The following is a 72,089-nucleotide window of genomic DNA, read 5'->3' as shown; positions in this document are numbered from 1 at the left end:
ACGCTTTTTTGCGTCGTCTATAGACGACGCGCATTTATGACACGCAATGCGTATCATTAAATCCCCTGTCAAGAAAGGCCATGTCATAAATGAAGATGACACACATTTTTTCGTATCGTAATTTTAACTGTTTAAAAAAATATTATTTATAGATTTACTAATTTTCAAATTAAATTTTCATTTAATGTCTCATAATGGAAAATAAAATATCATATACAAAAAATACAATCCATTGCACAAAGTTTAATGTCATACAAATAATCGTTCCAATAGTGGACAAATGTAATACATCAAATGTGAAATAGATGAAAGTCCTCAACAAATAATAGTTGAACTACAAGAACTTGTTGACCACCTTCACAGCATCTGAGTTACTTTGCTTGACACTATGCACATCAACAAGGCCTACAAATTTGAATCATGCAACCATTAGATTCACATAAACCAATAAATCCCAATAAAATGGATCGGGCACTTCCTATAAAATATCAAATAGAGCAAAAAGGAAACTTGTTTGACACTTCCTTTTATCAAAATCAGATAGAGTAAATTCAAGATTATTGCTCTAGAATTATCAACAAGTTTATCATGAACTTAAATCTTTCGGATGAGATAAGCATGATACCACCAGCCTCTACATATCAAAATTATGTCCAGTCAGAACCAATGAATGACTTGTATATAATCAGGTTTTAAGCCAAAAAAGGAAATAAACTAAGTAACTGACCATGTCCATATGTCAATTCCACACATTCAAGTAATAAGTCCACAATACCCATTGTGTAAGTAGGGTCTCCAGAATCAGGGCTAAATCCCTTCATGCCCGTTAACTTGCATTTTTTTCAAAAATTGCAAAGTATACAAAAGCTTTCCATAATTTATAGAGCTTTATCAAATCTCCCAATGAATAAACATAAAAACAATTTTTTAAAGAGATTTGTTACTTATAGAAATAATATGAAACGAATTGAAAATTAGAAGCCTCAATGTGTGTAACAATCAGATTATTGATTAAAATGTACGTCAATCTCACTAAATCCACTAAGATAATTAATTTATCATCATAAGCCTCAAATCAAGTCATAAAACAATTACAAAAACACAATTCGATTCACTGAAATCCACATGATGTATAAAAACTATTAAAACCATAACAAATAATAACCACAAGAAAAAGAACTTGAATGAATCCTACACAAAAACCAATTGTGTATTTGTGTATTCGTCTTTTCTTCATTAATCGATTAAAAAAAGAGAGTTTTGTACCTTTCCAGCATAAAGATCAATACTTCAGCAAGACCACCGATATATCCAAAATCAATATCAACCATCTCCCATTTTCCATCTACTATGCAGCCCATATCAACCAATACCATCTGCTATTCAACTAACCTATATCTTCTACTACTGTACTATGAAATAACCTTATAAACAAAACAGAAAAACAGAAAAATGAAATCAAAAATGAAAAAACATATTTGTGTGATTTGTGTGATAGTGAAGAAAATTAATTTAAGAATCATGGCAAAGAACAACAACGGACGAAAGGATATACCAAAATACCTATTCAATTATAAGAATCATGGCATTCTTTACATTATTATAACAATGCACAACAAAAGCATATTTTCTCAACATCTTTTTTCAATAGTAGATAAAGGTTTAAAAAAATAATAATAAATAAATAAATAAAATAACATAAAAAAGGAGAATGAAACATGGTTAATCAACTAGAGTGATGGTAAAAATATATATCCCCTATGAATTCCATAGTTTTTTGAATTAATACTTATGGGATTTATCACAGAACAAAAAAATTTATATTGGGAAAGCATTCATCCCAACAGGCAATTGAAGAAAAAACTCCAAGCCAATGGGTCAAATTTGCTACCCTTTTTACTGAAGACGTTTTGTCCAACATATGAGTAACACTTGTTATAGTTCATACCTTACCAACTGCCTTGAAAATTGATTTTATATCGCAGGTTTAAGAGATTTAATATCCAAAGCCTATATTGCATTGGAAACATATATGTCAAGGTAAACAAGAAAATTCAAAGCTTTGATATCATCAACACAAATAACCAGTACATCAATGGCTTCTTTGCACTTTCACCAACTGCCTTTAATCCAGCAAAATGTATAACATCAAACCTACATACATAGCCACCACAATCTAATCCTACTAGATTACTTCAACAAAAATCACATACATGCATGATATAAGATTTGTACTAGTGAAAACAAGTTTACTTTGTGGAGGCAAAAAGCTCCTCTAGTGCAGGCTTATCCCAGATGTCCATCTGTAGAAAACGTATAACATTCAAACCAAGCATATTGATATAATCAACCCAATTTCCTAAAAGATCAAACTCAATTTCATGTTGAATACCAACATAAGAGAGTGAATTCATAGCGAAATTGGAAACTCTATATCCTCAATTCAATTTGATTGATCATGGATTTAAAAAAAAAACTGAAAGGCTAATCTTTTCACAAGTAAAAACAGATGCAAAAGCAAACTTTACACCATTTTAACCTTCTATTTGAAGAAATAAATAGTTAAGCAAGTAGTGAAAGGGGAAAACAACCATGTGAAAAGATAGGTTAAAAGCACGATAACCGTCTAACAGCAGCTGCAACACGGTGTATATCCGGCACCACGAGTTACCAATATGCACTAGGCGCTCCATTTGTAATTCCCAAATTAAAACTCCTGCCACCTACCGGAATTCAAAGCCAGATCATGCGCTTGGACACTTCTGACGGCTCTCCTTTTCCCGTATCTCTCTCTTTGGTTATATGAAATTCGAAAATTTAGATGCATATTACGGGGAGTCTATGGAGTTTTATGGAAGAGAGATGAGTCGGTAGATGAGTTGACTGATAGGAGAACGCAGTAAGTCTTAAACAGTAGATTAATATTGGAGAAATTACCACAACTTTTTAAAGCACAATGCAATAGAACCGACGGATACTTGAGATAGTGTGCGAGAGATTTACGAGATGGTGGGGAAGAGGGAGTACCAAAAGTTACATACCACGAATCGAAGAGAACGAAACCAAAGGATGAGGAAGATCCCAACAACTGATTCTGAGATGTTCTACGCCAAAACGAAGATCCAAGGAACTGATTTTTGCTTCGATGGATTAATAATCAATGACTACTTCATCTTCCACTTATAGAGAATTTAAGAATTTTATGGAGATTCAGTTGAATAGACGGACGTGAATGCGAAGGAGATGGAAGCCGGAAGAAAATCAACCGATCGTGGGTTTAGAAACTTAAGTGAGGGGTGATGTTGGTTGAGTCACTGATGATGTTTGAGGGAGGCAGCGTAAAGAATCATTCTTAGGGCTTAAGGGAAAAGAGGGAAACAAAAATGGGGGAGAAAAAGGAAGGCGGTCATTTCTAATTTTTAGGATTTCCATCTCCCGCTCGTTGCTACTAAAGGAGGCGCGCGTTTACCTTAAAAAATTATACGACGACACCTAATTCTAGGTCACGCAAAAATGTGTGACCTAAATCCTTTAAATTTTATTAGAGAAGACGTTTTTTTACGATACCCACTTTTGCGTATCATAAATCAGTGTGTGTCATAAATTACGTGTCCTTAAAGCCCTGTTTTCTAGTAGTGTCTCAAAAGCCGCTGTCGAACTCTGATCAAATCAATGGCGCGCCTTTAGATAAGGGATCATATAATCCTCTATTCTTCAAGATATCGTGTGGCCAAATATATGGAATAAAGTCATACTCATTGTCTAACAGTTTGTTTCCCGATTTCAGATTTATTTGACATAGAACTTAATTGAACACATCAATCGAGTCCTGATCGAGCCCGACACATTAGTCAAAAAAAAATTATCGAGGGGCACAAGATATCGATTTTAATCCTCTTAGGATAAAAGGAACAGATAAACTTCGACTTATATGCTTGTACTAATTACTTGTTAAATTATACACAACAACACGTTTTATAACATCAAGTTACTAATGCGTTTTTGTATTATCAATGCACAGCCAACTTGTAATCAACAACTCATATATATTGGTTTGAAGACTATACGATATTATCGTCTCACAATCACTCGTGATAAATTCTATGAAGTGATTCATGTGAGCGTGGGTTTAATCCAATACTCAAATCTTATTTCAAGAGCACTCATGAATGTTGTAGCAAACGTTTGCTATGTCTACACACTTAGACAATCTACAAGCCAATTCATGACAGTCTAACCTCATGACCTACTTCCAAAGTATGATTGAGTGTGGATAGTTTGAATAATCATATTATTCTGGAAGTCAAAACATGCAAAAGTGAAACATAAAATAAACAATTGACAAAAGACAGTAAACTTTACTTATAAATAAAACTTTATTATTTATTCATCAAATGTCAATTACAATTATTTATTACAAGTTTCTAACTGCCTATCTAATAACTAAAACTAATATCATCACATAGGCCAATGATCTTAGCATGCTGCAAATGCTTAACCCTACTCAGTCCCTTCGTAAGGGGATCTGCTCGGTTATCCTCTGACGATACCCTATTTACTACGAGGAGTCCCTCTTCTACTCGATGTTTTATGAAGTGATATTTTATGTCAATGTGTCGGGATCTGCCATGATCCCTCAGTTCCTTGGTTAAGGCGATCGCACCCTCATTGTCATAGAAATTTTCCATAGGCTCCTTTACAGCTGGTACAACTCTAAGGTCTCCGATGAAGTTCTTTAGTCATGTTGCCTCCTTTGACGCTTTTCTTGCTGCTATGTACTCTGATTCGCACGTTGAATCAGCTACAGACTCCTGTTTGGAACTTTTCCATGTTACTGCTCATCCATTAAGGGTAAATACCCAGCCCGACTGAGAGCGGAAATTATATTTGTCGGTCTGAAAACCGGCGTCACTATACCCTGTCACTCTCAAGTCATTACTCCCATCGAGGGTAAGGACCCAGTCCTTAGTCCTCCTCAGGTACTTAAGAATGTTCTTTACTGCTATCCAGTGAGTTCTACCAGGATTCCCTTGATATCGACTAACCATGCTCAAAGCAAAATCCACATCAGGATGAGTACATGTCATAGCATACATGATCGAGCCAACGGCGGAAGCATATGGCACTCGGCTCATTTCTGCTATTTCGGCATTGGTACTCGGATTCTGAGTCTTACTCAGTTTGGTATTGCTCTGGATAGGCATTTCTCCTTTCTTGGAATTCTCCATGTTGAAACGTTTCAACACTTTGTCCAAGTAGGTACTTTGACTAAGTCATATTAGTCTTTTACTCCTATTTCTCAATATCCTTATCCCTAGAATGTAAGTAGCTTCCCCCAGGTCCTTCATAGCAAAACACTTCCCAAGCCAGGACTTAACTTCCTGCAAGGTTGGAACGTCGTTTCCTATGAGTAGTATGTCATCCACATCCAATACCAGAAAGCTAACTATACTCCCACTAGCCTTGACATATACGCAGGACTCATCCTCGCTTCTCGAAAAACCAAACTCTTTGACTTTCTCATCGAAACAAAGATTCCATCTGTGAGATGCTTGCTTTAATCCATAAATGGATTTCTCAAGCTTACACACTCTATTAGGGTACTTCGTATCTACAAAACCCTCTGGATGACTCATGTAAACATCTTCAGCCAACTTTCCATTAACGAAAGCTGTTTTTACATCCATCTGCCATATTTATAATCATAAAACGCAGCTATGGCTAGCATAAACCTTATAGATTTTATCTTCGCTACTAGTGAGAAGGTCTCGTCATAGTCAACTCCATGAGTTTGAGTAAATCCGTTCGCAACCAATCGTACCTTATATGTGTGTACTTTCCAATCCATGTCAGTCTTCTTCTTGAAGATCCACTTGCACCCGACCGTCTTACGACCTGGTACATTGTCAACCAAGTTCCAAACTTTATTGTCATACATAGACTGAATTTCGCTGTCCATCGCCTCTTTCCACTTCGCAGACTCTTGGCCCGCCATGGCTTCCTTGTAGTTGTTAGGTTCATCCAAATTTACCAGTGTGCTATCACTAATAAACGTATCACCTTCACTTGTTATATGAAAACCATATAACACAGGTGGAACACTAACTCTACTGGAACATCTCAGAGGTAAGGACTGGTCAACTGGTCCAACAGGAGTCTTATCCTCAGGTTGATCGCTAGTGTTTGAGGTTCCTTCATCTCTTAACTCTTGAAGCTCTTCAAGGTCAATTTTCCTCCCACTATCCTCTTGGCATATGAGTTCTATTTCACGAAAGACACCCCTTCGTGCTACGAATACCACGTTCTCACTAGGTCTATAGAACAAATATCCAAAGGATTTCTGTGGGTAGCCGATGAAAATACAACGCTCACTACGAGGCTCGAACTTGTCGTGAGTCTCTCGTCTTACGAAAGCCTCGCAACCCCACACCTTGATATGTGCTAACGAGGGAACCTTCCATGTCCACATTTCGTGAGGTGTTTTGGCAACCTTCTTAGTTGGGACTATATTAAGGATATGGGCAGTAGTCTCTAAGGCATACCCCCAGAATGAGATAGGTAACGAAGCTCGACTCATCATGGAACGAACCATATCCAACAAGGTTTTATTGCGCCTTTCAGCCACACCATTAAGTTGTGGTGTCCTAGGTGGCGTCAATTTTGAAACAATTCCACATTCTTTAAGATAGTCGTGGAACTCGATACTAAGATACTCCCCACCTCGATCGGATCGGAGCATCTTTATTTTCCTGCCCAATTGATTCTCCACTTCTTGTTTAAACTCTTTGAACTTTTCAAAGGTTTCCGACTTGTGCTTGATTAAGTAGACATATACATATCTACTATGTCATCGGTAAAGGTTACATAGAAGCGGTTAGCATCCCTTGTGGCAGATCTGAAGGGCCCACACACATCCGTGTGTATGAGATCCAACAAACCCTCACCTCTTTCACAAGTACCAGTGAAAGGTGACTTGGTCATCTTTTCAAGCAAACAAGATTTGCATGTGTCATCCGGCTTTAAGTCAAATGACTCCAACACTCCATCCTTTTGGAGTTGGGCTATGCGCTTCTTGTTGACATATCCAAGGCGACAATGCCACAAGCATGCTTTTTCCAAACCATTGGACGAATCGATATGCAATACATTATTTCCAAAGTTGTCTACAACCATCACAGTTTCATATACACCATTACAAGGCAGTGCTTCAAAATAAAATTTATCATTATAAAAAGCATTAATAGAACCAATTTCATTATTGAATGAAAATATAAAACCTTTTTTATACAAACCATGAAAAGAAATAATGTTTCTCGCCATATCAGACGAATAGCAACAATTATTCAACTCTAGCCCTAACCCATTACTAAGCTATAAAGAATAAACTCCAATCTTGGTGACAGTCGATGCTTTCCTATTCCCCATGATCAAGTTCATATTCCCGTGCTCCACATCCCTACTTCTTTTTAGACCCTGCAAATCAGAACAAATGTGAAAACCACATCCTGTATCAAGGACATAATTAGTATGTGATGAGTTGTTAGATTTAATAGTGTAAATACCTGCAAAGGTGGGCTTTATCTTCCCATCCTTGATGTCCTGCAAGTATTTAGGGCAGCTTCATTTCCAATGCCCTTTTTCATGACAATGGAAGCACTCTGCTTCCTTTGGGTTGGATGAGGGAGTAGCAGAACCACCTTTGGACCCACTAGAAGAGGCTCCATCACGAGACTTTCCCTTGTAATTCTTAGAAGGAGTTTTTCTTTTCTTCCCTTTACCATGTCCAATTGCCAAGACTGGGGCAGCAGTAGTAGGAGTGGGAACAACAGACTTGCCTTTCAAACGACTTTCAGCAGTTCTCAGAAGGCCTTGAAGCTTGCTCAGAGTGACTTCCGCCTTGTTCATATGATAAGTCATACGAAACTGATCATAACAAGAAGGTAATGAGTGTAGGATAATATCAATAGCCAACTCTTCATCAAAGTTGACATTCAACTTCAGCAAGCGGTCCACATATCTCTCCATCTTCTACAAGTAGGCCGTGATAGACTCTCCATCCTTAATTTTTGTTGTTATCATGGAGGCAATGATTTCATACCTTTCTTGTCGAGCACCCTGATGGTACATTTCCATCAATTCTTGGTGCATCTCGAAAGGCCAGAAGTCCTCGTAGGACTTCTGAAGCTCAGAAGTCATAGTGGTTAGCATGAAGCACGACACCTTTGTCGCTTCTTTCTCATGAGCCCTATACTCAGCCAATTGTTCAGGAGTAGCAGTTTCTTCATCAATCTCCTTTAGCTCTTTATCGAGGACATATTCTTTTTCCTCGCATCGAATGGCCATGCGAATGTTTCGAATCCAGTCATTAAAATTCGACCCATCAAAGATGACCCTCCCACATAAGTCCATGAGGGAGAAAGAGCCAGAAGCATTTGAAGTGTTGTTTGAAGTAGACATCTGAAAAAGAAGGACAAGTTTTATTAGATAGAAATTCCTTGATATAACACCCAAATGAAATATTAAGGTTAGGACCCGACACAATATTTCACAATTCGGAAGAGGGATGTCGTAATCTAATTGCAAAATATTTGATGGTAGGTAAATGACGATTTACCAATTTCACCACCCAAAACTAAAATTTTAAAAGAATTAAATTTTATGAAATTCCTAGACCTTTGAGAATCATTGAACTTTTCAATGGCATGTTTAATCTCGATTATGCCCTTCAAGTTTGTGACTGGGATACCGAGGATCACAAACAAGGTGTGAATAACCATGCAAATGTGCTTGGTACTCTCGATGTCATTTATCACCTAATCAATGTGCCGAATAACCACACACACTTCATTGATGTATGATAAACATCGATCTACCCTTTGCCACCCTTGCTAGTCCAAGTTAGTGTACCGGTTAACCACACACGCTCCACTAACGACTTGGCAATGTGCAAAGTGCAATTTCATGGAATAGCACCATTTTCACATTTTTCCTAAATTAACTAAGATTGGGAATTTATAAAAATATTTAGTTACTTTATAATGTCATTATACTTATTAATGAGAATTAATGTCTTATCCTACCCATTCGGCTAACAACCCTCCACTAGTTAAGGGTGTGGTAGGTAAGAGTGGATACCCAATGGCGGTCATTTTACAGGTTGCTTCCTTAAACACCCCTTAGAGACTAGCTTCGTGAATGAGGTCTACTAACAGTAAGACCGACTTGTCTTATACATATATATATATATATATATATATATATATATATATATATATATATATATATATATATATATAAGTATTAAACCTTTAATATTATAATAGTATAAGGGTTGAATTTTAAACTTTTAAAATTCTAGAATTTAGAATATAATGTTTCATAAATGAAACTTTTCAAGTTGCAAAACTTGAGGGAAAGTTTTGAACCTCTTCAAAACCTTTTGAATTCCAAAACTTGAAATTTAATCTTTCATAAATGAGACTTTTCAAATCCCAAAACTTGAGGGCAAGTTTTGAAACTCTTCAAAACCATTTAGATCAAATTTTAAACTAATGAAATAATCATATAATTTTATCTTTTACCAATTTGACCTAATTCAACTCTTATAGCAAGATAATTTCAAATCAAATAATACAAATAATTAGTTTATCATATAAACTAATAATTATCTTAAATATTTGACAATTTATCTTTTAATTGGATGAGGATGGTCAGTACCATATCCGAAAAAACCGATTTTACGATACAAAGCAGTTTATGGTAATGATCCTAATCCAATTCTGGCCAAAAACCCGAAAATCTGCCAATAGACTGTCCAACTCGTCGAGTTCTTCATAGGACTCGTCGAGTCCAGCAGTCAGAGTGCAGTTTTCAATTTGCTTCAACTTTAAACAATTAACCAATGCATCAATATAACAGAAAACACCCTAGGCTCTGATACCACTGATGGGTTTTGAGCACTATAACATCCCTATGGTGCACATACAACCCTAATGCTTTGGATCTAAGTTTTCTCAAGTTATACATGCAATTTTTTCATTTTTCCAAAGCATGAAGCCTAACTAGCATACAACTTTGATAATTGAAACATAAAAACAAGCAAGATGATTACCTCTTCGTTGTAGCTTGTAGAACTTGGCCTTACAAGAGCTTAGCACCTTAAATGTGATGCCTCAAATAAGTCACAAACACCAAGAACAATGGAGGATTATGAGAGAGAGATTGGGAAGCTCCAAAAACGGCTAGGGTTTCTTGTTGGAATTCTCTTGTGTCATTTTAGGAGCTTAGGGGTTACATTTATAGTGTAGAATTCCAATGGTCACTTGTAAACCCTAATTCATTCATATAGGCTTTTAACCCAATAACTCTTTTGGACTAACTCTTCATGGACTATCACATAAACTTAGTCCATCACCAATCAACATGGATCATTAGCCTAAACTATATGTATCACTGATTTACATAATCTGTCCCCATTAATTTAATCAGTCTCTTTTGATCACTTAATTAATTCCAAATTAATTCTTGATCAATACCAATTAAATAATATGATTTCTCAGTTAATATATTATTCTTATAATATATTAATAAATCACAAATAACCTCTTTCTCAAATATCCATCCTATCAAATTGCTCCGGTGAAGGCAACCCAAATGCACCATGCTACTATCGGTTCAATTACATACCAATTATAGTTATGGGCTTAGACACCTAATCCAATATAGCGGTAGGATTTCTATGGATCTTCAGGTTGTTAGGATCCTTAATAACCTGCAATAGTTAATTTCTGCTAAGGATCCTTATACAATCAGGATCCTAAAGAGTTCAGGTTTTACAAGAACCCTTAAGATCTAAATAACCTGAAATAGTTATTTATTGATTTGGGATCTTAAAATAGTTAAGATCTTCAAGAGAATAAACCCTTCATCATTACGTAGGAAAATCAACTTTTAAGATAGATAGAACGTGGTAATCTTTAGGTTTCGCAATCTTCTAATTTAGGAGAAATCTTGAGTTATATCCATTTAGTTCCATATGATCTTTAGAGTCTTCGTAGAGAATGATCCCTATTAGGAGATCTTTGAAGATCCTTACTTTTCTTTTCAACTGAGAGAAATATTGCTTAGCTAATAACCGTGGAAGATCCTTATTGGGGAAGATCCCACTTTAAATAACAAATGGGAAAAATCACACTATAACTGGGGAAAATCCCACTTCAAATAATAACTGGGAAAAATCCCATAATATTTGGGGAAAATCCCACTTCAAATAATAACTTGGGAAAATCCCTAAATAACTGGGGAAATCCCAAAACAACTGGGGAGAATCCCAACTCATAAGATAACATGATAATGTTATAAACCTTAGAATTTTACTGGGATGATCCTAACTTAGGATAACATGATAATGTTATAAACCTTAGATTCTTGCCTTATGATCTTAACATATGTTCAGAATTAACAGGGTTTCTAAGTCACTAAAACATGAAATGATCCCCGTATTCACATCCCATAGTTAGGTATCGTGCATCCAAACGATGTGTAGAAACCTTATCTCGTGTGGAAGATGGCATTAACTCTTTAAACCTTAGAGGGGATTAAGTACCCTTAATCGTAGGAGAGATGATCAGTATTTATTCATGGTTATTAGGATCATTGGATTCCTGCACGTTGCAAACATTAGCTTAGGGTGGGTGTTATCTTGGCTAATCTCCTCTGATGTTTAAGTCAGTAATGGTCTTTGAAAAATTAAATGAAAGAATTAGATAAAAGTAACGGGTAGAGAGTGGGTACCTTGAGTTTGTTGGAAAATGATTAATACAACTTACATGAAGTGTGTCTTTATATGTATAGCATTTTAGGATCTTGGCAAGACGTTTCCTTCAAAGGTAGCTAGCCAATATGCCCCCTTTCCTGCTTTTGAATCGATGAGATATGGTCCTTCCCACTCAAGTGCCAATGTACCTGTATTGGGATCCTTGGTATTTTGGAATGTCTTCCTAAGGAACAAGTCACCTATTTGGAATATTCTTACTTTAATGCTATTATTGTATGCTTTAGTGATCCTTTATTGATAAGCAGCAATGCAGATCCTAGCAAGATCTCTGAGTTCATCGATAGTGTCAAGATCCTAGGCTAGGATCCTATCGTTGTCCTCTTGATCCTGTAGTTGGTATCTTGCCATTGAGATCGCCACTTTAGTTAGGATCACGACTTCTGTTCCAAAAACCAGGGAGTTTGGAGTTTGGCCAGTCGCTGTTTTTGAAGTGGTCATATCTTCCCATAGGACGAAAGGGAGTTCTTCTGCCCATCTTCATTTCTTCTCGTCTAACCTTTTCTTCAAAATTCAGCTTGATCATTAGCTTGAGGATGAACAGGAGTGGACATTATCCTTTTAATTCCCCAACTCATGCAAAAGTCTCTAGTCCTTTTGCTTATGAATTGGGATCCATTGTCACTTATGATATCAGCAGGGATCCCGAACCTGGTTAGGATATTATGTTATATAAATGAGACTACTTCCTTGTCTCGTATTTAAACAAAGGATTTAGCCTCTATCCATTTTGAGAAATAGTTTGTCATTACTAACATGAAGACCTCTCCACCAGGATCCGTTGGTAATTTTCCAACTATATTCATTCCCCATTTCATGAATAGCCAAGGGGAAATGATAGGATGTAATGGTTCCATAGATTCATGAAGGGTGTTGTTATGCCTTTGACAAACATCACATCTTTGTGCATATAATACGGCATCTTTCTTCACAAAGCGCGAGACCCCTATCCGGAATGCTCTATCGCTTTTCTCTTATCTTGGAATCATGCCATTCTGGAGATATTCCACAATGGGATGGATCCAGGATTTTGAGCTTTCGAAGGATCCTGGATGTCGAGATCCTGACAATTAGGATCTTGACGAAGTGATTGGGGATCTACATCTTCGATTGTTGTTATGTTGATTGTTTAATCATGGTCATTGGGACTGTCTGGTTTGTTGGAGGGATCTTCTATCGCTAGGGTCAGTATGTGAGTTATAGAGATCCTGATTTCTGGTGGAATCCTGAGGGAAGATCCTAGGTTGGCCAATGCATCTGCCTCGGCGTTTTCTTCTCTGGGAACTTGACTTAGGCTAAAATCTTCGAATTCGGAGGACAATTTTTTGAGGATCTGGAGATATAGTGTTAGTCTTTCACCTTTTACTGTATAGGATCAGTGCTTCATATTCAACCTCATTGTTGGTTGCATCGAATTCACAGCTGACTGCTTGGGGTATGATGTCCCCCTATGGCGATTTTAGTATGATCCCTACGCATGCTCCTCTAAAGTTGGAAGCTCCATCATTGAAGAGTGTCCATCTTCCTATGATTTCTTCTTATTGGAGTTCCTTGATTTCCAATTCTGCTTTAGCTTGTAGATCATCACTGAAATCAGCCACAAAGTCTGGTAGTGATTGTGATTTGATTGTTGATCTTGGTTCATATTTGAGGGCATGTGTGTTTAGCTTCACGGACCACTTTGCCATACTATCTAACATCTCTGGTTTTCACATAACATTCTTAATGGGGTAATTATTTCTTACATGCATAGAATGTGTTTCAAAATAGTGTCTTAATTTTGTGGTAGCAGTTACCAATGCAAGTATTGGTTTTTCAAGATGGGAGTACCTAGTCTCAGGATCCAAGAGACTTTTATTTACATAGTAGATGGGTGTTGGTCCCCGTTAAGATCCTTGGCTAAAACTGCACTTACAGCGTTAGAGGATACTGAAAGGTACAGTAGGAGCGGTTCCCCATCTAGTGGTTTCACCAACAAGGGTGTTGAACTAAATAATTTTTAAGTTCCTGAAAATCATCTTCGCGTTCTTTAGTTCATTCAAACCTTTTGGATTTGTCATTCCTGAAGAGGAAGTCTTCTTGATGGATCAATGTGAGTCCATCAATTACAAGGCTGCTACTGTAGAACTAGAGTCTGAAAAATGGCTTGAGGGCATGAGAACTGAAATTCAATCCATAAAGGACAATCAAGTATGGGACTTGGTTGACTTACCTCCTAACAACGGGCTTATTGGAAGCAAGTGGATTTTCAAGAAGAAGATCGACGTGGATGGAAATGTTCTTCTTCAAGATGTCATAGAATGGTGTAAAAATTCAAAACTATACTACGGTGTATTCAATGGACCCAACGCTGGTATATTTGAAGACTGGAATATCACCAAGAAGGCAACAGAAGGAATTAAAAATATTAAACACAAAACGTTTAATAACTTTCTTAAAGCCAAGATAGTTGCAGATCAATACACAAGATCTGAAAGGTGTTCAGAACTACAACTTATCACTGCAGTAGAAACCTTAAGGCCTAACACATTCAAGTTAGCCTTAAATTCTACCAAAAGTTCCAAAACCATTCTTGGAAGCCTTCCAAGAAGAACTCCCAAGAATACTGAAGAGGTCACACCTGACCTCCCAGTAGAAATCAAGATAAATAACTTCGAGTGTTGTTACATGTATGCTCGAAGTGCAATAGAAGAAAAAAATTGTACAAGAAAAAATCTCCACTATTGACGGGAAGAATTTAAGCCACTGAAATTTCTATAAAAATGCCAACTCTTTACAAGTGTATGAAGCATTTTAACTAGGATTGGTAAAAACAATTTATCCCAGTCAAAACCTACAGGAAATAAAGCTTTTCTCTAAAAGATTTACAAAAGCAATAAAAACTTTTAGAACAAGATGTTGCAAAAAGGATCAAGACATTTTTCTAAAATTCAACAGTAGCATCCCCTACTGGAATGACAAGGATGAAATAAAATACCATCCTCATCATTTAGTATAGATAGGCATTTGTAATCAAGAAACCTATCTGCCCAACAAATTCATGGAAGAAAAGCTTGAAAGAGTCGATATCCTCCAGCTAGCAAAATCTAGAACTGAAATCTTTATCAACAAGGTTTTCAGTTTTTCATTAGATGACAAGATCTTCATCAACGGATATGATGCCAATGAGAATACTTTAATCTATAGCAAATACAGTAAGGAGATTTCTTTGGCCGATGAACAACTATTCTTAGCCTTCCAAAACTCCCTGTTAAATCCAGATTTAATCGGCGAACACGTGGAAGATATATGTAAGACGCTCCACAAAATCACTAACAGATACAACTGTCAAAGATGCTCAACCATCCAGGTGGCCTCCACTATCAAAAATAATAATGGCAAAGCTATTATTAAAGAAGATTCCTCGACAAGCACCAGATAAGAGAGGACCCTCAAAGATAAAACACTACACAATAATGTAGTTAGTGGATGATTTGGTCAGCAGTGATGTAAAACACTTGTATCAGGTCCTCTCTATGGTTCTATAAATAGAGAGTTATGCTTTCATCTGTATGCAGAGTGAACATACAAGAGCCTTAAGCATTCTATTGAAATCTACAAATGTGTGAGTAAAACCCCATATAGGGTTTATAATTTAAAATTGTAAAAACCTTCGGGTTTTAGTTCGTTTATAAATAAGAGAACTTTTCTTAATCCATCCTTTGTGCAACTATCTGTATTTCTAAAGTCTGAAGTCTTATTCGTCATAATGATCTAGTACTAACAAGTACCGCCAGTCAGAAGGACGTAGGGAAGAAGGAACGATCATTTTGTGATATAGATCCTCAAGATAGCTCTTGGGCTTTAAACATAGCAAGAAACAAAAAAGCTTTAGGAGAAAAGCTACCACCTAGAATCTCAATAGATTCTCTTCATATAGGTGAAACATCCAAATATTTGGAACCTACTCCAAGAGATATACTCAAAAGCATAAGAAGTATGTCTTCTATGGTTGATAATTTAAATCAAACCATCAACCAACTTAGCGAAGTAATAAATGAGTAAGATAGACCTTCCTCCTATTTACAAAAAGGGTAAATCATTGAGACATAAAAATCTTGATGATCCTACTCAGAAAAAAGAATATGTTTTTTCTTCTACAAGAAAAGTAGGCGTTCAAACCCTAGCTAACCTTTTTAACAATATAAATCAGATTGTCGCAAGATGCTTGTTAAATACACTCAAAATAAATCACTATTTTGGAATTCAAAAAGATATTTCACCAGGTTCCATCTATCCTTATTCTCGAAAAACTTCAAGTAAAAATTTAAGGATCCTGAACTTTTTTAGGATCCTGAGCAAAAATCGTTTGGTTATTAGAATTCAAATGTACCAAAAATGATTCACTAAAGAATTTTGTCTCAAGATTGTTTGTAGGAACCAAATTTTCAGGATCCTGACTATTTAAGGATCCTAGTATCATAACAGTCATACAGAGGAATTAAGCAATAAATATGAAAAGGAAACACACCCATTGCATTCAAAAGGGGTTGTACACCAACCCACCAAAAGTTAATTGTTCTACATCATTAACTAAAGCCAAAAAGCTACCCAAACTAATTTTTTGCAGGCCTAGACCTTAGCCTGATAATCATCAGCCGTGTTCTTCTCCTTCTCCTCCTCTGCAGGCTTAGACCCAGGATACTCAGTAGCAGTGGCAGGCTTTCCAGATATTTTGGCTAATACATCGCGCCAACCAGCTATGTTCCAGGATCCTGAATCATCAAGATCCTCATCCAACTTGATCTTGGCCTCCCAGATAGCCACCGTTGCGCTCGCCTTCGCATCAGCAATCACATCCTCAGTCTCCAGGGTGTGCTCCTCCTCCTTCTCGGCATTTTCCTTGATCAGCAGCTCGATCCTCCTAAGGAGATTTTTGTGGGTCACCTTCCACTCCTTCTCTCGTTCCTTCAGAACTCGCTCGGCTTCTTCATGCCGGATCTTCAGATCAGTCACGGATTGGGAAACATGAGCAGAAACCTGAAATAAGTATGGCATTAATAGAAACAAATGGAAACCGGAAACTAATGTCACACAAACACTTTACTGCTTGGGAAAAGGAAAGCAACTTCTGAAGTGACTCTTCGGCTCCTAGATTCTCCAAGTTGAGATCCGTGGCTTCTAAGGTTTTCCTCTTACGGGAACTTGGGGCCTTCACGGTGAGATTAATGAGTGGTTTCTTAGGAAGAAGAGGCAGAGGGTTTCTCTCTTTTGACTGCGATCAGACCACTAGACACATCATCCTCAAGATCAGATAAAGTGAATCAAGCATTAGGACGAGAAGCCTTGGATCCTACACGCCACACAAGATCAACACCAATATAGGATTTTCATTCAAGATCTTCACTGATTATAAATTCCAATAGAAAATATAAAGATCTTACCGGTTACCATTGATGCAGTGGTAGATGAGCCTTCATGAAGATTGGGATAATCGAGCCTAAAAGACCTATCATCTGCAGGAACAGCAAAGAGCTTCTCTATATTTTCTTCGGTATCCTTGGCAACTGGAATGAGTTCTTCGAACCTAAAAGCTGCAAAACAACAGACAAGATGATGAAAGGTGAATCCCAGGATCCTCGGTATAAGGAAATATTGGTCCTACCCTTTTTAACCCAGGTCTTTGGTAAGGAATCCCCACCAGGAATCAAGTCGTGTTTCACAAAGAAATATTTCTCCTTCCAAACACCGTCATTTTGTTTCGTTTTCAGAACGAAAGTGGATTGACGAGGTTTAAGCATAAGAAGAAAACGGGAATTCCCAAAGGTAGCAAGATCATACACGTGAGCCAACTCAGATAGACCTATATGTAAACCTCTAGACTGGTTCAATTTCTCAATCCAAAACAAGACTCTCCAGACAATGGGCATGGCCTGGATGTAAGAAATTTGAGTGGTTTCGAAGAACTTGGAAATAATCCTGGGAAAGGGGTATTTCAAACCTAAGCCAAAGGGATACCCAGGAAAGCAGACCCAAGATGAAGAAGCTAAATCAGGTTGGAGTTTCAGATCGAAGGGTTTGAAGACAACTTCGTTAACTGTTTTGAACGACTCGATATCATCTTCATCGAAAGAACAGATCTCATCATAGGATAAGATCCTCTGGTCAATAAAATCATCCCAGAGGATGCGAGGATGTCCTTGCGATATACAGTCATTTTCTTGCCCGTTGTTAAAAGTAAAGAGAAGATGAGAGAAATTTACCTTCAAAAACGACTGAATAAGAGCTTAAAGATGAACGGAGGAGTAGCCTTAATCGATTGCCTCTATTTAAGCTAACGGAAGAAGAAAGAGAAAGATTGATTAGACCGGCTATGATGACTCTCGAATGGATAAATCCTATCCGTTATGGATTAAATTCAAAAATAACCCTTATCTCTCTCTTCATTTGTAAATTTACTTTAAGTATTCCTTTAATATTATCGAAACTAACCCACTTATTTTCAGGAATAACCCACTTATTATCTCCGAACTACATTGAGATCCTGAAATCCAAGGATCCTCAAAGACATATGATCCTCGAAGCTCAGGATCCTGACTAATATTTTTATTATTAATAACAGACATATATTCTTTTGTCTTTCTCACATGTGCGAAAATAACTAGTCAAAGTCATACATACAACGGATAGTTGTCAGAACTATGCAAAAGACCCAGAGGACCAAGTCAATCAAACGGCTATAAGTAATCTCAGAGGATCCTAGAATTCGCGGAGTTCTAGTTGTTAGGGTTTGACTATATAAAACACTTGTAATCATCACACTACACATGATTTTTTAGCAGAATACGATGACTTGTATTGACATTCATTTCATTCTCTCTGTAAATTTCATTTCAATCAATAAAAACATCAAGGCAGGTGATCGTTATCACCTCCCAAGGTTTTATACCGGAGATCCTATCAAGGATCAAGGGTTTTCCTTGTAAACGATTGGTGTTGCTTTGATTCATATTACTTATTTGCTCTATATTGAACATCACAGCCTCTCATACACTTTGGTCCATTTCAGTTCAATTATTTTTTGACCAAAACACTTATAATAGGTTTCACAGAGTTCATTCCAAACATCCAAAGCAAACTCAAAACATGCATGTCCAATATAAATGGACTCAGAAAGGGAATTAAGAATCCAAGAACATACAATGCATTAACTCTATCCCATTTAAGGGATCTGATAGGATCCTTATTATCTTTTAATTCGGTTCCTTCAATAAACCCTTGTTTATTTCTGGCTTTAAGAGCCCTAGTCATTGAACGTTTCCAAACCCTAAAATTCTCAGTACCAAGCAGTTTGAAACTTATAATAGTTCTTACAGAACTATCTGAAGGATGCAAGTACAGAGGATCATCAAAATCAATAACATCATTCTTACTAGAAGATTTAGATGGTGTTCCATACATGATTGAAAAAACCAATCAAAGAAACAGATAAATCAGAAATCCAACACCTAAGCACACACTTCCACAATAGTTTCTATAAACCAGACAAGATTCGCAGCATATATAAGGCCATAGCAAGCTACTTTATAGACGTGAAACTATATGATCAGTAGATAGCTAATTTATCAAGACCACCAAAAGAAATACAGAAAAGAAGCGTACGAAACTTACAAAGATCCACAAATAAAAAGCAAAGCAAGCAGCAACGTAGATCCGATGAATCTGAATATCAGATTCACCGATGAACATGAAACGGCATTCAAATGCCAGAACCAACCTGATTTTAGAACCTTGTTTGCACACGCTTAACGTTGACCGACGTGATAGTGTTGACCGTTACGATTAACAAAAAGTTAACCCTAATCGTTTACTACTAACCCCGATCATTTACTCTCAAGTGTGTAACAAGAGAACAACCAGGTTGGTGACCACCAATCTCTAGATTTATAACAGATCAAAGAACCAAACCCTAGATCTGATAACAGATCCAAGGAAACCCAGGAGGAAAAAATACGAAAGAACCAGAACCAGATCCTGACACAATACTTGAAACCCTAACTCGATCTGAAAACCCTAACCCGATCTAGACGAAAACAGATCACAAATCGCCGTAACTCGGCTCTGATACCATCAAAAGAAACACAAACACATGAACACACAAGATTGCACAACATCAACAGCTCTTATTGATTAAGAACCAGTTGATTTTCAAGAAAAACTTACAACCAAACCTCACACAATAAATCGTTCTGCTCTCTACAATGAACCTCACTACAAACCACTCATCTAACCTGCTCTCAACTCGAAGAACAGATTAAGATCAGAAAGTAAAACTCAAGAACATCAAACCCTAATAACGAGAGAGATAGAAATATATGTATGAAGAAGAATGTGTGTGTATGTATCTACAGTTTCCACCCAAAGCATCATTTATACATCTGAACAAAAAACCGGATCAACCATTTGAATTTGGGTCGGGTATAACCCGTGTGTTTCTCACTTTTACCACTTTATTATCCCCAGTCCAACACTTATATAAAATACACACAATAAACCCTCCTGCACCAAACCATAACAAACACAATACACAATCTATAACAAAATAAATATTAAAAAGGATACAAAAAGGATATAAAGAATTATAAGTTTGGAATATTAAATTCTCATAATTCAACAAAAATAAATAAATAAGCAATATTACCATTGCATTTGAAGATAAAAGATCGTTTTCTACTTCACGTATTGGCAAAAAGAAAGGAACCGATATGTTGGAGAATATGTAATTATTATTATCCATTTTAACTACACAGTGAACTAAGAAGACAGAATGGATAAAATAAGTTTTGCAATTTCATAATCCAAGGCATCTACAGAAATACTTGATTTTGACAATAGTATTAAATGCTTGGTACTAAAATTAACCCAGATTTTCTATGAACAGCAGCGCCAAAGCACTCCGACATGTCTAGATCTTCATTCTTTTCCCCATCGGGAAGTTTCCAGTTGAAGTTATAAAGTATATTAGCGAGAGGGAGCCAAATATTGACTAAACCTAGGCCAATTCCAGGGCACATTCTTCTCCCAGCCCCAAATGGTAGATACTCATAGTCTTCACCGAGGATATTAGTGGGATTGTTTTCAAACCTCTCTGGTATAAAACTTTCAGGATCATTCCAGTATTCTGGGTCCCTGTTTATTGCAAAGACATTGATAATAAGTTTGCTTTTCTTTGGAATATCGTACCCAGCCAAAACACATGTCTCCCTAGCCTCTCTTGGCATAACTAAGGGTATTGGAGGGTGCAACCTTAATGTTTCTTTGATTACTTGGTTTAAGTAGCTGAGATCTTGAATATCTTCTTCTTGGATCTTTTCTTTTCCATTTAGCACTTGCCTCAATTCAGTTTGCAGTTTCTCCAATACTCTGGGACTTCTTATCACTTCTGAAAGAGCCCATTCAATTGTGGCAGCTGACGTGTCCGCACCAGCTCCAAACATCCTGTAGTATTTCATCCAACGATATATATAGTTACATCCAATGAAAAGTCACTATTATTGATATATAATCAATAGGAAAAGAAATATATTACATGAATACATACCAAAATCACAGCTTTTACGTTATCAATTGTCAAAGGGAACTCAATGCCATCTTTGAGCCTAAGCAAAATATCAAGCAAGCTTTCCTCTGATGTGTTGGACTGGTTGCTTAGGCTTTCAGCCAATATTTTATTAACAACATTCTCAACTCTATTGTGTATCTTGGCTAACCTAGACCTCTTACCTGAAAGGTGATGAATAAATGTTTTGGAAGGAAAAATATCAGCCACATCAAAACCTCCCGTTTCCGTTACTATTCTGTTTATTAAATCTATAAACTCTGTGGGGTCCTTGAGTCCTTTACCGAATGCTGCCCTACTTATTATTACTGCCATCCTGCTGAAAATGATGTATGAGAGATTGATCGGTCTCTCTGACCCTGATGATCGAATATCTTGAACAAGATACCATGACTCCTCCTCACGAAGAGACCGAAAAGACTTCACTTTCTTGGCACTCAAGAGCTCCATGGTGCAAAGCCTACGCAATTGCCTCCAGTACTCACCATAGGGAGAAAAGATGATATCTCATCTTTGATATACAACAACTTCAGCAGTTAAATTATGGGGCCTATCTGCAAACGTCAAATCATAAGCTGTCAAAACCTCCTTGGACAATTTTGGGGAGGACACCACGATTGTGGAGACCTCGCCAAATCGTAGATGCAAAAAAGTACCATACTTCCTGGCTAAGTTTGTAATACTACGATGTGGCAAGGTACCTATAAGTTTGTCAGAAGATGTGTATTTTTTTAGTCATAAACAAACAGAATAACGTGATGCATGAGTGGAAGTAATGTGTGTACATGCGGGCAGAAACAATCGTACGTACCAATCAAATGATGCATGTGTCCGATGATGGGAAGTCCCCATGGCTCAGGAGGGAGGTTTCTCTTGGATGTCTTACGGGTTGCAATAAACTTAAAATGAAAGAAGACCACAGTGGCAAGGGCTATGTAAGTGATGAGATAGATTTCCATTGTAGACACAGATGATACACTCGTTAAATGAGCACTTAAGTTCTTAAATAGCTGAAATGCTGGAGCAATATTTGGTATTCGCAATTTTTGAAAAAGACATGAATATTAATAATAAGGACAACTTGTACTAGACACTACTAGTAACAGGTCTTCAACGACGGAATCATCAACCTCTACCTAATTAATAGCTTTTAGCGATGGACTTGGGAGGGACCAGCAACGAAACTTTAATATAATTCAAATTTGGGCTTTGACCTTGATGGCTCTGATGGATTTGCAGTTCATCAAGTCTTTGGGTTGCTTGTCATTTTTTCGCATTTAATTTCAATTAGTTAACATGTCCTATTCTTGAAAATTATCAAGTTATTTATCCATCCATGAAAAGAATTGAATAAGTGACAATTATGAAAATCATTCAAGCAGGCGCAAGACATGTTATAAACTGAAAAGTATGACTAAAGAAAATTCTTTCATGTAACAATTGATTTTTAACAAAATGTAATATACTTATCCTATTTTTTAACCATAAATTTATTAGGTTGTAAAAAAAAACTAACTGAATAGGATTTTAAGAGCTGTCACGATCATTCACATCCATTTCAGTAGGCAGGAAGGGCACGGAAGTTACCGTTTCTAGAATGCGAGCAAGCTAGCTTGCTGACTCTCCTAGTGGTTTGGCGGCAAGGAAAGGGGCATAGGAACCACGGGACCCCTACTAGTCAAGGGAAAACGGAAGTGCGCTACTGCGCACCAGCTGAAAAAGCCATTTCCCTTTTTAATAAAAAGAAGGTAAGCTTTTAGGTTGTAAAAAAAACTAACAAGATGCTAGAAAAAGTTAAGTTTTGAGACATGACCAGGGCCGGTCTTAAGGAGGTGCCAAATATGCGACCGCACAAGCCCATTGGCCAGAAATTTTAATTTTTCGATAACATGTCACTAACCCATTGTTAAATTGTCACTTATCCGTTGCTAATCCCTCATTAATCGGTGGCAAATCAGTAACTAATCTATTGATATCCATCGTATGTTTTGTTAATCCATCGTTATCCGTAAATAATCCAAAATTTTAGGGGCATATTTACTTTTAGCACATAGCCTTCAAAATCAACCGACCAAACTTCCGCATCACATCCTCTAATCTCCCTCTCAACTTCTTTATGGATCTTGTCTCCAATTATCATTAAAACTAATCTCTCATCTATCATACAAATCTGCTGACTAATTATGCATTCGGACTCCATCTACAAATTACCAAACAACCTTTAAAAAGATTATGAAATTGTGAATTCATTCCACAATAATCCATTTAGAACATCATATATATTACTTCTCAAACCAATAATTATAGAAAAAAAATTGAAAGGAATGTTGCAGTTGTCCAAATTGCTATATACACTGACAAATCTTCCCCCAAATCTTCTGCCAAAAAACACCACAAGCAGTTATACAAATATGTGATAAGTTATATGTGGTTAGTATTCTAAGTCCAAACTCACTTTCTCCTAGACATTCAAACCGTTATTTTATGCATCCCAAGTTAGTTTATGTTTTTCAAGCTTCCTTCCCAAAAGAACTTATATGAATGGTCTACAACATCTTCATAACATCACAAGAAGATTTGAAGATGTAAAAAAGATACACATAACCTCACAGTAAGATCTCTGAAGATGTAAAAAAGATACACTTCATGGCTGCCAAGTGATAAGAACTATATCAATCAACATAAGAAACGAAAAAATTTTAAAAAAAAAAAATTAAGAACTGTTAAATGTGACCTGAGCATTTTCAGGGAGCATTTAGATTCAATGGGCACTCGGAACTCAATGGAGCATATGACAAAGGAACAGGCTATCTGAGAAGGGAATGGTTCATGTGACAAAGGAATTGATCATCTTAAAGGGGGTATGGAGCACCTGGGAAAGGAATGGAGCATCTTGGAGCATGGATGTGTCATCCATGATGAAGATGTGCCACTCTAAGAGTGGATGTGCCACTTAGAATGTTGGATGTGCCATTTAGGAAGAGGGTGTGTCACCTATAGACAAGGTATGACACTTTGGAATCAAGATGAGCCATCTATAAGGAGGATGTGCCATCTTGATGGATGATGTGCCACTTTGAAGGAGGATGTGCCATCTTAAAGAAGGATGTGTCAACATATAGGAACATGCAACACTCTAGTGTGTCATGGTGTACTTTGGAGTATTGATGTTCTACTGATGTATTGTTGAAGCATGGATGTGCCACTAATCATCATGATACGCCACTAGAGCATCATGATGTGTCATTAGGTGACTTGATGTGCCACACATGTTCCTGGTGTGCCACATGTGTTCCTTATGTTGGTGTTGTGTTGTACCACTTTTGGTTTCGTCTGGTTTCCCTAACAAGTGGTATCCGAGTTAAGGTTGGTGTTGTGTTGATTGAAGATGGCATCTCACAAGTTCGATTTAGAGAAGTTTAATGGTTCGAACGATTTCACTTCGTGGAAGGTAAAGATGAAGGCTCTTCTCGTTCAACAAGGATGCACAGTGGAACTGAAAGCATAAGCGAAATGACCAAAGGACATAGCGGCTGATAAGAAGGTGGATATTATGGTAAGAGCGCATAATGCTATTATGTTGAGTTTGACAGACAAAGTATTGACAGATGTCGTGGACCAAAAGAGTGTTGATGGGATTTTGGAGAAATTGTGTGACAAGTATCAGAAAATTCCCTGACGAACAGGCTCTACCAGAAGCAACATTTGTATACACTTAGGATATCAGAAAACACCTAAGTGAAGGATCATCTAGATAACTTCATAGGATCATCTTGGATTTACAAGGTGTGAATGTAAAGATTGAGATGAAGATAAAGCAATTATCCTCTTACGTTTACTGCTGAATTCTTATGAGAATTTCATTGATACCATCCTACATGATAGGACAACAATCATAGTGAATGATGTGAAGGATTATTTGATGTCCAAGTAACTGAAAAAAAAAAGTTTTAGTTGGAGAAGAAGTTTCCAGTTTCAGTTTGTTCGCATGTTGAGGAAGAATATCATGTAAAGGTAGAGGTAACAAATAGAAGTCAAGTTCTGAATCTAAGGCCAACATTAGATGTTATAACTATAAGGAAATGGGGCACTTTAGAAGAGATTTTCCATTGCTAAGGAAAGGGAATAATGGGGTTGAATCAAGAAACAACGAAAATGTTGTTGCGGTTTAAGGGAATTATATTGAAGGAGATGATGATGAAGCTTTGATTGTATGTATAACTAGTTCTGTTGATGCTTGGATCTTGGACTCTGGAGCATCTTCTCATATGATGTATAATCATGAGTGGTTCGACTCATTTAAAGAGTGCAATGGCACAGTCAAGATGTGTGATGATTGGATGAGTAGGGTAAAGGTCAGTGGCACAGTACAGATTAAGATGCATGATGGTATGGTCAGGAAATAGACTGATTGTATGTACTAGATCTTCGAAAGAATCTGATCTCTCTTAGCAATTTGGCCAAGGATGGACTGAAGTATTTTGGAAAGGGTGATTGGGTAAGAGTCTCCAATGGTTCTCTTTTGGTTATGAAAGCTAAGCTGCAACATGGAATTAATTTTATGGAAGGTTGCATAGGTAGAGGAAATTTAATAGCCCAAAAATACTAAGTAAAAATTTTGTTTAAAATCAACCAAACCATCAACTATATATTTCAAAAACCATCAAAGTATGTCATAGTATAAATATAGTTATCATCGTACAATCCCAAAATCATAAAATGCCAACAGAAGTGGATGCGATGGGATCATGTCGGGCCATTCCCTTTTGAATCGGAAGTACCTGAAAAACATTTAAATATAAACCGTAAGCACAAAGCTTAGTGAATTCCCCAAAATATCACATACCATACATACATATCAGCCTAAAGCTGTAACGGGTCTATTTCACCCCTGAGTCCCTTTCGATTCTCTGAGTCCCTTCTGACTTGCTGAGTCCCTTCTGACTTGCTGAGTCCCTTCCGAATCCTTCAGTATCTTTCAATCGGTACGGGTCTACTTCACCCCCTACATCTAAGCATACAGTCATACTAGCAAGAGTCACAAAGACAACGAACACATACAAGCATATCGATAAGTGTCACGAAGACAACCTCCTACAACATAATCCAAAGGGTCGGCATTGGTACATTCTACCCACAAGTATAGTGAGGATACTCACCTCAATCTGATAATAAAAAAATCACACTCTTGTTGCTAATACCACCACTTTTAATTTTTTTTAAATAACCAATTAGTCTCAAATGCTTACATTTTGGATCGTATTATTAAACAGGTCAAATTTGACCCAGTACTATGGTCCTTGTCGAGAACACCCATTTCGTACTTTGTTTTGGACTTTCTCCGTTTGGCGCTATTCCAACTTCAAAAATTGTCTTCTACCGGTGAAGAGTTCCAACATTTGTAGGTATGTGTCAATTTTTTGATTGATTATATGTTCAAAATAAAGTTGAAGTGTTTTTTGTAATATTATGTGATTAATTGGAAATAATTCGTTTTACTTCAATTTCGATGGTTAATTGTGATTAATTGGAATTAATCAAATAAAATCATATTAAAAACACTTCAACTTAATTTTAAACGTGTAATGACCTGTAATCATATAAAAATTTGACGCATACCTACAAATGTTGGGGCTCTTTACTGGTAGAAGATAATCTTCAAAGTCGGAGCAGTGCGGAACGGAGAAATCCAAAAAAAAGTTTGAAACATAATACATAATGGGTGTTCTAGACAATCTTTTGACATGATATATATAAGAGGACCACAGTACATATATATATATATATATATATATATATATATATATATATATATATATATATATATATATATAAAAAGGGGACCATAGTACAGAGATCTGACACATTTAATAATACAAGTCCAGAATATATTCCACACTACATGGTTGTTTTTTAAAAAAAATAAAACAATAAGCAGTTATTTTTTATAAAATGCAATACAAAAATGATTAGATTACTTAATTTTCCTATAAAAAAACAAAATATTAAAAAAAATGCATTCAAACAAACCGTAAAAAATATTATTCGAACAAAACGTCAAACAAGCATTAATAAATGTATTCGACCAAAACATAAAAAAAGTAAAAAAAAAAAAAAATAAACAAATAAATAAAATAAAATAAAATAGTCGAAACGTCAGTAAATGTAAAGCATTAAAAAAACACTAATCAATATAACTAAGCAATATATTCGAACAAAACATCAAAAAAAGTTTAATTAAAATAAATAAATAAAAACAATAAAAAAAATATAGACAAATTAGATAAATGATCCCTGTGATAGGAAGGACAAATGTTATTTCACAACGGATTTAATTAAAAAAAAGATTTAATTGAAAAAAAATAACACCGTTAACCGAAAAAATTATATTTGCAAGATTTTGAAACCATAAGAACCATCCATACAAAAAACTTAGCATAAAGGACTAGAGTTGGTTGATTTTATCAAGCACAAGGACCATTTATGTAATTTTGTCTTTCTTTATTCTATTTCGTTTGTTCTGCCTATATGTAAAGGCCTTTTATCTTCAATAAGAAGAGTATTTAACAACTGCAAATACGGATAAACAGATAAACGACAAATATATTTGATAAGCGTAAATGTAAAAGTACCGATTGCATTACAACAGTTGTTAGTGTAGGTAATTAGGGCATGTTCGACACGCAGCTTTTGGGAGCTTCTCGCTTCTAGCTTTTAAGAAAACGCTAGTTAATAAGAAAAAGCATCGTTCGGAACGACAGGAGCGTGTTTAGCGTTTAGCCCTAAACAAAAAACTCCAAAATCAAAAGCTACCCGCTACCGGCTAGTTTTGCCGAACACGTTGCCTGTTTTGGTAAAAATAGTAAAGTGCACAAAGTACAAAAAATATTAAAGTGAAATAAAAACAGGTGCCTAAAAAGAGAATTTAAAAAGGAAATAAAAATCAATGAATATCAACTTTACACAATAATAGAGTTTGTACAGCTTTAAACTTGAAGCGCGTTTCATTAGGTAGATACAGGATCCTTGGGTTCAACATTTTGCTCAAGAGCTTCCGGAAGATTTAGCACGATCTCCGCATATGCTAATTCAGTAACAGAACAACATCAGTAACCTCACTCACTAGTCACAACCACCATTTACAACTATTTTTTTTTTTGTCAATTTATGACCTCTAAATGATGTTTATAACAATCATAAAAAAGTTACAAAAATGGTTCCCGTGCATTCTGATTTTAGCTGCAAGGTATAAATCTTTTTTATCAAGGCCTCGTACCGATTTTGGTCCTTATTTTAAGTTTTCATATTGATTTTGGTTCTTATTTAAAGGTTTGTTTTAGGAACGAAAATCAATACGAAACCTTGAAATAAGGAAAGGTTTCAATTTTGGACACATGGTAAAAATCAGAAAGCAGAGGGACCATTTTTGTAACTTACTTAAAATACTGGTTAACTATGTATATAACCTTCTGGCAAACTGAGAGTGCGAAGTGCATCTTCTGCATAGGATAATCGAATTGGACTTCCATTTCCCTTTTTGCCCCCGGTTGGGGACTTCTTTGATTGGTTCATGGGCCATGCCACCACACTGATACCAGTTGGAAGTATAGACAACAGATCTGCATACCTAAGACTCACTGTTACCTTGCTGCAACATAAAGTTCCACACTTGTTAAAAGACCAAAATACCCTAATTGAAAAAAACATTAATTACAGAAACTTTTAAATATAAATAACTTATAAAAAGTGTTTAGTTTTTATTATTGAATTATATTCCATTTTCCGGATGAAAAAGGCACAGAATAAGTTGAAAGTGTGAAATGAGTACCGACCAATCAAAATCATCCACAACAAACTCAATCATATGGTAGGGAAGACTGTGATAAAGTTGTCCAATCTGGTTACCATACAAGTCCTTTATGAGGCGAACCTACAATAACAACCAAGGGCATTTTAGTCATTTTGAATCCGAAATGCTCAGTGAGCTATGTGGTGGTGGTGGTGGTGGTGATATTTGCTGCATGGATTCCAACTTGGACAAGTAAATGTTTTTGCTAATTGCTGTTTTTGAAGATTTTAGTGGTAAATTTTCAACCATTTATTGTGTGAAAATAAATACCTGTTCTCGTCTATCGACATATGCTTGCAATAGGTCTCCAATGTGATCTATAAATTTCTGTAAAAAGCAAAGCATGGTAGAGTCATGTATCAAGATAAAGAAAAATGTATTCAAAATAAATAAATAAACAATATTACCATTGCATTTGAAGATAAAAGATCGTTTTCTACTTCACGTATTGGCAAAAAGAAAGGAACTGTGTGTTGGAGAACAGTCATCTTCTCAAGAAATGATTTGCTTTCCAGAACACAATGATACAGCTCACGCGCCTCGCCTACACAAATACCATGAATTATAATCCATTTTATTTTTAACTACACTAACAAGACAAAATGGATAAAATAAGTTTTGCAATTTCATAATCCAAGGCATCTCTAAGCTTGCATTTTTTTAAATGCACGAGATGAGAAGGGCATTCACGTCTTTTGCACAAATGAGAGACTGACCTTGTTCCATATTTCTAAGTGGGACAAAAAATTGCAACTTTTCTTCAATTGACATCGGTCTCAATTCAAGTCCAATGACCAAAATAATACAAATTTACCATTTTAAATCATTTAGAAACACAAGCATGGAAGCAAAAACAGATACAAAAATAAAAAAATAAAAAGTTTGGGACTAACCTGCAAAAGATGTTTCATATTGTATGCCAATGCGTGCTCCTTCCAAACAACATATCACCTGTTCAAACAAAAAATTGTTGTTTACATTTGAAAAAAAAAATTTGTTGCTTATCAGTTTTTTTCCACTCAAATTCATACTACACTTCAACAGCATAACTTTAAAGATATTAAGGTTAGTTTTGCACTATTATAAGTTTGTATATTTCCTTCCTTTTATCGTTGTGCAATAGTAATTAAACTGCTCAATGCTGTTATGGAGACGATTTTGAGAATTTATGTAGATGATATTGTTATAGCCAACGAGTGGCTTCCAGATGCTTCTTGGGGTAAATTTTTCTATCAAAACCAAGTCTTCTAAGTATTACACGAGATTTTACTAATTTATTTGCATAAAGTTAAAATATTATTCAAAAGCAAAAAAGCATTTCCCATTCACTGCTTGAAAATTTTTACCCAATTATAGCTGCAAAACTTGCTTTGTATTTGCATGGCATTGCTATAATTTGGTAGATTTTTCAAAGTACAATGCCGTAATAAACATGTAAATGCAAATAGATTGCTAGCTCTAGCATTTAACACAAGATAATTTTATGCATTTAATACCTTGGTTCCAACTTTATATGTAATTTTGTCATTAAATATAGAGATTGGCAGCATGCTTGAATCCAGAGGCAACTGCATTGCTTTTCTTTCAGCCTCCATATGAACCTGATACAACCATGCCATAACATTATAATAATCAGAATATCTAAGGAGCAACTGGAATTCTCCATTCCTTCCAAGTCTGAAAGGAATTGCATTCCATTCCATTCCATTCATTTTAGAAAGATCATGTGTAAGAGAAAGATCATGCGAGTCAAAGAAAAAAAAAAGAACCCAGACCCGTTCCCTTATTGTTGCCAATAAACCATCATTCCACTGCTCTGTATCCAAACAAACTTCTGTGGAATAAAGATAAATAATCTTAACATATTTAAATTTGTGATGATAAAAGAAGAAAACTAATATTGTAAATAAACCAGCCTTGAGTTTGGGAAGCACGTGCAGCTTCAAATTCCTTTTGTAGCCGCTCAAAAATCATTTTATCAGAGTCTCTAATAAAATTGAGATTCGGAAGAAAACAAAAAAACATATCATCAACAAAATCAGAAGTAAGTAAAAGTATAATTGCTATTTTAAATAGTAATTTTCTGCAATTTTAAGAGTTGGTACCTTGAAAGGCGCTCAGTTAGTTCCCCATGCCTTTTGAGGACGCTTGAAACTGTGAAACAAATCAACTGTAATTCTTAAATTTTACAAATAATAGTAACTTGATATAAACACAAAAAGTATTAAGATTTAGTATTTACATCTGGCCCTTGTAGCCTCTAAATGATTATCATCCTCCTGCATAAAGGTCTGTTATACAAAACAGAATACAACCACCCAAATAATAAGTAAGAGTGAGCTTCAGAAAAGAGATATGACTACAATATTAGAAGAAACAAAACATTTATAAAAATATGCAAAACATTTTCTCCAAATAGAACCTATCAAATCATTTTAAATAATTTCTTTTACTAAAACTTCCAGTTGTAGTTGTACCTTCAGACTTCTACATGTTCCATGTTAAAAAGTATTACTAATCCAACAGTGTGAATTGTTGAACTGAAAACTAGAGTAACTTATTAAGATTTTCTGATAAATCAATCTTGTAATCAGACACAATTCCCATTTAGGTTAACGGATGAAACCGAATTTTGTTAATGTCGAAATCATCAAAAGCAAATCAAGGATGCAAAACACAGGAAAACAATTAAAAGATAACAAAATAGAAGAATTCAAATGATTACCACTTCTCCCATTTTTGGCGAATCCACAACACCGACTTTGCTACAAGCAAGAAAAAGATTTAATAAGCATTATTAATCTAACTTCATACATGAGTAAGGGGCTGTTTGGCAGGATCTGAATTTCTAAGAGGGTCTGAATTTTAACATGTTATTTGGTTGGAACCTCTGAATTGTTGTGTTGAATAATAAAAATGATCATTTTACCCTTCTCTATCGTTTTTTTCAATTACAAAAATGTATTTCCAACCTTTCCTTATCAAGACATCGTATTTTAAAAACTATAACCAATTTTATCATTCTAATTGGGTAGAAATAGGAAGTACAATGCTATAATCATAAAAACAACACCAATTTCACCAAATAGCATCAAAAACTCATAAAAACAACACCAATATTAACCAAAACAACATCAAAAATAATAAATGTGTTTCATTGTTGCTCTCAACTAGTACACATGTGTTCCATTTTCACCTAAAATTGAGATTACTTTCACAAACTAGTACATATGTCTTGAACTAAACCTTCTTTACCCTTAATATCATGATCATGAAGTTGAACAAAACAACCACTGTCCAAGATACAATCTTTTTTTGGCACAAAATACATCTCTTCGACATAAATACAACTTCAAAAGATGCTCTAATTTCAGAAAACATAAATAAATAAATAAATAAAAATAAAGGAAAGCAAACCATTCTCTGATTTTCAGAAAAAAAAAAAAAAAAAAAAAAAACCAAACCATTCTCTGATACTCGAATTTCAGGGGAATCGTACTCGATTTTCAAGCATTAAACTCGAATTACATAACAAGAGAAAAAGAAAACGTCACCTACAGAAGATGCCGGAGGCGAAGGCGGCACAGGCGAAGCAGCCGGAGGCGGAGGCGAATACGGCGACGATGGCGACGTTGCAGACCGAACGGACGCAGACAGGATCGGAGATGGAGGAGAAAGGGGTGGAAGAGAACTGGCGTCGACGAGGGAGCAGGAGGGCTTCGCTGCCGGCGAAGATGGCGGAGACGGTGTCTGGAGTGGATGACCGGAGGGAATGGCGGAGGGTTGCAATCGGAGTCTCGGTAGGAGGGAGCAAGAAGCGACGATTGTGAAGAAGGGTAGAGGGAAGGAGATGAAGTATTTGGGCAAAAAAGGGAACCCGGTTCAGATTTTTTTATAAATTCAAGGACTAATATCATTAAAGTCGTATGTTTTTTTTTTTTTTTTTTTTGACAAAACTTCAAAAATGGTCCCTATGGTTTTCGAAAATATCAAGTTTAATCCCTAAGTTCAAAAAACCTCACAGATGGTCCCTGTGGTTTCAAAACTTTTAACAATTGGTCCTTACGGCTCACTCCGTTACCATTTAGCCGTTAAGTAAGGGGTATTTTTGTCATTTCACTACCCAGGGACCATTTATGAGGTTTTGTATTACTTTTTTTAAAATAAATAAATAAATAAATAAAATTTAATATGCAAGGGTCCCACCTCTTTCTCTCTCTCTCTCTCTCCACTTCACCGGTGGAAGAAACAACCACCGGAGATACCAATTTCTGGCCTCCTCTCCGGTCACACTCTACCACTTCCCACTGCCCACACACCACCTGCTGCCACCACCATTTTGGTCGACCAAGCCCCACCGCCATAAACCACCACACTCTCCTCCTTCGATTCCTTTTCTATCAAGCAAGTTGACAAACACCCTTGAAAACCTGTTACTGCTTTCCCTTTTCCTTCCGTGTTGTGAACCACTAGAAGCAAGAAAAGCCAACAGTAGGGCTGCCACCCACTGCCACAAAACCGCCACAATTCCACCGTTGTTCTTCTTTCAATAAACCACCCACACAACCTCCAGCCACCTGTCGTTGCTTCTCCCTATCCCTTCTTGTGGAACTCGCTGGAATAGAAACAGAAATAGAGCAGCAGAAGGCTACCGGAGCATCCCCCAGCTACATACCGCCACTGTCGTTCTACTGCTGCTGGTAAGCCATCGCCACATCTGCCATCTTGAATCACATTGTCGAGACTTGTTGATTTCAACTGAGACCAAGAGACCCAGCAAAGGGTCCCGATTTCCTTCTTATGCATCCTGAAATCGCGATTAGTTAACCAAAGAGACCCAACGATGGGTCTCGATTTTTGTTGAATCTTAAACCTGCAAATCACGATAGGTAACGAATCTGGTTGAAATTGGGGGTGGGTTCTTGTGTTCACTGTATAGTTTAGGGATGAACGAACTTGTTTTGCCACATATTCCCGTTTGATTTTGGGTTTTTGAGATCTATCTGATGAAGATGAAAGGAAGCAGGCGGTGGAGAGAGAGAGAGAGAGAGAGAGAGAGAGAGGTGGGACCCTTACATATTAAATTTTATTTATTTATTTTAAAAAAAGTAATACAAAACCTCATAAATGATCCCTGGGTAGTGAAATAACAAAAATACCCCTTACTCAACGGCTAAATGGTAACGGAGTGAGCCGGAAGGGCCAAATGTTAAAAGTTTTGAAACCACAGGGACCATCTGTGAGGTTTTTTGAACTTAGGGATTAAACTTGGTATTTTCGAAAACCACAGGGACCATTTTTGAAGTTTTGGCTTTTTTTTTTCACTAACACCCCGTTCCCTCCGAGTTGAATTTAACGAGAGAAATGAAAGGAAATTGGTGGAAATGAGAAGAAAATAAAAGAAATTCTTTTTTTTTACACTAACACCTCGTTCCCCCCGAGTTGAATTTAACGAGAGAAAGGAAAGCAAATTGATGGAAATGAGAAGAAAATAAAAGAAATTCGTGTTCCCGAGTTTCATTAAAGGAGAGAGGTGGAGAGAAATGGGAGAATCATTTTCCCTCCTAACTTTCCTTCCAATTTGGGAGGATTTGGAAAGAAAAAACAAAATGATTCATTTCCCTTCCACTTCTCTCCAACTCGGGAACACAAAAGAAAATTTTGTTTTCCTTTCCTTTCTCTTCTTTTCTCTCATGACTTTCGTTTCTATTCTCTTCTTTTCTTTTGTTAAACTCGGGTAAATTGAGAAAAGCTTGAATTTAATTTTTCGTTGGCGGTAGACACGATATCTTCGTGGAATTAGGCAAAAGGGCAAAGTGTCGGTTTCAGCAGGTTACAAATCTTAGTCGAACGTTGGTGGTAGTTGTTAGCTAGGTTTTGTTTCGTTTTTCTCTCCAACGCCAATCCTGCAAGAGGGTAAGCTCCTCCAACACGTACACACAAGGGTACAGATAATGGGCTTTAAGGAATCGTTGGTCTGAAGATTTAAGATGCGAGTGTGATGAACCTGCGACATTCTCGATCTCCAAAACTGTCGATAATCCATGGAGGAAATTCAGGGGGTGTCCAAATGTCACACCCCGGCCGACAGCGGAAATGTCGAGCTTGTGCGACGTCATCATGGTTCACAGTTATTGTTTACATTGAACAATACAAAATTTTAACACAAATGTTATTTTTATATTACAAAATATATTACATATCGTACTAAGTTTTTAGAATACAAGAAACCAAAAATTAACATGTAGTGCTTAATCAGATAAGTACAATAAAGATAAAAAGTGCTTCGACGATCCCAAGAATGTTTCCCCAAAAGATCGAAACGGCCGACTCTTATTTTCCTAAAAATACATGTGATTTAAAAATGTCAACATAAAGTTGGTGAGTTCACAGATTTGTATATTTGTATCAACGTACTTTTTATTCCAAAGAATATTTTTATTGTATATAAGTATTTTCAAACATATATTTATATGAGTACTTTATTTCCGAAAGTACTTGTTTTATCGTATATAAGTATTTTCAAACTTTTCTTTTTATTTGCTTTTAGGCATGATTATCAATGTTACATGAGTTCCCATAATCGAGCTACTGACGAGTTGTTGCCCCTCACAACGCTTCTTCGGACGTCGTAGTGTTTAGACTGTTATCACCCGTGACTTGACCGTCGATGGTTGTAGCTAGCAACCACATGTGGGGGTGTCAGCCTGTATAGATCTATACATAACTCTCCCGCTCACTTAAGATTTAACGATTATAGGCAGGGGACTTTGTTAAGTATTACACTTAGGTGATGAATGTGTCTCATGAAAACCCTTGAATGAGTAGCACTAAAAGTTGTAGTCTTTTAACCATACATGTTTATGTTTACCAGATTATGTTATATAATTATATAAAAAAAAAGATTTTTATAATTATATCGTTAAATAATTTTCTAAAACTTGAATATGTAGAGTAACATCAGTGTATAATAATTTATTCATGGACTAACGACAATGCATCATATAATTTTATATTATGTGGGCATAGTAACGATAATGCATAATATAATTTTATATTATGTGGGCAAAGTAACGACAATGCATAATATAATTTTATATTATGTGGGCAGCGTAACATGTTTACTAAATTTATATATGTAAACAAGTGTTTTAATGGTAAATTGTTATAACAATTATGTAACTAAATTATATATAAGCGATATAAACGATTTACGATTTATATAAACAAATAATATAAAACATGTATCCTCCCCCGAAAAACGATAAAAACTTTAAAAACGGGTCGTGAAACTCACCATCGTAGCGTGGTTTATCTAATAATAGTTGTTGATGGAAAGATGGACGAGACTAGAAAGGGTTGAACTTCAAGGTGAGAATATTTTTTAAGAAAATCTACTGTATTTTGTATAGTGAAAACGTAAAGGAATTGCTTCTATTTATACTACCATGTAAGTATGGATATAGTTAAATGAAAGGGAAAATACCACAAATAGACAAAAAATGGGGGTGAATTTCTAAATTTAGTCATAAAACAAGATTTTTCCAGCTATAGACATACATTCCGCGGAGGACCCTCCGCGGACCTCTGCGGAATGACGTCATCTCCGCGGACCACTCGAAAGTCTAATTTTTTAACGTTTAAAAGAGTGATCCGCGTAGGCCCTCTGCGGATACAATAACACCTCCGCGGAGTGAGTTGTTTGGAGGTCATAAAGTACCTCCGCGGAGATGGTGACAAGGAGCTCCGCGGAGAGAGTAATGTCTCCGCGGAATGGGTGGTTGGAACGGATTTTAGAGGGTTTTTTGATATAAAGTGTTCTTTTTCATATTTTTAGCTCCATTTGGTCGATAGATCAGTTCTTTTCATTTGATTTTCAAAAAAAAATATGAGTTTTGTTATTTTATGTACTGGGGGTTTTTGGCAGATAAGTAATGGGATTAACACCTACGTTAGACCAAAGTTTAACAACTTAGGTTACTCGTCGAATATTGTTTGATTTGGTCAAAAGTAAGGCTAATGTGTTCAATAGTAATATATCATTGTCATTTCAACACCCGGTTCATAGGTATGTTATGAACATTTTAGACGAAGCAGATGTTCATCAACTCATAAATGTAATTTCTGAAACGAAGGAGATTGTGCATTTGTATTTAGAGGTGTTTCAGGGATTGGTCGAACAGACAAAAGCGGTTCAGAAAGTTGTACCATACAATGTTGAAAACCTTGTATCTGATAATGTTGAAGAGTGTCCAGAAGAAGAAACTGTGGCAGTGAATACGGTTGAAGAAAAAAATTTATATGAGTTTGGAAGACTGACTGACAAAACTTTGTCAGACGGTGAAGAGTCAAATGAAGGATGGTCAGAAGATGAGTTCACACACGGGAAAAAAGCTTCAGACATATTTTACGGTATGCCTCCGATACCTTATTGTCATGATCCTATTGTTGAACCCGGACCATTTCACAGTTTAGGTCCAAATGATGATATGTTTGTTCGTCAAACATATGATAACAAACAACAACTAATATTTGCTTTGAGTCTTAAAGCAACCAGAGAAAAGTTTCAGTTTAAGACCAAACATTCTAACAAAAATCGTTATGAGGTATATTGTGAAATTGAGAACTGTTGTTGGCGTTTATATGCAAAACGCCTTGATCCCACTGATGAATTTGAAATCAAGACTTTCAACAACGTGCACACATGTTCGTCATTACAGATACACCCTAATCATAAGCATGCTAATAAAAAGTGATGGGTACTATATTGCATGAGATTATGGGAAAAACTCGTTCCAAGGTTTGGAGGCCTAATGAAATATCAAGGGATTTGAATGCTTTGCTGGAAATCAATGTAGATTACAAACAAGCTTGGCGTGCAAAACAATATGCTATGGAACTGTTGTTGGGATCCTCTGAAGAATGTTTTTCCAAACTTCCTATTTATTTTCACAATTTGAAGAGGCATAATCCCGGTACAGTGGCCTATATTCAAACAAATTCTGAAGATTGTTTCGAGTGTTGTTTTTATGCCATTGGGAGCACGGTAAATACAAAAAACTTGTTGTTAATTAATATATAATTTTTTTAAACAAACTATAGAGTGTTTATGTGTTCCATTTTAATATATTGCAGATACGAGCGTTCAAACGTTTTTGTCGTAAAGTTATAATTATGGATGGTGCCCATTTGAAAGGGCGATTTTAAGGGAACCATATTGCATGCAGTTGCTATGGATGGGAACAACCAGATACTGCCCCTTGCGCACGGAATATGCAAAAAAAAGAGTGGTCTTACTTGGACATGGTTTCTTGAAAAGTTGTATGAATGTGTTGGTGATTGTCAAGAATTGACTTTTGTCACTGATAGGGCCGATGCAATTCGGGTTAGTATTGAAAATGTTTTCCCACATGCTTATCATGGCTTGTGTGCTTTTCATCTACTAGGAAACATTGTACACAGGTTTGGGAAAAATGATAAAACAAAAGTGTTGTTTTGGAGGCTTGTGAAAGCTTACAAAAGAAATGTTTTTGAAGAATTGTGGTATAAATTTAGTTCTACTAGGCCGCAAGTAGCAACGTATCTAAGTGAAATTCCCCGTGCTAAGTGGACTAGAGCATATTCGCTGTCGAAACGGTACGATTACATGACCTCGAACAGTGCAGAGTCCATGAATGCTTTATCTGTAGATGCAAGGAAGATGCCTATAACACCCCTTCTTGAGTTCTTCCGTCATCTTTCACAGGAATGGTGTAACAAGCGTCGCATAGAAGGAGGTATGAATTTAATTTGGACTTTAATTAGGTCGAATAATAAGTTAATTATATATATCTTCTTTACAGGTAAACGTTCAACAGTGCTAACCGAGTGGGCTGAAAAAGTAGTTGTAAAAATGAAGAGCGTACGACAGGATGGTCCGTTTCTGGTGTTTCAGATGCAATATATCAAGTTCATGATTTCAAACATGGTGGCATAGTTGATCTGAGGCAAGAGAGTTGTACATGCAAATATTGGGAAGGAACTGGGTTGCCTTGTGGTCATGTCATAATGGTCTTGAAGCACTTGAAAAAAACTAACTTCGGACATCTGGCTATAGATGCTTACAAAATGGAAACGTACCGAAGTACGTATGAGGAGCCGGTTTACCCCCTTCCAGAACCGTGTGATTGGGAAATTCCTGCTAAGATGATGGTTGTTAAACCCCCGATAATGGATACACGTCAAGCTGGTAGACCGAGAAACAGAAATCATATCCCGTCACAAGGTGAGGAACCTATAGTAAGAAGGTGTAGTAGATGTGATAGTACAACACATAATGCAGCGACTTGTCCGACATTGGTCCCAAAGAAACAAAAAAAGGCTACAAAAAGTAGTGCGGCATCAGGTAGTAACACAAAAGGGAAAGGGAAAGGGACAGAAGGGACTCAGGAGATGCTAGAGACACACGGGACACAAGAGACGCGTTGGACGAGTGGGACGCAGAGAGAAGACTATTGTTCAACGTTTGATTTGAATGATTGATATTGTATTTATAATTAATTATGTTTTGTTTTATAGGACATTAATTTGTGTACTTTGAAATGGTGTGTTTATTTTAAAGATGATGGGTAATATTATGATTATATTAGTGCATAATTACTAGTAGAATAATAACTAATACTCGAAGATAATACATTCAACAAACCAGAAACATATAGTAAACGTACAACAACAATAATTAACTTAAGGGAATTGCAAAAGATACTTTTCTTTCTCTATTGTTATGTAGTCGTCCCTAATTCTTATTTTATCTTCCATACCTTAAAGGTGATGAATAAATGTTTTGGAAGGAAAAATATCAGCCACATCAAAACCTCCCATTTCCGTTACTATTCTGTTTATTAAATCTATAAACTCTGTGGGGTCCTTGAGTCCTTTACCGAATGCTGCCCTACTTATTATTACTGCCATCCTGCTGAAAATGATGTATGAGAGATTGATCGGTCTCTCTGACCCTGATGATCGATAAGTACAATAAAGATAAAAAGTGCTTCGACGATCCCAAGAATGTTTCCCCAAAAGATCGAAACGGCCGACTCTTATTTTCCTAAAAATACATGTGATTTAAAAATGTCAACATAAAGTTGGTGAGTTCACAGATTTGTATATTTGTATCAACGTACTTTTTATTCCAAAGAATATTTTTATTGTATATAAGTATTTTCAAACATATATTTATATGAGTACTTTATTTCCGAAAGTACTTGTTTTATCGTATATAAGTATTTTCAAACTTTTCTTTTTATTTGCTTTTAGGCATGATTATCAATGTTACATGAGTTCCCATAATCGAGCTACTGACGAGTTGTTGCCCCTCACAACGCTTCTTCGGACGTCGTAGTGTTTAGACTGTTATCACCCGTGACTTGACCGTCGATGGTTGTAGCTAGCAACCACATGTGGGGGTGTCAGCCTGTATAGATCTATACATAACTCTCCCGCTCACTTAAGATTTAACGATTATAGGCAGGGGACTTTGTTAAGTATTACACTTAGGTGATGAATGTGTCTCATGAAAACCCTTGAATGAGTAGCACTAAAAGTTGTAGTCTTTTAACCATACATGTTTATGTTTACCAGATTATGTTATATAATTATATAAAAAAAAAGATTTTTATAATTATATCGTTAAATAATTTTCTAAAACTTGAATATGTAGAGTAACATCAGTGTATAATAATTTATTCATGGACTAACGACAATGCATCATATAATTTTATATTATGTGGGCATAGTAACGATAATGCATAATATAATTTTATATTATGTGGGCAAAGTAACGACAATGCATAATATAATTTTATATTATGTGGGCAGCGTAACATGTTTACTAAATTTATATATGTAAACAAGTGTTTTAATGGTAAATTGTTATAACAATTATGTAACTAAATTATATATAAGCGATATAAACGATTTACGATTTATATAAACAAATAATATAAAACATGTATCCTCCCCCGAAAAACGATAAAAACTTTAAAAACGGGTCGTGAAACTCACCATCGTAGCGTGGTTTATCTAATAATAGTTGTTGATGGAAAGATGGACGAGACTAGAAAGGGTTGAACTTCAAGGTGAGAATATTTTTTAAGAAAATCTACTGTATTTTGTATAGTGAAAACGTAAAGGAATTGCTTCTATTTATACTACCATGTAAGTATGGATATAGTTAAATGAAAGGGAAAATACCACAAATAGACAAAAAATGGGGGTGAATTTCTAAATTTAGTCATAAAACAAGATTTTTCCAGCTATAGACATACATTCCGCGGAGGACCCTCCGCGGACCTCTGCGGAATGACGTCATCTCCGCGGACCACTCGAAAGTCTAATTTTTTAACGTTTAAAAGAGTGATCCGCGTAGGCCCTCTGCGGATACAATAACACCTCCGCGGAGTGAGTTGTTTGGAGGTCATAAAGTACCTCCGCGGAGATGGTGACAAGGAGCTCCGCGGAGAGAGTAATGTCTCCGCGGAATGGGTGGTTGGAACGGATTTTAGAGGGTTTTTTGATACAAAGTGTTCTTTTTCATATTTTTAGCTCCATTTGGTCGATAGATCAGTTCTTTTCATTTGATTTTCAAAAAAAAATATGAGTTTTGTTATTTTATGTACTGGGGGTTTTTGGCAGATAAGTAATGGGATTAACACCTACGTTAGACCAAAGTTTAACAACTTAGGTTACTCGTCGAATATTGTTTGATTTGGTCAAAAGTAAGGCTAATGTGTTCAATAGTAATATATCATTGTCATTTCAACACCCGGTTCATAGGTATGTTATGAACATTTTAGACGAAGCAGATGTTCATCAACTCATAAATGTAATTTCTGAAACGAAGGAGATTGTGCATTTGTATTTAGAGGTGTTTCAGGGATTGGTCGAACAGACAAAAGCGGTTCAGAAAGTTGTACCATACAATGTTGAAAACCTTGTATCTGATAATGTTGAAGAGTGTCCAGAAGAAGAAACTGTGGCAGTGAATACGGTTGAAGAAACAAATTTATATGAGTTTGGAAGACTGACTGACAAAACTTTGTCAGACGGTGAAGAGTCAAATGAAGGATGGTCAGAAGATGAGTTCACACACGGGAAAAAAGCTTCAGACATATTTTACGGTATGCCTCCGATACCTTATTGTCATGATCCTATTGTTGAACCCGGACCATTTCACAGTTTAGGTCCAAATGATGATATGTTTGTTCGTCAAACATATGATAACAAACAACAACTAATATTTGCTTTAGGTCTTAAAGCAACCAGAGAAAAGTTTCAGTTTAAGACCAAACATTCTAACAAAAATCGTTATGAGGTATATTGTGAAATTGAGAACTGCTGTTGGCGTTTATATGCAAAACGCCTTGATCCCACTGATGAATTTGAAATCAGGACTTTCAACAACGTGCACACATGTTCGTCATTACAGATACACCCTAATCATAAGCATGCTAATAAAAAGTGATGGGTACTATATTGCATGAGATTATGGGAAAAACTCGTTCCAAGGTTTGGAGGCCTAATGAAATATCAAGGGATTTGAATGCTTTGCTGGAAATCAATGTAGATTACAAACAAGCTTGGCGTGCAAAACAATATGCTATGGAACTGTTGTTGGGATCCTCTGAAGAATGTTTTTCCAAACTTCCTATTTATTTTCACAATTTGAAGAGGCATAATCCCGGTACAGTGGCCTATATTCAAACAAATTCTGAAGATTGTTTCGAGTGTTGTTTTTATGCCATTGGGAGCACGGTAAATACAAAAAACTTGTTGTTATTTAATATATAATTTTTTTAAACAAACTATAGAGTGTTTATGTGTTCCATTTTAATATATTGCAGATACGAGCGTTCAAACGTTTTTGTCGTAAAGTTATAATTATGGATGGTGCCCATTTGAAGGGCGATTTTAAGGGAACCATATTGCATGCAGTTGCTATGGATGGGAACAACCAGATACTGCCCCTTGCGCACGGAATATGCAAAAAAAAGAGTGGTCTTACTTGGACATGGTTTCTTGAAAAGTTGTATGAATGTGTTGGTGATTGTCAAGAATTGACTTTTGTCACTGATAGGGCCGATGCAATTCGGGTTAGTATTGAAAATGTTTTCCCACATGCTTATCATGGCTTGTGTGCTTTTCATCTACTAGGAAACATTGTACACAGGTTTGGGAAAAATGATAAAACAAAAGTGTTGTTTTGGAGGCTTGTGAAAGCTTACAAAAGAAATGTTTTTGAAGAATTGTGGTATAAATTTAGTTCTACTAGGCCGCAAGTAGCAACGTATCTAAGTGAAATTCCCCGTGCTAAGTGGACTAGAGCATATTCGCTGTCGAAACGGTACGATTACATGACCTCGAACAGTGCAGAGTCCATGAATGCTTTATCTGTACATGCAAGGAAGATGCCTATAACACCCCTTCTTGAGTTCTTCCGTCATCTTTCACAGGAATGGTGTAACAAGCGTCGCATAGAAGGAGGTATGAATTTAATTTGGACTTTAATTAGGTCGAATAATAAGTTAATTATATATATCTTCTTTACAGGTAAACGTTCAACAGTGCTAACCGAGTGGGCTGAAAAAGTAGTTGTAAAAATGAAGAGCGTACGACAGGATGGTCCGTTTCTGGTGTTTCAGATGCAATATATCAAGTTCATGATTTCAAACATGGTGGCAGAGTTGATCTGAGGCAAGAGAGTTGTACATGCAAATATTGGGAAGGAACTGGGTTGCCTTGTGGTCATGTCATAATGGTCTTGAAGCACTTGAAAAAAACTAACTTCGGACATCTGGCTATAGATGCTTACAAAATGGAAACGTACCGAAGTACGTATGAGGAGCCGGTTTACCCCCTTCCAGAACCGTGTGATTGGGAAATTCCTGCTAAGATGATGGTTGTTAAACCCCCGATAATGGATACACGTCAAGCTGGTAGACCGAGAAACAGAAATCGTATCCCGTCACAAGGTGAGGAACCTATAGTAAGAAGGTGTAGTAGATGTGATAGTACAACACATAATGCAGCGACTTGTCCGACATTGGTCCCAAAGAAACAAAAAAAGGCTACAAAAAGTAGTGCGGCATCAGGTAGTAACACAAAAGGGAAAGGGAAAGGGACAGAAGGGACTCAGGAGATGCTAGAGACACACGGGACACAAGAGACGCGTTGGACGAGTGGGACGCAGAGAGAAGACTATTGTTCAACGTTTGATTTGAATGATTGATATTGTATTTATAATTAATTATGTTTTGTTTTATAGGACATTAATTTGTGTACTTTGAAATGGTGTGTTTATTTTAAAGATGATGGGTAATATTATGATTATATTAGTGCATAATTACTAGTAGAATAATAACTAATACTCGAAGATAATACATTCAACAAACCAGAAACATATAGTAAACGTACAACAACAGTAATTAACTTAAGGGAATTGCAAAATATACTTTTCTTTCTCTATTGTTATGTAGTCGTCCCTAATTCTTATTTTATCTTCCATACCGTCCTTTTGGCTACCAAGTTCTATCATTTCTGCATCCTTGTCAGCAAGCCATTTTTCAGACAGTTTGATATTCTTCTTACTTTTTTTATCCATTCCTCATGATCTTTGATTTGTTTTTAGTAATCGTCATCCTTTCCTCAACCTCTTTGCACTCCGCCGCAATGAGGTCACGACGTTCAGTGAGAGCTCGAGATGAGTCTTTATCTTTTTTTTTGTTCTTCAGCCCATCGTAGTTGTTGCAAAGTATCCTCCGATATATACGGCTCTCTTAAATTTGGTAATGGGGCAAGAAAAGGGTCGATCGGATCACAATAGAAACAATCAACTTCGTTGCACGAGAAAATATACAAAGTTGAAGATGAACTCATTTTAAATTTTAAAAAAAATTATAACTCTATACCAAAAATCCAACGACCATCCATGACTATATATAGTCCCTTCCACTCTGCAGAGACCTGTTGTCAGTCCGCAGAGCTTTTTGTCAGTCCGCAATAATGTTTGTCAGTCCGCAGAGCTGTTTGTCTAGTCGTTGTCATCCATACATTACAATTATGGGAATACAATTATTTATTTAAAGGTAGACATTTTTTATTAAAAAGTAAAGAACGCCAACAGACCATTACAAGTACGGTTAACATAGAACTGAATACAAACTAATATTCGTTGTGATCCATATAATACAGTTCAATTGAATTGTCGTGGAGGTAAGACCACAACACTTTCAACTGGTATTTCCCAATGCCTAAGGGTTGGAATAGGATTGACCATCTCAGTTTGATAAGCATTTCGATACACCGATGTACTTAACTTTAAATTTACCATTTGATGGATTTCTGCAATTTCGAGTCTTTGTAGTGAAGCTATAGCATGCTCACAAGGTATACCGCATTTTTGACATTTACCGCAACTACAAATACCACGGTCTAATTGGACAGATTCGGTTGTTGAATACTTAGTCACTTCATATCTGTCGCCAACAATATACGTAATCCTACAACCATCCGAGTGGATAAATCTTTTATGAATCACCTTCAGTGCATAAGGGGTTAGAAGACCATGAAAATCCCCTGTGAAATGAACTAAATCAAAAAACAAAAATTATGATGTCATAACGTATAATAACAAATCAATTCACCATTTGAGTGATGTCATAACTTATAATTACCTCCAAACGCAACACGTTGAAGATACACTGCTTGCATCGAGTCATGGACCATTTCAATGATTGTTGTTATTGGAAACTCATGCGTGTTTGTTTTAAACCAATTGACAACAACGGGAATGTCAATGAATTTAACATTGAAACGTACTCTTGGAAAACAAGCCCGTACCCATTTTGCAATGGGAATATTGTCAAGCCAATGAAGATCATTCCCATTAACCTCATTTTTTAAGTTGTTCAAACATGCATAAAAATGAGATAAATTATACGCTTTACAAGTCTTCCAGAACAACTACTCTACGACTGTATTGCTTTCGATGGAAGCGCGTATTTTCTCGGCTATATTTTTACAACAATAGCCATGATATGAATCAGGGTAGACTCTTTGAACTGCAAAGTCTATAGAATCAGACATATGGCTTATGAAACCAACTTCTGTATTGTCACCTAAACATTCTTTAAGCCTCCTCATGAACCATAACCATGAATTGTCACGGTTTATGGTTCCCAAAGCAAACGCTATGAGAAGGGGTTCATGATTTCCATCTAAAGAAACCGCAAAGTACATGGATCTTACATACGCCCCAATTAGAGGTACTTGACCAACGAATATGATTGGTATCATAGACGTGAGAAACGTACGAATTTGTAAGTCAACATAAGAATATTAGGCATATAACAACTTGAAATAAGTAAATATTTATTTACTATAAGGGATTACATACCACGCATCTCAATGCCACGAAACAAATTTGGAAACGATTGTACTGATCTTTCGTAATGTACGTGAAGGTGTTAGGATTGGTTCTTTGCAGATTATGGAAAAAAGTCGGTAGGCTGGAGAAACTTTTTCTTAATACCTGATTGACTGAACTCATTTTCACAACTTTCGACACCTTGTAAAATTGGAAATGCTTGTCCAATTTATAAGGAATTAGTATACATTATTCCGCAGAACTTACTTGTCAGTCCGCGTAAATGACTTGTGAGTACGCGTAACTTATTTGTCAGTCCGCGTAATCTGTTTGAATGTATGGATTTTAAACATGGGAATTATTTTTCATAATATAAAGGATAAATACCAAATTACATATAAATAAACCAATACAAGAACAATACAAAACGCAGTACTAGTTAAAAAACGAGACATTTTTCAAAAGATTCCAAGGGGCTTCATACTCGAAACTCTGTCCGTTGCTAATGGATTTGTATTCTTGTTTAGCCGCCTCCAAGATGTCTTCCTCAGTATCATTCACACGATCGTCTTCAATCTTATTATAAAGATCGTTGAATAACACAACTTCTGTTTTCAATTCATACCATTTTGCAGCTATATCAAGCGTGCTGCGATGGTTTTCTATGGTGATTTCAGCGTCAGTGTTGAACATATTCGTTAATAGGACCCAAAACATTCTATCCTCCAAACTGGTGTTCTCGTAGACATTAATATATGCACGAGTTAGAAGCAAATACACGTTAGCGGTCCATGGGTTTGAACCCATAACTGGTGTTCTCGTAGACAAACTACATGAACTAAAATAGATTAGATGAAGTGATACATAATTTTTTGTCGTTTTATATAGACATGACAGTCCGCAAATATCCAACGATCATCCATGACAATATATAGACCCTTCAACTCCGCAGAGAGCTGTTCGTCAGTCCGCGTTACTGACTTGTCAGTCCGCATAGCTATTCGTCAGTCTGCGTAGCTATTCGTCAGTCCGCGTTACTGACTTGTCAGTCCGCATAGCTATTCGTCAGTCTGCGTTACTGACTTGTCAGTCCGCGTAGCTATTCGTCAGTCCGCATAGCTATTCGTCAGTCCGCGTTACTGACTTGTCAGTCCGCGTTACCTATCTTTTTATATATAGTAAAGCAAGTATCTATACATCCGAATTAGAGGTAAGGGATCATTTCACAAAATGGCATCCAATGTACCAACGTCTTCAAATGCAGCTAATCTGTCTAATGCGTCTGCTCCAACAAATGGTACATCTCCATGGACGACAACAGAGGTGTTGGTCCTAACACGATGCTGGATTACCGTTTACGAGGGTCTGCCGGTAATACAAATACAATAAATAATTAATCTCATTATATAAATATATTTGGTTAGAGATTTGCATATATGTACCATTTTGCTCGGCGGCCACGTATCATCTCTTATCTTAACTATGCATGCATTATTTTATTTGTATTTATTATTAGTCTATGATTATAAAGCTTAGCTCCACGAATAAGAATGTGGAGGATATTATTATTATTGCTATAATTTGTTTACATACATACACACGTTTTATTTAATCATATAAGCTCATATATACTTCCTTTTCATATATATTTCTCTTTTTTTTTATTTAAGTATCAGTTATATTATATATATTTTTCCATGATTATAAATCATAATTTTATAAAAATATGTTAACAGATTTAAAATCATTATAATATTTGAAAAAGAAAATATTACCAAATATAGAATGAATATCGTATTTTTATTTTTAGTTTTTTTATTATTACAAATTAAGCCCATTACATCTAGTGTTCGTCACGTTTACAGGTGACGATCGTTGACTTAATTTGACGGTTGTCACATTCTCCTCCCGTTAAGAGAATTTTGTCCTGAAATTTAGCTAGTGGACGAAACATTGTTGAATAGTTGGTGGTACTTACTCTTCATTTGATCCTCGCGTTCCCAAGTAAACTCTGGTCCTCGTCTAGAGTTCCATCGAACTTTTAGTATGGGGATGCGGCTTTGTTTGAGCTTCTTGATTTCTCGGTCAATGATCTCAACGGGTTGTTCTACGAAATTAAGTTTGGCGTTGATGTAGATTTCGTCAAGTGGAATTGCAAGAGCATCATCAGATAAGCACTTCTTGAGGTTTGATACATGGAAAACGTCGTGTACATTACTGAGTTCATGAGGTAACTTGAGTTGATAGGCTACATGACCAATTCTTACAAGAATCTCAAAAGGTCCTATGTATCTTGGATTAAGCTTGCCTTATTTTCCGAACCTTATGACGCCCTTCCAAGGAGAGACTTTCAGCGTTACTCGATCTCCGACTTGAAATTCTAGTGGTTTACGTCTCTTGTCGGCATAACTTTTCTGACGATCTCGTGCAGCCTTAATTCTGTCACATATCTGGATGATTTTCTCGGTCGTTTCATGTATGATTTCCGGACCAGTAAGTAGTGTATCGCCTGCATGTTTCTTTGCTAGTTGGGTATCACCTACTTCTGCCCAACATATTGGTGATCGACACTTGCGTCCGTATAGGGCTTCAAATGGTGCAGCTTTAATGGTGGTGTGATAACTGTTATTGTATGAAAACTCAGTTAGAGGAAGATGAGTATCCCATGTGTTTCCAAAGTCTATCACACATAATCGGAGCATGTCTTCCAATGTTTGAATGGTCATTTCACTTTGACTGTCACAACTAGCAAATTCGGCTAGGAAGTTCTATCCTTATGTAAGCATTATCAATGGCAACAATTTTAACCATGACTCGAAAACATGATGTTTATTCAATAACAACAAAATTCCATCAAACACTCTATACAAACACTTCAAATAGTCAACAAAAGATTGGAAACCCTAAAAATCCCGGTTTAAGTCCAATAAGGACTAGGATTTTCTTATTGGGCCTAATAGACCAATAAGCCTCCAATTTGACTAGTTTGGGCTTAGAACTCGTAATTGGGCTCTAATTCAACCCACTTTCATGAAACTTAACATTTTGAGCCATAATGGGCCTAAAATGGATTAGTTTACCTTTAATGGGCCTTGTTGGGCCATAACAAATCCAATAAGCCCTAATGGACCATAAAACTCATTCTTTTATGCAAATTGGGCCGTAAACTACCCTAAAGACCCAATGGGCCGAAAACTTCTTCATGGACCTAATAATTTCGAACCAAGATAAGAAGTAGGCCAAATCAAATTACCTCCTTCCTCCTAGCCCAAATATCGGCCCAAGTATATATATGAAAAAAAGGGAAAAGAAGTAATATGGGGAGAGTTGACTTTTGGAAGTGTCACCTCCATATTACCCTTCATATCTTCATGCATGATCCAACATACATCCACAATAGTCATTTCAATCCTTTCTCTCCTCTCTCTTCTCTTATTCACGGCCGAAGGAAGGAACACACACACAAACCATTTCAAAACTCTCTCTAAGTATAACATATTCAAGAACACCCTCCCCTCTCATCAAGAATTTTCGAGAACTAGAAGCTTTTCAAGGAGGTTTCAACCAAAAATCACATCAAGTTGCACTCTAGTGGTAAGATCTCACAAATCTAAGTAGCATACTTTCTTTTGAACTCATTCATCCTTCTTACCACCCTAATTTCGTGGTTATGCACTCTAGTAAATCCATCCAAGTTCGAAATCCACACAAGGTGTTGCTAGGACCAAAAATCTTCTTCACATCTTCTTCAAAACCGAAACAACTAAGCAAGGTGAGTTCATACCCCCTTGTTTTCGGTTTTTACTTGTTTTTGGGGGAGAATACAAGTATTATGTGATGATCTATGTGTGTTTGCATGTTATATGTGGTTTCTTTAGTTTTTGGTTGTGATATTATGAAATGATTGTTATATAATGCGAGATCTAAAGTAAAAAGGGGTGAAAGAATCATAAAAAAAACATAATAAACAACATACATCATAAATCTAAGGGTCCTTAAGTTTAAAAAGTGAAAAACAAAACCAAAGAACCTTACAAGTGTCATTTTTTTGCAAAAATAACAAAGATTGGGTGTAAATTGTAAATTGTCAGTTTTATGGGGGTTATAAGGTGTTTATTTGTATAAAAGCTGATTTTATGTAAATAATACTTTTCAAAGGAGTTAAAAACATAAATTTTAGCTTATTGGGCTTAAAATTGGGCCTCACGAGTTTTGGGCCCAAGGTTGCGAAAAAATGAAGTTTTGAGGGGCTGGATTTGAAAACTTAACAAACTATGAGTCTAAAACGTAAATAAACTTTTTTAGGGGTTAAAAATGAGTTTATTACCAAATTGGACTAAAAATGCAAAGTTTTTGATTTTGGGGTCAAAATTGTAAAACTTACGGAAATTGGGCCAAAACTGTAAACGTTTTACAAATAAAGGCTGGAAATGACAACTGAAATAGTTTTGGACTGAAATTACTATTCAAATAAAGTTTGGGTGGAAAAATGTCAAGAAAAATGGTTTAAGGACCAAAAATGTCAATTTTCATAAAAAGGGACTAAAAGTGCCATTTTTAAAGAAAAAGGGACCAAAATGGTCAATCTAAATATCTTTGGGCCAAATAAACAATTATGAATGTTTGGGTTAAAAATATCAAGTTTATAACGCATGGCTTTAAAAAATATATATTTATATAACGAAAAGCTTCGTTATAAATCAAACGTTAAGATATTTCTTTAACATTGCAAATAGACATTTAGCATACAACAAATACCAACAATACGAACTTAAACTCGATAAACATAAGCGATTCAATGGTTGGGCCCAAATACCTTCTATTCGTGCTATTGGGCCTTTGTGGCCCAATATCATGATTATTGGGCCCAATATAATTATACATGTTTATTGGGCCTCAGGTGACCCAATTACATGCCTAATGGACCCTCAATGGCTTTTACATGCTATTAGGCCGTAGTGGCCCATTTACATCGCTAGTAAGGTCCAAATCAATCATAATGTGTGATTAACTAACGTGTCCGTCGCATACTCGACAGCCTATAATAATATACGTGATTAGTGGGCCCCCGTAGTCCTCTTCTCTTCGTCTGTTAGGCTTACCCTTTTATTCAAGTAAACATAAATCAGGTTGTTAATCAAGGTTATTCAATTTCATTGGATTTAGTGAGTAATAACGGGAGACACCAATAAGTGTCGGTCGTAGTCTGTAGTTATAATCAAAGTCTCCTGGAGGGAGAGCGAGAGTTTGTGTATAGATCTATATGGGGGTGACTCCCCCACACCTAAGCTGTTCGCTACAGTTAGACTCGGCCAATCTAGGGTGACAAAATCTTAAATTCAATACCGGCTTTCACTAGAATGCCAAGACAGACGAAATAGTCATTATTATGCATGGTTATAACGACTCACATAGAGATCCAATACCATCTAAGTAATCATGGGAAATCATATTTATTCGTTGTGACGATACAATAATACAAAAAGATCATACTATTTATATCGGAAAACATCGGGTTTTCCGGGGGAACAACATCATTCACTTTCACTTTCGATAACTATAATGCAAGAACTCATTATGAGAAACATATTACTTTTAAACGTTTTGAAATCATTCACGCATATACTTATGGATCATCACACCTATTTCGTAAACAATTGTCTTTTCAGAAAATATCGGATTTTCTGGGTTTTACAAACTACACAAAACATTTTCATATCAAACCTGCTTATGAACTCACCAACATTATATATGTTGACCGTTTTCAAAATAACTTGTATTCTCAGGTAACAGATAAGCTGAAGAAAATTACCAAGTGTGTTAGGATGTTATGTTTTGTGACTCTCAAAAAATTTATGCTATGGATTATGTAATGTAAACAATTTACTGGATGTGAACAATGACGGTTGTAATGTATTAATGCATGGGGATGTTTATGTTATGTTTCAGGTATATTCATTGTGATGATATTTCAATTTAAGTCACACGAGCCCTCGGACGTCTCCGCCGTCTGGTTCGGGGGTGTGACATTGACCATCTGTTTGTGGATGGTAAGTTATGCTCATGTCAAGGCGTGTTCCTAAGGATTTCTGTAATGATTGCCAAAATCGTGAGATGGATCTACTATCTCTATCAAAGATGATAGAAATTGGCACCCCGTGCAATTTGACAATTTCCTTGAGATAAATTCGGGTCAACTTTTCCATCTTATTAGTTTCTTTGATTGGCAGGAAGTGGGCGTACTTAGTCAACCGATCGACTACTACCCAAATAGTTTCGTAACCACTGGGTGTTTTGGGTAGTTTTGTTACGAAGTCCATTGTAATTTGTTCCCACTTCACTCGGGTATTTCTGGCTGTTGTAATAATCCTGAGGGCTTTTGGTACTCTACTTTGACTTTATCACAAGTCAAGCATTTTCTCACGTAAGTGGCAATCTCTGCTTTCATGTTTGGCCACCAATATTGCTTCTTCAAGTCTAGGTACATCTTGTCAGAGCCTGGATGAACGGAATACCTTGACTTGTGAGCCTCGTCCATGACTATGCTTCTGATGTCACCAAATTTTGGCGTCCAAATTCGGTCCTTGAAACATCGTGTTCCATCATCCCTAAGCTCGAATTGTTTATCCATCCCTCGTAGACATTCATTAGTAATGTTTTCTTCTTTTAAAGCCCCTAGTTGAGCCTCTCGGATCTGAGCGGTCAGGTTCGACTGGATTGTAATTGTTAGTGCCTTGACCTTGCGAGGCTTTATTCGTTCCTTCCTACTCAAGGCATCCGCTACAACATTTGCCTTGCCAGGATGATAACGAATTTCACATTCGTAGTCATTCAATAACTCAATCCATCTTCGTTGTCTCATGTTGAGTTCTTTCTAATTGAAAATGTGTTGAAGACTCTTGTGATCTGTATAAATGATACACTTTTTGCCATAGATATAGTGTCGCCAAATCTTCAAGGCAAAAACTACAGCTCCCAGTTCTAAATCATGGGTAGCATAGTTGTTCTCATATACCTTGAGTTGACGAGAAGCATATGCAATAACTTTGTCTCTTTGCATCAATACACATCCCAACCCTTGGTGTGATGCGTCGCAGTATACGATAAAATCATCTGTCCCATCTGGGAGGGATAGGACTGGTGCACTACACAACATTTTCTTCAGTGTCTGGAACGCGAAGTCTTGTCTGTCTCCCCAATCAAACTTCATGTCTTTATGTGTTAATGTTGTGAGTGGTCTGGCTATTTTGGAGAAGTTTTCTATGAATCTTCGATAGTAGCCTGCAAGTCCTAGAAATTGGTGCACCTCCGTTGGCGTCTTAGGTGCTTCCCAATTCTTGATTGCCTCTATCTTGGCAGGGTCGACATGAATTCCTTTGTTGCTGACCACATGCCCAAGAAAGTTTACTTCTCTAATCCAAAATTCACATTTAGAGAATTTAGCGTATAACTTTTCCTTTCGTAGCAGTTCCAGGATTAGTTGCAGATGTTGCTCGTGTTCTTCCTTGGTTTGTGAGTATATCAAAATATCGTCGATGAATACTATCACGAATTTGTCCAAGTAGGGTTTGCAGACACGGTTCATGAGATCCATGAAAACTGCTGGGGCATTGGTCAATCCAAATGGCATAACCAGGAATTCATAGTTGCCGTAACGAGTTCTGAATGTCGTCTTTGGAACGTCTTCAGCTAGGACTCGAAGTTGATGGTATCCTGACCTTAATTCAATCTTCGAGAAGTAATTGGAACCTTGCAGTTGATCAAATAGATCATCGATTCTTGGGAGCGGATATTGATTCTTGATGGTCAGCTTATTTAGCTCCCGATAGTCGATGCACATCCGGAAGGATCCATCCTTATTCTTGACAAACAAAATTGGTGCTCCCCAGGGTGAGAAGCTTGGTCTGATAAAACCCTTGTCAAGAAGTTCTTGTAGTTGGCTAGAGAGTTCTTGCATTTCGGACGGTGCTAGCCTATAAGGAGATTTTGCCACCAGTGTTGCTCCTGGGACCAAGTCGATTCGAAATTCGACTTGTCGAACTGGTGGCAATCCGGGTAGATCTTCAGGGAATATGTCAGGATAATTACAAACCTGAGGTATGTCTTTGATCTCTTTCCTTTTGCTATTTTTATCCAAAACGTGGGCTAAGAAAGTGTAGTACTTCTTGTGAAGGTACTTATATGCTTTCATACATGAGATGATTCTGAGGTTTTGACCGGATTTATCCCTGTAAATAATTAGGGATTCTCCATTGGGTAAAGGGAGTCGTACGGCTTTTTCATAACACAAAATTTTAGCACGATGAGGGGATAACCAATCCATGCCAATGATTATGTCGAAGCTTCCGATAACCATTGGCATAAGGTTAACATGAAAGGCGTGATTGTTTAGAGTTAATTTGCAATTTTCTAGTATTTCTTAGGTACTTCCGGATTCACCATTAGCCATTTCTACCACATAAGTTTCTTTTAGTTTGCTGGATTTATGATTCAGTAGTTGTCTAAGCTTAGGGGTAATAAAGCTTCTTTCAGCACCCGAATCAAATAGTACAGTTGCATATAGTTGTTAACTATGAACGTACCAGTCACCACTGATGGGTCCTGGATGGCGTCCCTTGCTCCAATCACGAACGACCTACCTCTAGCATTTCCTTATTGATTCTTTAGCTTCGGGCAGTCTTTTTTGAAGTGCCCAACCTCTCCACATTCAAAACAGGCTCGAGTTGCAGCAGTGAAAGTTCCTGTGTTTGCTTCAGGTACTGTTACCAGTGTCGGGATTCTGCAATACTGGGCAGTGTGGCCCTTCTTCTTACATTTGTCACAAAACCTGCAATTATCAATATGATGATAACTACACTTATCACATTTTGGGTATTTTCCAACATATTGTTTTTGATGGGTGGGTGTTGTTGTTGTTGTGGTTGCATATGCTTTCACTGTCTCCTGCTTCTTCTTAGAAGATTGCCTCGAATTTCCCCTGTATCCTCTACCAAACTTGCGCTTATTGTTTTCCGACTTTGGAAGGTCAGCCTTCTGGACCATAGTACCTTGGCGTATCTCTTGGTTATTCAAGTTAAATGCTAACCCTTTGGCACTGTCGTACGTAGTAGATCTTGAAGCGGTAACCAAACCTTGAATGGGTTGAACCAAACCCCATATGTATCTCTCTACCTTCTTATATTCTGGTGTCACAAAATTGGGGCAGAGAGTAGCAAGATTGTTGAATCGGTTGGTGTAGGCTGTAATGTCTGCATCCTTCATGGTAAGGTTCCACAACTCTTGCTCCAAATTTTGCATTTCGTCTCTTGGCCAATATTCGTCAATCAACAATTGCTTCAGTCCGCCCCATGACATAGCATTGGCATTGCTAATGCCTAGTGTTTTGGCATGACTGTTCCACCATGTTAAGGATGCATCATCAAACGTACATGCAACAAATCTTACTTTACAGTTTTCATCACAAAAGCTTATTTCAAACACTGACTCCATCTTCTCGATCCATCGGGTTAGTCCGACGACTCCTTCATTTCCGTAAAAAGACTTCGGCTTGCAGTTCATGAAGTCTTTGTAAGTACAACCTCTATGGCCTCCTCTATTGTTGATATTAGAGTTACTTCCACCTCCATTTCCATTTCCATCACCGCTTCCGAATCCAGTTCCTATTGGCTTCGTAGTTAGCCAGAGCGTCCGCGACACGTTGAGCAACCAACGCTTCAATAACCATTGAGTCCATTACTGGCGTAGGATCCGGGATAGGTGTTGGTGTTGGTGTTCTAGGATTGCGTCTGGTAACTCGTCTCGGAGGCATGCTTTAGTTCTATTACATTTATTGCAAAGAAAGTGTTAGTCATATGAAGCTTTTTCCTAAGTCATATATATGTGTGTAATAATGACTATTTCATTCGCAATAGTTAATGTAAATTTGTAAAAATCCTTTACAGATTAGTATGTTGTAATTTACAATACTCAAATAGTTTATTATTCATAAAATATTGTAAGCAATAACTGGATAAGTTTGTTTGATCATATAAGTTTATCGAATGTTATTGTAAGTATTTCCAGAATCTTTACTAATTCCTAAGTTGTTTATGATCAAAAGTCGACTTACAATATTTAATATACACATTGTTTTAGTAATAATATTTGCTTCATATATAAACATTTCTTTGTACATATACATTGGTTTTTCCCAAAATTTGGTTACAAGAACCACAAAAGTTAGTGTGGTTACGGGTGGAAAAGTTTGATATACTATCATACAAAAGATGATACCCAAAAGTAGGTAGCAAGGTTACTATAAACCAACTTTTCCCTGTACCCCTAACCCAAAAATATCCCTGGGCACAACCAGCCCGGGTGAATCTACCATAAACCTAGAAAAGTACCTAGTACAATAACTAGGTGGGTGAGTTGTTGATGTACAGATTCGGCCCTCATCTCAGCCGCATAAGCTCTGGCCTCAGATGCAATCACCCTATGCTCCATAACCTGTGCCATAAGCTCCATTTCTGAAATTTGAGCTTCCTGGGTCAGCAGCTGTATCTGGATAGAACCCAGATGATCGAAAATAAGTTGTATGGCTTCCTCATCTAGACTTAGATCCTCTTCTAAGCTTTGAATTTTATCACGATAACCTGTGGAGTTCCTATTAATAATCCATAGTTCAGTAGTGATGATGCAAATTTGATGAACGATGCGTGATATGCGAGAAACTAAGATGGGTATAGCAGGATCAGAAGATGCCTCACGGGGCGGAGTGGGTTGTCGAGCTCCTGATGACTCTCCGACCTCGAACTGGGATGGTATTTCATCCTCATCTCTCCATTCTCGTAGATGTGTTACCCAGGCTAGAGTCGGAGCTACCCTTTTTGGGGCTACTGGAGATGCTGGTGGTGGAGTGCATCGCTTCCGTTTACGAATAGGTATGGATTTTCGTGGAGTGTATGTCATAGAAGGACCATTATAAGTATGTCGGTATATTTGGAAGGCTGGTAGGGGTGGGGGGGCTTGTTGCTCAATGGCTGGTTCAGGCTCCTTGGTTGTCTTTCTTTCTTCCTTGGGCCCCTCATCCTCCCACTCAGAGTAATCAACTTCATCATCCGTGGGGTCTATGTCCTCCTCAACCGAATCAGTCACCACATCAACAAACTCAGTATCCTCCTCAACAGATTCAATCTCGACATCTACAGGCTCATCAGAATCTCCAGCTTAGTCTGAGGTATCGTCCTCCTCATAGGGTTCCTCGTCTAAGGTCAAAGGAGACAGTGGTACTGGAAGCTCAGGAAGAGGAGAATCATTGGTCTCAGGCGAATGGGGTACCGCCTGATCCTCCTCTTCCCATGGTATCGTCGTCCAATCTACCGGGTCTTCCATGATCCTGCATAAGACATCAAACATGATAGATGCTTATGAGTAATAGCGTGATGATATATATACAAATAATCTTCAATTATAAGTATATAATAGATATTACTGGTATTTCCAGTGAATCCCTACATAGTATATGTCGTATATGTGACTCAAAACTATGTCTTCAATTTAAATAATTTTCAAGAATTTAGATTGCCAACTAGAGTATCAAAGTATAGTCGTGCGTCGGTCAGACCATAATAAAACTTAGGTGCGCAAGCTAAGTCTAGTTATGGTTTGGCCGTTATACTGTACCAACTTAGATAATGTATTTGGCCTAAACTCTTGAGTTTTACGTTCCTATGGATTTTTGTTGTATGTTACATTTATAAGTATAAGTGTTTTGAGGGTTTGAATTTATAAATAACTCTATATATGAAGTTTGTTTTTGTGTTTTATTAGTTTTTGTTTGGTACTTCAAGACTATTAATTAAGGATCAGTCAATCAAGAAAAGTCAGAGGGTGAGATCATTTCATCATATAGCTTTTCTGAAATCCAACAACCCACAGTGACAATTCCATCTTAGACATTTCTCCCGTAAGTAGTTTACAGTCGTATAATTAATACTTTTATTATTATGTTTAAGGGATAAACTTAGTCAGAGTAGTGAGTCTAAAGCTATAGTCGTAATTTCCTAAGAAAATACTAGTTCGCTATAGTCAATAGCTCTGATACCAATTTGTCACACCCCGGCCGACGGCGGAAATGCCGAGCTTGTGCGACGTCATCATGGTTCACAGTTATTGTTTACATTGAACAATACAAAATTTTAACACAAATGTTATTTTTATATTACAAAATATATTACATATCGTACTAAGTTTTTAGAATACAAGAAACCAAAAATTAACATGTAGTGCTTAATCAGATAAGTACAATAAACATAAAAAGTGCTTCGCGATTCCATGAATGTTTCCCCAAAAGATAGAAACGACCGTCTCTTATTTTCCTGAGAATACATGTGATTTAAAAATGTCAACATAAAGTTGGTGAGTTCACAGGTTTGTATATTTGTATCAACGTACTTTTTATTCCAAACAATATTTTTATTGTATATAAGTATTTTCAAACTTATATTTATATGAGTACTTTATTTCCGAAAGTACTTGTATTATCGTATATGAGTATTTTCAAACTTATATTTTTATTTGCTTTTAGGCATGATTATCAATGTTACATGAGTTCCCATAATCGAGCTACTGACTAGTTGTTGCCCCTCACGACGCTTCATCGGACGTCGTAGTGTTTAGACAGTTATCACCCGTGACTTGACCGTCGATGGTTGTAACCGCAGGTGGGGGTGTCAGCCAGTATAGATCTATACATAACTCTCCCGCTTACTTAAGATTTAACGATTATAGGTAGGAGACTTTGCTAAGTATTACACTTAGGTGATGAATGTGTCTCATGAAAACCCTTGAATGAGTAGCACTAAAAGTTATAGTCTTTTAACCATACATGTTTATGTTTACCGGTTAATGTTATATAATTATATAAAAAAAAAGATTTTTATAATTATATCGTTAAATAATTTTCTAAAACTTGAATAGGTAGAGTAACATCAGTATATAATAATTTATTCATGAACTAACGACAATGCATAATATAATTTTATATTATGTGGGCATAGTAACGAAAATGCATAATATAATTTTATATTATGTGGGCAAAGTAACGACAATGCATAATATAATTTTATATTATGTGGGCAGAGTAACGGTAATGCATAATATAATTTTATATTATGTGGGCAGCGTAACGACAGTGTTTACTAAATTTATATATGTAAATAAGTGTTTTAACAGTAAATTCTTATAACAATTATGTAACTAAATTATATATAAGCGATATAAACGATTTACGATTTATATAAACAAATAATATAAAACATGTATCCTCCCCGAAAAACGATAAAAACTTTAAAAAAGAGTCGTGAAACTCACCATCGTAGCTTGGTTTATCTAATAATAGTTGTTGATGGAAAGATGGAAGAGACTAGAAAGGGTTGAACTTCAAGGTGAGAATATTTTTTAAGAAAATCTATTGTATTTTGTATTGTATAGTGAAAACGTAAAGGAATTGCTTCTATTTATACTACCATGTAAGTATGGATATAGTTAAATGAAATGCTACGTGTCACTTGAAGAGTTTCTTCTGTACTTTGTTATACACGTGTGCTTATGACTCTTGAGTGGCTATCCACCATAATTTCCATAGACTTGTACGTCATATGTACACAAAATATATGTCATATTAATGTGTATTCAAAGTGATAAGGTCTTCTCTCTCTTTTTTTTATAATATTTATCAAATTAAATATTATATACATATACAATAAATAATTAATCTCATTATATAAATATATTTGGTTAGAGATTTGCATATATGTACCATTTTGGTCGGCGGCCACGTATCATCTCTTTATCTTTACTATGCATGCATTATTTTATTTGTATTTATTATTAGTGTCACAAGATCTACAGGACCATATCATGATATGAGAAATGGGACATTAAAATTTTTGAAATAAAAGAGCTTGGTGAGTTAGGCGAGTCAATGAGTAAAAATGCCCTAAAACAGCACTGTGGCCACAATAGCGGGCTAAAACACGACTTTGCCCTTTTTTTCCAGACTCTTTTTTTTTCTCATATCTGATTATGATTTGCTGAGCGTAATACTGCTTCCATGATAATACTATGTGATATTAACAAGTTAGCCTTGCATTAGGCTTAAAGATAAAATTAAGTTTAAGGAAGTAGACTAACCAGAAAGGTGGATCCAAGATTGATGTATATTAATAGAACTTCAATACTCCAAATATATTTCGGAACTTTTATTGCAAAAATTTTACAGGGGGGAGATTACAAGAGAGAAAGATAGAATGGCTCAAAAGTCTGCCTTAAACATAAGAAGGAGTCTCCTTAAATAGACTAGGAGAACTCAAAAACGAACAAAACATAAATTATTACATTGGGCATTGGCAGACAACTTTTTTTAAAAAAAAAAAAGTAGAAATGACTTTTTGTTTGGATCCTCCGTCTTTAATAATTTCTGACGAATATTGTCCTTTGTCTTCAATAGTTTCTGAGAAATTTTATCTTCTTTTATTTTGGATCACACATTTGGCATCTTGAGTCTATTGTGATGATGTCCTCTTGTTTTTGAAAAGATTCTTTCTTTGAGTGATTGACTCCCCGATCATGTCAATCATGCAATCAATGGGAAGTTCTCCATCTGGAATTTCCTCATCCTCTGCCTGGGATTCCCCTGCTAAGCATTGTGATTGGCTTTGGTTTTCAATTGACATGTTATCTGAAATTTCATCACTTGAACCTTCATTTTTTACATTATCATGTTCTGCAAGGCGTTTAAGGTTCTCCTTCATCTCAGAACAATATAATCTGAATGATTTGATCATTTCTTCTTTAGTTAGATTAACCTTTTGAGGGGTTGAGGGGGTTACATCCGAGAAATTTTTCTGATCTTGGTATTTTTTTGGTTTGTTGTTTGATATGATCAATTGTCTCCTGGGCATTAAGAATTTTTGTTTCTGGATCTTTATGAAGCATTTTAGGCCAGAATTTTGTAAAATATAATCTTTGTAGAGAGGGAAATTTAGTGGGAGTATAATCCACATGTGGGGACCATTTCCATATCCAAGGAATAGAAAATTCCATGAAAAAATGCATAGAAGATATTGCTTCTAGTCCTTCTGATTTCAAAGGAATGGATTGCTTCAGGTATCTTGGAGAGACTGGTAGCCATTCACCATATAATTTTCTGAATGGTTCTTCCGGGAGAATATCTATACTTGGACCATATGAATGATCACAACATGATTTGGGTAATTGTGGATTGATTCACAAAGAGTGTATATTTCATAGCGGACAATGAGAGATGGTCTAGGGATAACCTTGAAGATGTCTATGTGAAGGAGATAGTAAGACTTCGCGGTGTTCCCCTAATGATTGTGTCAAATCGCGATAGTTGTTTCACATCGAGGTTTTGGAAAAGCCTAAAAGGAGAAATGTATACGAAGTTGTGTTTGAGTACAACCTACCATCCACATACTGATGGTCAGAGCGAAAGGACAATTCAAACACTAGAAGATATGTTGAGAGTATGTACCCTAGAATTTCAAGGTAACTGGGATGGGCATCTACCCTTAGTAGAGTTTTCCTACAACAATAGTTACCATTCAAGCATTAAGATGACACCTTATAAATCCTTGTATGAACGAAAGTGTCATATGCCGTCTTGTTGGATGGAAGCTGGAGAAAAGCAATTCATGGGACCATAGATAGTTCATTAGACTCCTAAAAAGTTAAAGGTGGTTAGAGAAAGGATGTTAGCAGCTCAAGATCGTCAAAAGAGTTATGCTGACAAGAAGCGATAACCAATAACCTTCGAAGTTGGAGATTTTGTGTTGCTTAAAGTCTTGCCATGGAAGGGACTTATCAGATTTGGAAAGAGAGGGAAACTGAGTCCAAGATTTATTGGACCATTTAAGGTTCTTTAGAGAGTTGGGAACCAAGCTTACAAGTTGGAATTTCCAAAATAGCTAGATGGCATTCATAACACTTTCCACGTGTGTTATTTGAGGAAGTTCACGAGAGAAGTCCTCGATATAATTCCACTTTCAGAGATAAGGATTGATGAAGACAAGATGTTAATCGAAGAACCCGAAATGATTGTTGACCGTAAAATGAAGAAGTTACGACGTAAGATTGTCGACTTAGTGCTAGTGTGTTGGAAACATTCGAATGGGTCGAACCTCACCTGGGAAACAGAAAGCGAGATGAAGAATCGTTATCCACATCTGTTTGCTGATACGTGATTCCGAGGACGGAATCATCCTAAGGGGGAGAGAATTGTAACGCCTGCGTTTCCTGCTAGACAATTAACAAGATAATGTAACAGTTAGGGTCAAAAATTGTAACCTATTCGATATAATAAAAGAAAATTTTGTGAAGACTATGTGCTCTATGTAGTATACGTGCTTATAGCAATATAATAAAATAAGAATAAAATACACGTCTAAATAGAATAATAACTAGGACAAATATCCTTGACGAAAGTTGAAGTAGTCGTGACAAGGAGTCTGAAGATATAAGGAACGCTTAAATCTGACTTATAACGAAGGAGTTATGATCTGTTGAAGTTTCGCATTCGAGCCGATACGACTACAGATATCGTAAATAGTGAATCGGAGATAGATTGCTTTTAGCCTTAGTGATCTAAACGAAAGTCATAGTAGTTATTGAACTGAGAGCGTACATATATAGAACATCAAAATCTGACTTCATTAGAGGAAGTTATGATTTTTTTAAGATTCAACATAGCAGTCTACAACTCAGAAATCAAATTTTAGGTCGGTCGATTTTTAGCCGAAATAACCTAACGAGAGTTAAAGATATTGTTGATAGGAGTTCAACGATATAAAGACAGTCAAAAACGGATGTCAAATGAAAAAGTTATGCATCTTATACGAGCTTTAACAGTCTAAGCCTGTGTGAAATAAATAAAGTCAAAACTAGCCGACTAAATGAAAGTTGTAGATCCCGTCGATAGCTATGCGTGGATATAAAGTACGTCAAAAACGATGTCTGTATGAAGAAGTTATGCAATTTTGAAAATTTGAAATTCATCACGCGTATGTGTGCGACATGCATACCTTCTAGAAGGGGGCGACATGGCTCCAGCCAAAATCAAACATGTGTCAGTTGTAGTGAGGGCCGACCAGGCTAGTAAGCGATGTGTAATATTCCCTTCTACCCTATAAATAGATAGTCACTCTTGATCATTCTTCACACCCTCCATACAATCCTCTCTCGATTTCTTCCAGTTTTAACCCCAAAAAAATTCCTTAGAATTAGTATCCTGACGAAGCCCAGCAATCACTGGGTGTCCGACTAGTAGTAGCCATCAAGTAGGAACTCTGCCAGTATAATTTCCAAACTTTTGTCTAGGGAATCTTTGTAAGTTAAATTACACTCTATCATATTTTAAGTGTAATTTATATTTAGATTCATAGTCGTTGTTATGAATCTATAAATAAGATTTTTCAGTGGTTCCATTGTCATATTACTGATTGATCTACTTATGGGGATGATGTTTAGGCTGGATTTAGTGAGGTGTTTAAAATGGGATTTCCAAATAATATACCTTGTATACCAAATGGACCCTACCTCCGATATGATCCTACCAGGTTTTTTCTTATCAGCTATAGATCAATAGACATTGGGATTGTTGAGGAATCTAGATTATTAATTAGTCATAAGAGGTAATAAACTAAGACTTAGAGATAATTGAACCTATGTCATATCAAAGGAAAAGCCAAGTGTTGAAGCGAAGCATCGCCCAACTTTTCAATCATCCACTTTAAACAAATGAGTGCATAGTTACTTTCATCTTACACATAGATATGAAGTATTTAAGATAATTACATGCTATATGTTCCTATTATCTATGTTCCTGATATCTATGCTAGATTAACGATCTATACATGTTTTACTTGATTTAAATTGTATATGTATTTTTTATACCTTTAAATATATTGGGTAAAAGATAGGTAGATGAAATATGATATATATGATGAGATATGAAAGATGAAATAGATGATGAGAGGCCTTGACTTTAAATATGATCTAGTCGTCTAGTTGAGTATAGATGACGACCACAGACTATTCTAAACAGTCCAGTGGAACGCTAGCAGGTTCGCAACCTGTATGTGTTTTTGAACTAAATGTTCACCAGGTGTACTCCATCCCCCCACGGTTGCGTTATTAACATATAGTGCTAAGGAATCCCCTGAGCATTATTGCCTATCCCGAAGATAATCCTTAGGATAGGTCCCCGAAATTAGATGTTTTAGGGACAAAAAATGAGGATAACACACATGTGTAATCGGGTTGAATGTTTTGATGAAAATATATAATTAAAATAATATACTTATTGTGGGTTGAAAACCCTATGTGCTCACCAGACTCTCAAGTCTGACCACTCATTTTCTTGTATCACAGGTAGTGGCACAAGAGCAAATGTGTGATGATTGATGAGAGATTTATGGATTATAGACCAGTAGAATAATAGAAGTTTGTAAGGTCTATATTATTTTCGTTTATGCTTATGTACTGTATTGACAATGACATCCCAACGTTATTAATATAAATAAAATACATTTCTTAGGAAATTTTTTGATAATATCATTATCATGTTTTTGGGAACAAATTCAGCAAATATTATTTTTTAGAAAGGATACTCTGATTTTTAATAAGCATAAATAAATCGGTCTTTTCTGGCCGTGAAATTGGGGATTTCACATATGTGGAATCAATACCCATCAGCCCTGGTATTTTTAAAGTTGGAAAAAAAATCTAGGTCATTGTTAATTACTCTCCACCTCGAAAAACGCTATGAAGATGGTTGAATAGGAGGTTTCACTAAACAATGTTGTAAGTGATTGTTTTGCTAGGTTACATCTTTTTGATTGAAGTTTAGTAGCATTGTGTATTTGTTTTTTATTTTAAAAACTTGGAGAATTGAAGAATAAAACCGAAGATGGCATGGCCATTTGCGGTTGCACAAGTCAATAATGTACAATATGTGCATTAATGACTTGAACAACCGCATATGGTCATGCCATCTTCGGTTTCCTAAAAAAAATCTAGGTCATTGTTAATTACTCTCCACCTCGAAAAATGCTATGAAGATGGTTGAATAGGAGGTTTCACTAAACAATGTTGTAAGTGATTGTTTTGCTAGGTTACATCTTTTTGATTGAAGTTTAGTAGCATTGTGTATTTGTTTTTTATTTTAAAAACTTGGAGAATTGAAGAATAAAACCGAAGATGGCATGGCCATTTGCGGTTGCACAAGTCAATAATGTACAATATGTGCATTAATGACTTGAACAACCGCATATGGTCATGCCATCTTCGGTTTCCTAAAAAAAATCTAGGTCATTGTTAATTACTCTCCACCTCGAAAAACGCTATGAAGATGGTTGAATATGAGGTTTCACTAAACAATGTTGTAAGTGATTGTTTTGCTAGGTTACATCTTTTTGATTGAAGTTTAGTAGCATTGTGTATTTGTTTTTAATTTTAAAAACTTGGAGAATTGAAGAATAAAACCGAAGATGGCATGGCCATTTGCGGTTGCACAAGTCAATAATGTACAATATGTGCATTAATGACTTGAACAACCGCATATGGTCATGCCATCTTCGGTTTCCTTCACTTTTCCAGTTTTTTTTTTCAAAAAATTGTTGCAATTTTCTTGTGTTTTTCCTGTAACTATGTAGGGTAGTAGTATGTTGTATGATTTTTATAAATAAACATGAACAATTTTGAACACAAACGAAGATGAGGCTATGAACAAAACAGGAGATGGGTATATAAAACTAAAGATGAACCTCATCTTTGGGTTTCTTCGTAAAATATGGATTTTTTTTCTATGGTTAATTTATGTTAAAATTCTAACATGCAGATACAAGACTATATGTGTGTAACAATTAAAGTTTTGGGACATAAACTATGGGAGATCCTAAGCCGTTTAAAGGAGCCATGTCATCAACTATTTGCTAGGAGTGCATTTGGACATTTTTTGGAAGTACCACATATGACAGCCACGAGATGCTATATATATATATATATATATATATATATATATATATATATATATATATATGGAAAAGTGAATATACATTACAGCCCCACCTAAGCTTAGGTACTAAACCTCATGAAAATACGTTGTTTTACTATATAAAGATTGCGGTTAGGGGATTCATGATTAACAATTGAAGATGCAGATTCAAGATCGATGCAATAATTTTGATAAGGAAGCAAAAATATTGATTATCTTAGATCTTCCTGACAGTGGAAAAAAGCAATATTCACTAGGGTGAAATAATAAACGATAATGGAGGAAAGAAAATAGGGATGGTAAAACGATGATTGAGGAAAGAAATGTTATCGAGGATGATATATTTACCAAGTGAAAACCAAATCGGGTATATTTACTAAGTTATTACAACATATTTTATAGGTTTAGTATCTAAGCTTAGATGAGGCTGTAATGTATATTCCCTATCCCCATATATATATATATATATATATATATATATATATATATATATATATATATATATATATATATATATATATATATATATATATATATATATATATATATATATATAGAGAGAGAGAGAGTTAGGTTCAAATGTTTCAAACAACTATTGTGTGCATGAATGCACCAATCAGAATTTAGGAAAAAAAAATCATTAATTAAATTAATAAGGGTATGTTAGTAATATTATACATATGTATTATTTAATATCCAAAATTATACCTTTATTTAAGGGATCAGTTTTTATTTATCTATTAAAACCCTATTATACCATTTCATCTTCAGCCGACGTTACAACCATTTCTTCATCTTCCATCTCCGTTTTCAATTATCTTCCTTCATATCTCTGCTGTTGGCCACCATCGTATTCAAGCCGACTTCTGCTGATAATGAGGTAAACATCGATAATCATCCTCTCGACACTCGATCTACTTCATCCATCACCATCATCTTCTTGCAAGCCTATCTTGCTCATTATTTATAGAATCCTAACCCGCCACCACCAAGCTTCCTGCTCGTTACATCTCTATTATTCATCTTCCTACACCAGCATCATCTTTATCACCATTTTCTGCCACTATTCTATTTGATCAGGTAAACATATTCTTAAAACATCATAACTCATCCTCTCTACTTTTAATCAGAGGTAATCATTTGCGGAATTTTGATATGTAATTAGGTAATGGTGTTCAATGCATATTTATTTTTAAATATATTTGATGTTGGTGCATTTAGTTGTTCATTTCATTAGTAATAGTCTACAAAGCGTGATGATTTGTGTGTGCCCTAAAGGTGTTTGACGAAATGTCTAGTAGAAAAGATGTGGGTGGGTTTCATTTTTTATCACAATATTTTTGGTTTAAAAAAGATGTAATGACATAGAAATATTGATACAAATGGTTGGTTAATATTTTTTCTTAGGAAATACATTCCTTATTCCTTTTTTATTACGTGATGCATCTTTAGTGGTAATACATAAATGCCAGTGTTGTAAAAATCGGTCTAGGCGGCCGATTAATCGGGGATTAATCGCTAGGCGGTCTTCAACCGAATAGGATTAAGGCTAATTGGTCGGACTAATCGGTTTTTGTGACAACCGTCAAATTTCGGTCAATTCAAAGTCAAACAAAGTCAACAAGTCAAACCGGTCAACTCCAATAACCCTTGTATGTTAGGGTTTACGTTATGTAATCACTATACAATTCGCTATTTTAATGAGAAATCATCATTTGGAAAGTTCATGTGTTTGATTTTCCTTAGCCTTAACAGTGCTAAACAACGAACCAAAGCGATAAAACACTATTGCACAATCATCGGGATTGTGTAGGACACTAAATCATGGCTTAACGGGGTTTACGGACCTTGCGTTTCAAAGCCAAACACTCAAAAAGGTCTCAAAAGAACTCTCTCTCAATCTCTTTCACTCAATCTCTCTCTATTAGAAATCTCTCCCAAATCTCTCTCAAAAGTTCCTTTAACTTTTTGTAATCATTCGGGTCATCACGACCCTTAACCGGGTCAAAAACCACTTGAAACGGGGTAAAAACGGGTAAAATAGCCTTAAGGACCCAAAACTGAAGCTTCAGGACCGAAGCCTCGCATCCGAAGTGCTCAGGACCGAAGCCTCGGACCGAAGCCTCGCATCCGAAGTGCTCAGGACCGAAGCCTCGCACTGAAGCCTCAGGTCCGAAGCCTCAGGTCCGAACCTCGGCCCAGGACCGAGCAACTTCGCAGATTCAGCCTTTTTTCCCGGTTTTCGACTACGACTTCGTTTTAACTCCGTTTTTCATTATTTTAACGTGATATTTTCACCCAAAACTTTATTTTATAAACTAAGGCCCCAAAATATATAAATCTCCAGGGTTTTTATAAAATATATTAAAAGAATTAGTGGTTGAACTAATTATTGAGGGAATATTTGCTTTTCCTTAATTTATGGCAAAAGCAAACCACCACCACCTCACTCTATGATTAGCCACTCTTTCCCACTACCCCTTGTCTCCTTAGTGGACCTTTACACCCAATCTCCAGCTCTTCCCACGTTCTAAGAGCTGGAGCATTGATCCTCTCTCCTCATTCTCCATAAAACTCTTTCATTCTACACTTAACAACCAAGAACACTCTCCAAAATTCTCTCATCTTTTCTCTCAACTTCAAGAACTTCAAGGCTTTCTCCAGGGATTTCTTTCTTCAATTAGTAAGTATCTTCATCATTCACATAATTATTAAACTCCATTCTACTCAAATCATTGATATCTTACACAAGTTCCATCTTATTCGGTGTTAGATTCTCGAATCATCAAGACATCTTCTTAGTGTTCTTGGGTTGAACACTTCCTCTCTCTCACTTTCATCTACTGAAACCACATAAGGTGAGTTCATACCCCTACATTTACATGTTTTTCTTAAGTTTTAAGGGGGGAATACAAGTAAAATCATCAAGAACACAATTAAACTTTTTCTAACAGATTACATCAGAAAAGATGGACGTTAATCACAGACTGTTTTGGTCAACTTAAATATTTTAGTTTTCAAAACTGTTCCAGGTGCAAGTATTTCAAACTCTTAGCTTTAAAATGGCTACTTGCATATCTCCATATGATTTTTCTACAATTTATGGTGATTTTTACAAAACTGCCTGTCATTTCAGAGGCAAACCCGGACCAGTCTGTGATTATGAACATTTTCACCTCTGTTAGAGATCACTAAAAATCATGATAAAATTTACGAACAAACTAGACTCATATTCCAAACTCTCAAAATTTGCGGATTTGGATTTAGAGCTTTGATGATTTTTCTATAAATTTTCTAAGAACAGTAACAGAAACTGTTTTCAAAGAAAAGTTGCTGTTAATTTCATTTCACCTTGTAACATGTTGAGCAAGGTGTATATCTTTATGTGATTATATGTTATTGCAATATATGACATTTTATCTTAATATTTAGACACACATCAGTTTACAAATGGATTTGGTCATATAAAATATAAAGAATAAAAAGTGATTATAATCAAAGTACAATCGATACATTCAAACATTTAATAAACTATTTTGAATATAGTTTGCATACATTACCACGTACTACCCTTGGTTGATAAACTATAATATGTATAGTTTATGATACATTACATAACACATACATTTAAAAAGGGTACATTTATACAAAGGATATTTTCATTAAGCAAGGTACGGCCATACGGTACCAAGTTTTCATAACACGTAATTCCGTTAATGACTTTGTGAGACATTTACTTCAAATTACTATTAAGTCCTGTATTGTAACCAGAGTCTCCTTGAGGGAGAGCGTGATACTTGTGTATAGATCTATATTGGGTTTGACAAACCCACACCTAAACTGCATGCAACAGTTAGACCGATAGGTCTGGGGTGACAAATGTCATAACATTTCCGACGCCTGAAGAACGTCGTTTTAGGCAACCTTGGTCATAGTATGGTTATAATAAACTCACATAAAGTATTAATAAACATTGGAATTTACGGGAACTTCATTAAAATTTAACGAGTTTATGTCGATTTAAACTTGCATTGTTTTACTATAAATATGACAAATTACTTGTACATTTCGGTCTTTGGGTTTTAAGACTACATTTACACATTAAGGAAAATATTGGATTTTCTAACACAAATACTACTTTCACAAACGAAAGGCTTTTAATAATACCAAACAAAAGCTTATGAACTCACCAACCTTTGTGTTGACACTTTTTCAAACAACTTGTATTCTCAGGAAATCATTAAACAGGTAATCAAGTGCTTTTGAGGATGGGACGCTAAGGCGTCTACTATTTCATATTTTATCAACATATTGTAATTGATTCGTAAACATGTAATTCATACAATGATGTAACTTTTTCAATTATATATATGTTGGTTGTGTTTGCTTGAATTACTATTACAATTGTTGTTATGATACTATACATGAAGTCATCCACCCCCGGACGTTTCCGCCGTCCTTGGTTTGAGGGTGTGACAGATTGGTATCAGAGCACAGTTTATAGTGAATTAAGTTTATCAAACCACATAAGATATACAAACTATAAACACAATTGGGACTAATAGTCTCTGATTTGTGCATTTTTCAAATAAATATACTCTTAGAAAATAAATGATTTTCTTGATTAAAGTATACATACATACATTTCATGCTCGCATGGTTTCATAACTAGCGAAAACATAAAGCAAAAGAAGAAGAGTTGAACATTTTGAGTATGCCTTAGTATATGTGGATTAAATCTGGGAAGGATATAGCCTGATCAACTATATCTGTCCGGGAATTGACTTGCATATACCGGGGGATGGTCAGGATGGACAACAAATCTAACAAACCTAATAACAGACTACAAAGGATACTTTAAGAACTCAAAACTAAACATTTACAAATACTATAGGAGTATTTTGTGTTACTATAATAAATTATCTGAGAATTAAATAGGTCTTTATTTATAGATCAATAGCTGCTAAGTGGATGCGCTAAGGTCATATGTAACTAAGATGCTATAGACTTAGAATTTATGTATCTTTGTTTCACTTCCTGTCCTTGTTTGGTTGTGGTCTTGGAGTTAGGGTCATCTATTCGAAGGACTATTATATCTTAATCACATATGACTGGTATGCACTTTGCAACTAATTAAGTAACCGATAAAGATCATTTTAAAATATAATATATTAATTATGTCCCGACTAAATTAGTATATGTGAAACTTCTACAAACAGTCATATACTTGGAAACAAGGAAACTCAAATAAAATATTTTATACTTTCATTTTACCTCATAACCCAATGTATTGGGTCAATTAAAAGTATAAAATCGTATGTATCGTAAACATACCGGAAAACAACGTAATAA

The 72,089-nt window shown here is 36.0% G+C and overlaps 4 protein-coding genes, 1 long non-coding RNA gene, 1 other non-coding gene and 1 pseudogene across 8 annotated transcripts; 2 read left to right on the top strand and 5 right to left on the bottom strand.

Annotated features, from left to right (window-relative positions):
• Positions 1 to 978: 978 nt before the first annotated feature.
• On the bottom strand, positions 979 to 1,071 carry LOC145118162 (small nucleolar RNA R11/Z151). Its single transcript, XR_013713138.1, has one exon. It is a non-coding gene; the product is annotated as a small nucleolar RNA R11/Z151 (small nucleolar RNA).
• Positions 1,072 to 20,663: 19,592 nt separating this feature from the next.
• On the bottom strand, positions 20,664 to 22,390 carry LOC145111921 (germacrene A hydroxylase pseudogene; annotated as a pseudogene).
• A 3,692-nt stretch (positions 22,391 to 26,082) lies between these two features.
• LOC145115826 (uncharacterized) lies at positions 26,083 to 27,310 on the bottom strand. The gene is made up of 2 exons (XR_013711720.1): positions 26,287 to 27,310; positions 26,083 to 26,212 (listed from the first exon to the last, which is right to left on the bottom strand). It is a non-coding gene; the product is annotated as an uncharacterized LOC145115826 (long non-coding RNA).
• A 920-nt stretch (positions 27,311 to 28,230) lies between these two features.
• On the bottom strand, positions 28,231 to 33,155 carry LOC145115825 (centromere protein O). Of its 3 annotated transcripts, none has more exons than XM_079052182.1 (13): positions 32,835 to 33,155; positions 32,006 to 32,045; positions 31,523 to 31,571; positions 31,386 to 31,434; positions 31,197 to 31,267; positions 31,056 to 31,114; positions 30,777 to 30,881; positions 30,174 to 30,231; positions 29,688 to 29,824; positions 29,551 to 29,607; positions 29,264 to 29,361; positions 28,869 to 29,079; positions 28,231 to 28,515 (listed from the first exon to the last, which is right to left on the bottom strand). In XM_079052182.1, exons 2-12 carry the CDS (start codon positions 32,015 to 32,017, stop codon positions 28,881 to 28,883), a joined length of 894 nt encoding a protein of 297 aa, XP_078908308.1. In that variant the 5' UTR covers positions 32,018 to 32,045; positions 32,835 to 33,155; the 3' UTR covers positions 28,231 to 28,515; positions 28,869 to 28,880. The 3 variants fall into 3 exon arrangements, with proteins under 3 accessions (XP_078908308.1, XP_078908306.1, XP_078908307.1); XM_079052180.1 differs by having other exon boundaries at positions 28,898 to 29,079; XM_079052181.1 differs by having other exon boundaries at positions 28,898 to 29,079; positions 32,839 to 33,155.
• Positions 33,156 to 38,035: 4,880 nt separating this feature from the next.
• Positions 38,036 to 39,256, top strand: LOC145111919 (uncharacterized). The gene is made up of 3 exons (XM_079048155.1): positions 38,036 to 38,326; positions 38,477 to 39,056; positions 39,123 to 39,256. The coding sequence occupies exons 1-3, from the start codon at positions 38,036 to 38,038 to the stop codon at positions 39,254 to 39,256; spliced, it is 1,005 nt and encodes a 334-aa protein (XP_078904281.1).
• A 3,524-nt stretch (positions 39,257 to 42,780) lies between these two features.
• Positions 42,781 to 44,009, top strand: LOC145111918 (uncharacterized). The gene is made up of 3 exons (XM_079048154.1): positions 42,781 to 43,071; positions 43,161 to 43,800; positions 43,867 to 44,009. The coding sequence occupies exons 1-3, from the start codon at positions 42,781 to 42,783 to the stop codon at positions 44,007 to 44,009; spliced, it is 1,074 nt and encodes a 357-aa protein (XP_078904280.1).
• A 1,499-nt stretch (positions 44,010 to 45,508) lies between these two features.
• LOC145111917 (uncharacterized) lies at positions 45,509 to 46,554 on the bottom strand. Its single transcript, XM_079048153.1, has 3 exons — positions 46,291 to 46,554; positions 45,990 to 46,206; positions 45,509 to 45,903 (listed from the first exon to the last, which is right to left on the bottom strand). Exons 1-3 carry the CDS (start codon positions 46,552 to 46,554, stop codon positions 45,509 to 45,511), a joined length of 876 nt encoding a protein of 291 aa, XP_078904279.1.
• Positions 46,555 to 72,089: the final 25,535 nt, after the last annotated feature.

The sequence above is a fragment of the Lactuca virosa genome, chromosome 5 (assembly GCF_052849685.1).
Source record: "Lactuca virosa cultivar CGN04683 chromosome 5, Lactuca_virosa_CGN04683_v6, whole genome shotgun sequence".
Taxonomy (NCBI): Eukaryota; Viridiplantae; Streptophyta; class Magnoliopsida; order Asterales; family Asteraceae; genus Lactuca; species Lactuca virosa.
The sequence above is the reverse complement of the archived record's forward strand: the minus strand, read 5'-3'. Positions and strand labels throughout refer to the sequence as shown.

Excerpts from the sequence above, each read along its gene's own strand:
- LOC145115825 (XM_079052180.1), bottom strand. Across the intron at positions 31,115-31,196 it reads ACGTGCTTCCCAAACTCAAG|AAGTTTGTTTGGATACAGAG; the intron begins GCTGGTTTATTT and ends TTTATTCCACAG. Across the intron at positions 30,232-30,776 it reads CATATAAAGTTGGAACCAAG|GTGATATGTTGTTTGGAAGG; the intron begins GTATTAAATGCA and ends TTGTTTGAACAG.
- LOC145111919 (XM_079048155.1), top strand. The coding sequence starts at position 38,036 with ATGGGTACTATATTGCATGAGATTATGGGAAAAACTCGTTCCAAGGTT. Across the intron at positions 38,327-38,476 it reads TTTATGCCATTGGGAGCACG|GGCGATTTTAAGGGAACCAT; the intron begins GTAAATACAAAA and ends CCCATTTGAAAG. Across the intron at positions 39,057-39,122 it reads CAAGCGTCGCATAGAAGGAG|GTAAACGTTCAACAGTGCTA; the intron begins GTATGAATTTAA and ends TCTTCTTTACAG.
- LOC145111918 (XM_079048154.1), top strand. The coding sequence starts at position 42,781 with ATGGGTACTATATTGCATGAGATTATGGGAAAAACTCGTTCCAAGGTT. Across the intron at positions 43,072-43,160 it reads TTTATGCCATTGGGAGCACG|ATACGAGCGTTCAAACGTTT; the intron begins GTAAATACAAAA and ends AATATATTGCAG. Across the intron at positions 43,801-43,866 it reads CAAGCGTCGCATAGAAGGAG|GTAAACGTTCAACAGTGCTA; the intron begins GTATGAATTTAA and ends TCTTCTTTACAG.
- LOC145111917 (XM_079048153.1), bottom strand. The coding sequence starts at position 46,554 with ATGTACTTTGCGGTTTCTTTAGATGGAAATCATGAACCCCTTCTCATA. Across the intron at positions 46,207-46,290 it reads CTTCCATCGAAAGCAATACA|GTTAATGGGAATGATCTTCA; the intron begins GTCGTAGAGTAG and ends TTAAAAAATGAG. Across the intron at positions 45,904-45,989 it reads TCAACGTGTTGCGTTTGGAG|TTCATTTCACAGGGGATTTT; the intron begins GTAATTATAAGT and ends TTTTTGATTTAG.